The sequence below is a fragment of the Mauremys reevesii genome, linkage group 9, assembly GCF_016161935.1.
Source record: "Mauremys reevesii isolate NIE-2019 linkage group 9, ASM1616193v1, whole genome shotgun sequence".
In the NCBI taxonomy this organism is placed as follows: domain Eukaryota; kingdom Metazoa; phylum Chordata; order Testudines; family Geoemydidae; genus Mauremys; species Mauremys reevesii.
In genome coordinates this window covers 5,188,877-5,249,824 of record NC_052631.1, presented here as the reverse complement: position 1 = coordinate 5,249,824, position 60,948 = coordinate 5,188,877, and the positions used below count along the sequence as shown (strand labels likewise).

The 60,948-nt window shown below is 62.3% G+C and overlaps 2 protein-coding genes across 5 annotated transcripts; one reads left to right on the top strand and one right to left on the bottom strand.

Moving 5' to 3' along the window:
- Window positions 1-235: 235 nt before the first annotated feature.
- MUC4 (mucin 4, cell surface associated) lies at window positions 236-14,464 on the top strand. Its single transcript, XM_039488724.1, has 13 exons — window positions 236-632; window positions 2,151-2,960; window positions 5,135-5,239; window positions 5,504-5,643; window positions 7,140-7,304; window positions 7,697-7,852; window positions 9,098-9,228; window positions 9,990-10,078; window positions 10,627-10,806; window positions 11,690-11,842; window positions 12,476-12,595; window positions 13,296-13,340; window positions 14,384-14,464. The coding sequence occupies exons 1-13, from the start codon at window positions 236-238 to the stop codon at window positions 14,386-14,388; spliced, it is 2,496 nt and encodes an 831-aa protein (XP_039344658.1). The 3' UTR covers window positions 14,389-14,464.
- A 5,004-nt stretch (window positions 14,465-19,468) lies between these two features.
- TNK2 (tyrosine kinase non receptor 2) lies at window positions 19,469-52,076 on the bottom strand. 4 transcript variants are annotated; one of them, XM_039488182.1, is made up of 15 exons: window positions 51,899-52,076; window positions 51,501-51,571; window positions 48,897-49,106; window positions 48,040-48,192; window positions 47,375-47,652; window positions 46,825-46,951; window positions 44,694-44,840; window positions 38,901-38,995; window positions 31,208-31,402; window positions 27,577-27,668; window positions 26,825-26,869; window positions 22,853-24,177; window positions 20,698-20,793; window positions 20,062-20,180; window positions 19,469-19,610 (listed from the first exon to the last, which is right to left on the bottom strand). In XM_039488182.1, exons 1-15 carry the CDS (start codon window positions 52,059-52,061, stop codon window positions 19,604-19,606), a joined length of 3,123 nt encoding a protein of 1,040 aa, XP_039344116.1. In that variant the 5' UTR covers window positions 52,062-52,076; the 3' UTR covers window positions 19,469-19,603. The 4 variants fall into 4 exon arrangements, with proteins under 4 accessions (XP_039344116.1, XP_039344117.1, XP_039344118.1 ...); XM_039488183.1 differs by lacking the exon at window positions 26,825-26,869; XM_039488184.1 differs by lacking the exon at window positions 31,208-31,402.
- Between the last annotated feature and the right edge of the window lie 8,872 nt (window positions 52,077-60,948).

The window sequence follows — 60,948 nt, the reverse complement described above, 5'->3', positions numbered from 1 at the left end:
GTTTGCAAACCAGGCTGGATATATAACCGAGCTGCTTATTAGAATTACTTACACCTTTGTTTCATTTTCTCCAGCCTGTGCAGCCCTGGGGCCCACCTCTGCGGTCCCAGAGGATGAGTTCACCCCTGGAGCCGGGTCTCCCACGGCGGAGGGCAGTTTGCTCCGTGCCGGAGTCCTGGCAGCCACAGAGACAGCAGTCACCTCGGCAGCACGATCTCCTCCGTCCCTGTCCGACATGGCCGCAAACCCTGCCGTGACCACGTTGCCTGGAGAAAGCCCCATTTCCAGCGGCCACGCCAGTGAAGCCAGCGCCTCTTTTCTGGCAGAAGTAGCAACAGCTAGTTTGGCGTCAGCAGTGAATGGGGACAATGTAAATTCTGTCCCTGAAACAGCGTCTTCCCCACTAGAGCCAGTAGCCAGTGGCGGTGAAGCAGCCGAGATCCCTACAGAAGAAGCAGAAACTTCAGCGAGCGTGACCAACTCTTCGCACGCCTCTCTGGAAAACAGGACAGTTGCCACAACTCCGGCAGGAGAAGCGGTCGCCACGTTGGCCTTGTTCTACTCCAGCCCAACAGACCCTCACCCGACCCGCTTCTCACATTCCGAGCTGGAGGTAACGGGATCCGCTCCTGGTGCGTTCTCCGGTGTCACCACCTCCTCGCCTCTCTCTGCAGCTCCTGAGGACGGGAGAGCCACACCCGGCACTGCAGGGGGGCCAGAGGACTTGGCATCCACTGGCACGGCTGTGTCTAATGGAACACCTCCCTCTCCATCGGTGGAGTCAACTCCTGCAGCGTTCCTGTCTCCCGCTGCCTCTCCCACTGAGGCCCCTGTTTCAGAGACCGAAAGTCCAGGGCATGATGGGTCTAGTGCTCCAAAATCCCCAGAACCACCTTCAGAGAGCGAGACATCTGCACTGGCAGGGGAAACATCCCCACCTGCCTTTGTAGCTGGGTGGGAAGCGGCTGGGTCACTGGGACCTGCAGAGACCGAGGGAGAGGGGCTCTCCCCAAGTGCATTTCCCAGCATTACTGGTTCCGATCATCTGGCTTCAGAGAGCAAGACAGTTACTGACCCTGCAGCTCTGGAAGGAAGAGGGGATACGGGTAAGTCCGTGTCAGACACAAATGAGGAAACCCCAATATCTGCGATTGATACCCAGAGCCAAACAAATCCCTCGCCTGCCGACGCAGAGCAGAGTCTGGCTAATACAGAGGAGCTACCGACAGGAGATCTGGGGGCTTTGTCCAATGCCGAAACTTCCCCTCGTTCATTTCTAGAGCCTGGGATGGTGACAGCCATACCTACGGCCCCGTCTGCCGTCCCGTCTCCCAGGGACATCCCTGCCAAGCCGTCCCTTTCAGAGAGTGAAAGTACAGGATCCTCCTCGGCTGGACTCTCTGGTGCTCCCAGTTCTCCCCAGCCCCCTCCAGATGCTGCCGTAGGGACAGCCCCTGTCGCTACTGGGGCGGGAGAGGAATTGGCAAACTCTGCCAATGCTAGTGTGAGGGGAACACCCCTCGCTCCATCAGTCCTAGAGTCTGCATCACCTGCTGCCGCAGCCAAAGGTCCTGCAGGAGCAAATGTTTCTGGAGGCTTTGCCACTGGGGTAGCTGCACCCTCCAATGCAGAGCTAGCAGCCACAACATCTCATGCGGGCATCTGGAGTGAAACAGATCCCCTGCCCCGGGGCGCAGAGCCGAGTCCAGCCCCCATGGACAATCTGCCAACAGGAGAACCCGGAGCGTTGGCTGTGGATTCTCCTCAGCCATCCTCGGCTCGCGAGACAGCGCTGGCCCCGGCACCTGCAGAAAACAGAGGGGATATGGCTAGTCTGGTGCCTGCGGCACATGGAGAAACCCCAATTTCCATCCCCAATCTCCAGAGTGCAACAAATCCCTCACCCTCCGTCCCAGAGCGGAGTCCCGGGGACGCAGCAGAGCTGCCTGCAGGAGAAACAGGAGCCTTGACCAGCACCGAAGCATCCCCCCATGCGCCCTTAGGAGACAGGACCATGACAGGCAGACTGGCTCCATCGGGAGGAACATCCCCACCTGCCTTTGCATCTCCCAGCAGAGCCCTGGCTGAGCCTGAAACAACGGGCGATGCAACAAACGGATTGTCCGGTGCTCTCGGGGCTCCCCATCCAGCCCCTGCGAGGGAGACGTCTGCAGGCAGCGAGGGAACGTCTGCGTCCATCTTTGTAGTGCCTGGGGACCCAGCCTCTGTCCCCGCCATCTCAGACTCACCGGGAGGCCCCAGCACCGTGGGTTCTGCTCCTCCATCTTCAACTGGCGAGAGAGTTACCGTCCCCCCTGTAGCTACGGAAGGAAGAGGGGACGCAGCTGGTTCCGCGTCCGCAGCCAACGAGGAAACCACCACCTCTAATCCCGATGCCCAGCACGCAGAGGCGAGTCCAGCAGGTGGGGCAGAGCTGCCCCCAGGAGAAAGAGACGCTTGGGCCAATGCTGAGACCTCCCCATATTCATCCTTAGGGGATGAGAGAGTCACAGGAATACACACGCTGTCTGGGGAAACAACCCCAGCTGCCTTTGCTTCTCCCGGCGAAACCGCTGCTGGGCCCTCAGCTTCAGAGACTGCACGGCCAGGACCTTCATTGCCTAGTGCCCCGGTGCCTTCCCCCTCCTCTCCTGAGAGGCCGACAGTAACTGGGCCCGCTGGGCTTGCGAAAGAAGCAGCCGTCTCTGCCGGTGACTCAGGAGTGCCCGCAGCATTCCCAGCACTGGAGGCAGTGACCGGGCAATCGCTAACGACGCTACGCCTGGCCACCTCTCGCACTCCCGCTGCCACGGGATCCCACTCCCCTTCCCTCCAGTCGGAGAAGGGGAAAACACCCCCAGCACCGGGGGCAAACCCGGGTTCGGCTGGCGTGTCCCACGTGCCAGCTGCCACCACTCCAGCACCCTCCAGAGGACGGTTCCCCCTCGTGGGAACAACAGGTATGGCCCACGCTGATAGCACGTGTCCCCGGATTTCAGGCAGGTGTTTTTCAGCTCAGTCCCATCGGCTCTCCAAGCTGGTTGTCCATGTGCAGTAGCACGTCTTGGGTCTCCCGAGCTCAGGCCTGGAGCACGCTAGGAGACCTGTTTTCCTGGGCAGAGCAGGCGACAGGGGCCATGGTGATGGCAGGTGTCAGGGTGGAAGCCAGGGCCGGCTTTAGGCCAATTCAACCAATTCCCCCGAATCGGGCCCCGCACCTAAGAGGGCCCCGCACCCAAGCCCTGCCAGTGCGCTGTACCAGGGTGGCCTAGCTTCCCCAGGGGGCAATTTAAAGGGCCTGGGGCTCCCTGCAGGGACTGGAGCCTCAGGCCCTTTAAATTGCCACCAGAGCCCCACTGCTGGAGCCCTGGGGCTATTTAAAATGTCTGGGGCTCCTGGCTTCTGCCCTGCCGGCCCTTTAAATAGCCCCTGAACCCCCGCTTCCCCAGGGCTCCTGTGGCTATTTAAAGGCCGGGGGTGGTAGAAGCAGAGCCCCAGGCCCTTTAAATAACCCCCAGAGTCCTGGGGTAGCAGGGGCTCCAGCTGCCTCTGCTGCCCCCGCCTAATAGCCCAGCCCCCTTCCCCAGGCCTCCCATGGCTATTTAAAGGGCTAAAGGGCTAAGCGAGGGGAGGAGCCCTGCCCCTTTAAAAAAAGCCCGAGCCCGGGCTGCTGCTGCTACCCTGGTGGGGGAGGGAGGAGGAGGCACTTACCGTACAGGGTGGGCTGTACCCCCTGCCTGCACCCACACCCCCTGCCTGCACCCACACCCCCTGCCTGCAGCCAGCCCCTGCCCGCACCAGCCCCCCCCCCCCAGCCCAGTGTCCACACCACCCCAGCCCCACCCCCCAGCCAGAAGCCAGCCAGTCCCGCACTCCTCTGTCTCCAGGCCTGCCAACCCTTGCCGCACCCCCCTGCGGCCCTGCCTGAAACCAGCCAGCCCACCCCACATCCCCCTGTCTCCAGCCAGCCCCACACCCCTTGCCCTGCTTGCAGCCAGACCCTACCTCCAGTCAGCCCCTGCCCTGCCTCCAGCCAGCCCCATGTCCACTGGTGCCCTGCAGTTCCCAGGGCAGTAACCCTGCACACCTGCTTCAATGAGAGGGGCAGGGAACAGCTGGGACCCACACATGTGCACACCCTAGGGTGACCAGACAGCAAGTGTGAAAAATTGGAACAGGGGTGGGGGGTAGTAGGATCCTACATAAGAAAAAGAACCCCAAATCGGGCCTGTCCCTATAAAATCTGGACATCTGGTCACCCACACCACCAGGGGAGTGGTGGGGACCCACACATGTGAAACAGAGCTCATTTCTAGTTCAGGCCCATCTTTTTAAAAAAGAACTTTAGGTAGGGTTAACGTACATCCGTATTTTCCCAGACATGTCCAGCTTTTTGGTTCTTAAATCGCCATCTGGGAGGAATTTTTAAAAATACGGACGGATGGTAACCCTATTGGTACAAAAAATACATACTGTGGCACATTCCTTAAAGCAGAACTTTTTACAGGGAACCGGTTGCTAACGTTGCTAAGAAATGAAAGGCTTTTTACATGTTTTTTTTTTTCACCTGCCCCCGCCCGCCGAAAATGTTCAAATTGGGCCCCGCACTTCCTAAAGCCGGCCCTGGTGGAAGCCATGTTGGTTTTGTGGAGCTCTGTTATGAAGGGTTACATCCCGTCTTCTGTGAAAGCCCCCGTTTCTAAATGAAAGGGATGAATTCAGGGCTTGCGATAGGAGCCTCATAATATCTACTCACGTCTTTGAGCTGAACTTTATTGTGCCTAAAGCCTAGGAAACAAGGGCAGTTCCCCCCCGCCCCGGCCTCTCCCTGTCAACAGGGTTTGAGCAAAGACTTCAACGCTGAATCTTTCACAGCGTGATTCCCAACCCAGCCTTTCCCTTTCCGGTGCTGGCCCAGATAACAGAGTACAGCTGAGGCCAGTTACGCACTTGGCCATCTGGCCACACAGCCGGTAGCTGAACATCTAATTTGTACCATTTGTGCCTGTAATAAGTTGCCGAGGTGTGAAAACGGGCTGTAAAAAGCCGACCGGCGACGTAAACATGGAGGGTTCTGAGTTGTGTGTGAGTTCCCCTCCCAGCTCCTGAGATATTGCTCTGGTTGTGTCAACAGCCCTTCGGTCCGATACCAGAGCAGGGTTTGTCCAGGAGAGACCAGCGTCTGTTTCAGCTGGGACCAGAGAGGCCACTACAAGTGGTACAAGACAGTCAGCAACAGGTAAGCCACCTCCCCTGCATTTCTGAGCAATGGGCAGATTTCTGCAACCGAACATGACCTCCGCCGTCCCCCTGACGATTTACCCCCCATGCGATAACACCTGCCACTCACGGCAGCATCGGGGTCCCCTCTGACCCGGATCCTATGGCCCAAGGACCCTGCCTTAATTCCACTCTGCTTCCCCTGCCATCCGCTCGGTCCCTTTGATATTTGAAAATCTTTAGCTAGTGACCTAAAGGAAGCTGCTTGTAATCGTTGTTTTAGTTGCAGCCGTGCCACTGTATCCATATGGAGCAAAGGAAAGCGACAAGCAATACGTGGAGAGAAGAGTGGATTTTAACTCCCGTGTCTTCAAACCCGAGATTGGGTTCCCGTTTGGGAAAACGCTGCGCGATTCTCTATACGTGAGTCTAGATGAGATGTGCCTTGGCCAGCCCTTTAGAAACGAACAAAGATCTATCGGAACATGCCAAGTGTATTAAGATTTTAGCTGGTTGGGTATAAATGTGGGGTTTTCAACAAATGTGGATTAATTTTTGTAGAAATGAAAATCATTTTTATTGGTGGCTGCAAAAAATGTTCCTTGGATTTTATGTCCAGTGTCTGAGCCAGAGGTGTTTTCATGGGAATTAGAGGGTTTATTAAGATCACCGTCACTTTCTAATTTTAAAAAATAGGTTTTGCAATGAAGCAGTAGGAAATGAACTACAGCAGGGGCTGCCTTTTCGCTCAGCGTCTGCACGGTGCCTGGCTCAGTGTGGGCCTGGCCGGTGACTGGATCTCCTGGGCACTACGGCAATACAAAAATCATTAATAACGATCAAATACACACTACAGTTAGGTCTGCTCTCCAAATCCCCTAAAGTCAAGGGGCGTCTTTCTATTGACTTCAGTGGACTCTGCAGCAAGCCTGTGACTATCTGTCTACACAGCAAAGAAAAACCCGCAGCTGTCCTGTGCCAGCCGACTCAGGCTTGTGGGGCTGTTCCACGGCTGTGTAGATCAGTGGGTCTCAAACTTTTTTTTCCACGGACCACTTGGAAATTGCTGAGGGTCTTGGGGGACCACTTAATGATCTTTCCAAATGTTGTTTGTTACCATTAGCTAACTATTGTAGAGCTTTGGATAAAAGCGCTATATAAAAAAACCCTTTATAATTAACGTTTTTTCGTTCTACAAATAAAAGCACACAACTCCTATTTTAATATCAGTAGCCTTAACTTTCTAATGCGATGATGGATGTGCCCTCTCTCCCCCGCTACAGCAGCCACTGAGCTGGGGCAGGGAAGAAGGGGTCTCTCTCTCTCTCGCTCTCTCTCCCCTGCCATGGCAGCCACAGAGCTGAGGCTGGGAAAGAGCTGCAACCCTGGAGCTGGGGAAAGTCACCTCTTTCTCTGGCTGCTGCAGCCCTGCACATCCCAAATTCTCCCCACCCCCTATTCTCACCCCCCTACCCCCTGGTCCTCCCAAGCCCACCACCTCACCTCACATGTGCGTCTTCTCCAGGATCCAGGCACCTAATTCATGTAGCCACGCCTGTGCAGCTCCACTAATTAGATGGGTGGCCCTTCACTCTCTTGTGTGTGGCCGCCCAGGCGCACCCCTTAGAGGGAACTATCCGCCGATCACCTGAATGGAGCTCGCGGAGCACAGTTTGAGAACCACTGGTGTAGATGGTTTGGCTTGGGTTGGAGCCTGAGCTCTGGGAGCCTCCCACCTCGCAGGGTCCAGCCGTCTACGCAGCAATGAAGCTGCCCTGCAGCCCACATCTCGCGAGCCCGAGTCAGTTGCACAGGCCAGCCGCGGGTACGTAGTTGCTGTGTAGACAGAGCCTGTGCCTTGTCATGCATTAGTTCGTCTCTCCTGCGAAGGAGCTAATGTACGCAATGCTGTCGTTTAGTTTACAGACAACGGACAAATCATTTTTCCAGCCTCGGACAGTGACATGTTCCCATCTCCAAACCCACCTCCCGGAGGATTTACCGGCCGTGAGAAAGTTCCAGTGGTTGCTGTGTTTTGGGCTAACGCGGATTTCTCCAAGGGCGTTGGCAGCACGTTTTACCAGGTCAGTTTTTACACGCGGTGAGGCCCAGCTAGAGCTGCTAAACGTCAGGCACAGTTATGCTGCACTTTTTCGCATTATGCGACTTATGATTTAGCAAGTCATTAGATATCCTGCCGACGTGGAGACGACCGAGCGGTGGGGCTTTATAGGCGTTGCCGGATTCTGCAGTTCCTGCTGGTTCCCTTACGTCCGAGTCCATCCTCGCTCGGCATGAAATGTGCCCCTTTGCAGAGGCCCTGCCCAAGGCCTAAGTATCATGTAAGTCCTTAGTCGAGGGGAGGAATGCGTGCGTGAGCGAGGGGTTGCGGTCTCCTTTGATACCTTTGCATGCCTAATGCTAGCGCTGCGCTTCCCTGCCCTGGAGGTGTAACATACCCGTGCACAACCCGCAGGAGTTCGTTACTCTGGATTCTGCCAAACACCCCTTTGTCCGAGAAGTGGAGACCAAGATTCGGCGATACCTGAAGACTTCGTACTCTGCAAAATGGACCCTTAAGATCACGTGGGAGAAGGCCCCGGCCTATCCAGCATGGCAGCCCGTCACTCGGGTAAGTGGCCACATGGGCTTCAGGAAGCTATTGTCAAAGTGGCTTCCTGCCTCAATGACCTGCAGCACCCAGTGTTGGTCAGGCTTGGCTGCTGCATTGTGTCTGTGTCCTGTGACAGGCGGGGCATATTTAGACGCCCCCGGCAGCCTCTCTCCAGAGAGCTGTTGCTTCTGGATTGGTCTGGATCGATTTCCAAACGTTCTGGGGAACTTCTACAGGAGGAAGGATGATCCAGGGATTAGGGTGCTAGTCTGGGACTTGGGGAAACTTGGGCTCAGTCTACTGCTCCACTACACAGGTCCAATGGGACCTTGGGCAACTCCCTGTCTCTCTGTGCCTCAGTTTCCCATCTGTAAAATGGGACAATATCTACATTAAACACTATGAAGTGCTCAGATGCTAGTGACGGGGACCAGATAACCTATGATGGCCTGAATTTGTGAACTTAGAGTGGGCATGAATTCAGAACCCATGTTAGCATTACTACTGTGCACTAGTTGGGAGAAACAAGTTAACGTTTGAGTGTTTCACTTCAACATTTGTTGAAGATAAATTCACCCCGTGCATGAGCCTATGCAAAAGAGGGCTTACGTGGTCTCTAGGTAAAGCCCCCTACTCTCACTTTTCATGGAGACACCCTAAGTAATATAATCTTCCTGTTTGTTACATGATCAATTACATACAGAGCTGATCAAAAACGATCACATGTTGAAACCAATTTTTAAGTAGTTTGTTTCAAACCCTTTGAAATAGGCCCATTTTTTGGTGAGTTTGAATTATTTTTCAAAATATATTTTTAATTTGGCATTTATACACATTTTTATTGGAAACCGTTTGGAAGTGGTTATGGGAAGCGTTGACGCTTTTCAGTAAATTAAAGTTTGACAATCGGTTTGATAACGTTTTTGATAAAACCTTAGAGGAAAATGTCACAATGCTTTCCACGAAAAATAAGAAAGGTTGCCAGGGTTTGGTGGCCAAGTTTGCTTACACATTCTTGGGTGGCCTGTGACATTTATTTTGAGAATTACACCTGTCGTTGCTTCCTGTGCCTGGTTTCATTACTGCCGAGCTCTCCAGGAGTTGCAGAGATTCACCCCTACGCCCCACTGTCACACAGAGAACTCCTCGTTAGCGTAAGCGCTGTGTTGTCTCTCGCTGAATAGTGATTTGTAGCCCCTCGTTTACACTTTATGGAACACGGCCTCATCCTGTTCCTTACCCGCGCACCTCGTGTTTCTCTAGACAAACACGTACCAGGCTGTCCTCACCACGGATGGAATCAAGTCCTATGTCCTCATCCTTTACCAAGATGGCGGCATGCAGTGGGATTACACCAAGCTGGGTTTGACCAGCGTGCTGATGGGCTACTCCAGGTGCTGTATGCTCACTCCTCTAGGGATCAGTTCATACGAATCCCAATTCTGTATTTACCCCTTTGCAGCTGGGTCACATTGCAACCGCTGAACTACCATAATGTGCCACTGACCCTGCCCTTATGGCTCCTGAGGGTGTCATGTAGTTAAAATGCAGGCGACCCCTTGAAAGGCCGAGGATTTACCAATATAAATGAGCATTGGGTGTCTTGCGAACTTTGGACTGATCTGAATGAAGGGATCTCGCCATTGCTTTGCTTGCAATTTAATGAATGAGAGTCACTCCCGGCTCTCTCTTTCCACACACACAGAGCAGCACCGACTTTCAGTCTTTTAGTCTAGATGAAGCCAAACAAGTACAACACGACCCAAACTAAAGTTCCCCTGGGAGAAAGCGGAGTGTGTGTGTCTCCTCAGTAACAGGCTACAGGAGGGCTGAAACCAAAATGGCGGCAGTTCTCTGCACACTCCGTGAATCCTTAAAAGGAGCGTTACCCTGCCAGCAAAGGCATTGCAGCTTCAGAGCTCTCAGCACCACAGCTGCTTCCTGGCGAGACGGCCATAGGCTCAGCCTTGTACCTTGTGAGTCGGGGGTGCTTATCCGTTGATCTGCTGCGGGCCCCCGTTCCCCCTGTGTCTGAGGTGGCAGGTCAGGAGTTGTTCCAGGGGCCCGGGGAGGGCAGAGAACTTGCTGGGGCTGGGGCGGAGTAGATCCCTGCTCCTGTCAGGAAGGGTGACGATGGGTTTGCTTTGTCGTTCAGCGGGGATGGATTTTACCGAAATGACGATCAGACCCGAAGGCCCCCAGCCGCCAAATATCGCCCCGACCAGTTCAGAGGCTACAACACAGGTACGGGCCCCGCAGCCAAACGGTTCCATTCTGCGGCTGAGATGGGCCAAGACTGTGGCGAGGTGAGAGAGTCCCTGGTTCCCCCAGACGCTGTGGGTGAACTCCTGGCCCTATTGAAACCAGGGGCAAAACTCCCAGGGCCGTCAGTGGGACCAGCACTGACCCGCTGAATGGCCACCTTGACGTGCAGCTAACCCCCCAGGAATGCCCCTTGCGCGGCACTGGGCCCACTCAGACATGCCCGTCAGGACTGGCTGCACCCACGGCCTATTGCTTTACAACCCAGGGACGGTGCCTAGCCGAGAGACCATCCCCAGAGCTACCGCGATGCTGCTTTCGACTCGGCGCGTGAGTTTCTGGGCGACAGTCGGAGGCTCTGGAACAAGGCCCGGGTTAGCCTTCCATTTCAGAAAATAGCACCAGTTAGTCTCCTGTTTGGTCCAAGTTGTCCGAGAACTCCGCTTCGTCCAGTCTCTCTCTGCCTGAGCTAGTGCAGTCTTGCCGTTGACTCCACAGAAGGCAAAACCTGTTGATTGTTTTGGCCCTAGATCTGCGCGGGCTGTGGATATACAGTCTAGCCAGTCACGTGCGTGTGAACTACAGACTGAGGTGTCTGGCCTGGCTTAGCACGCAGCAAGATCCCACCGGCTGGAACAAGGATCTGCCGTCCTGCCCTTGCTCTCTGCGACACGGAGCGTTGGATCGGCACTACCGACGGAGCAGAGGAGGTGGGGTATGCTGACCATGCCGGGGCCAGATGGGCCTGTTAGATCTAGTCCTCACCATGTGGTCCCTTTCCCTGCTCTGAGCGAGCTCAGCTCTAACACGGCACCGCCCTGCACTGCGAGTGAGATGGACTAATGGCTCCTCCTTACGAGGTGTTAGGGGTTAGTATGGAGAAAGCACCTGCCCCACAGAGAGGGCCGAACCTGCTGACCTAGGAGGGTCGTCTCCATGGAGACCCAGCAGCTGAGAAGGGGCGCAATCCCCCCAGTACCTCTTCCCCTGCAATGACAGGGAATTAGTCACATGGGCCCATCCCACCCTAAGCGATGATCCCAGCTCAGCACCTGTGAGGAGAGAGGCCTGGGTATTCCTGTGACTCTCCCATCCCCAAGCCCATTCAGGCCCCAAACCCTGTCCCCTGTGGTTTGGGGCTGTCTTCTCAACAATGGTGCTTAGCCAATGGCTCATCTTTTATCTCGTTCATCCTCAAAACACCCCTGGGGGCAGGCAAGCTTTGGTGATTGACTCTGTACCCATGGATCCTGTCTCCTGCTGTGATCTGAGACCGGTCAAAGGTCCTGGACGCCCAGTTAGAAACCAGGTATTGCTGGATGTCACCGTTGCTTGGTGAGCTGGAAAATCAATCCTGACACAAGAGCACGTGAGTTCAGAGGCTCAGAGGAGCTTTGTGAGAACGGGGCTCTCTAAGATCCTGAGCCAGAGCCTGCTGAAATCCAGGGGAACCTTTCCATGGCTTCACTGGGCTTTGGATTGGGCTGGAAGCCCCGGGGCTGCGCCGCCAGGGAGGCCTCTTGCGCTGCACGGCTCCGGGGCACGTCCACGCCAGAGTCTGAAAGCTGCTGCGCGCACGGTGGGTTGTTGCAGGTTTGGCGGACGCCCGTGTGACGATGCTGTATCCAGCCTCCCCAAACCAATACGGCGCCGGGGTCCGGTGTCTCTACAACAGCCAGAACGAGCTCGTCGACGGGCGGCAGGAGAGATCCTGGAAGGACTCGCGCCAAGCGTCCCCTGACCGCGGTAAGTGCGGCTGAGGCGTTTCGGCAACTGCCCCCCCCCCCCATCGTGCAATGGGAGCCACATGGGCTGGGCCCACCTCAGCTTTTCGGTGATTTTTCCAGGGAAATTTAAGATTTTTTTCTTTGACTATCTGGGCAGCTGTGAGGCCAGTGGGTGCCTCCCAGTGCTAGTGTGAACCTGTTAATAACTGCTGCACACCAAGCGCTGGAGACGCAAGACAGGGCAGACCAGGTTTTGTTACTAACGTCAGCTCCCGCTAATTAGAATAATGTCACTAAATGGCTCTGAAATACGAGTTCCCAGCATTCGACATTTTCTCACTCAGAAAGGGCTCGGGCCGGAGTTCTTTGGCTCTAATGGAAGCGTTACGTGAGCAAACACTGATTCGGCATTCGCCGTTGCCCGTAAACAAGGCTTATGAACCGTTTTAACTTCTTCACACGTCAGTTGTTGTCAATGTGTCTGCTAAGGGAGCAGCGACTTGTGGGACCCAAGCCAAGAGCCACCCACAGAAATGGGGTGTTTTTTTCACTGACTCCAAGGGGCATCGGCATAGGCCGGTTCTGCCCAGTTTCCTGGCAAATGTTTGTAACTTTTCCCTTCGTGACACTGCGCTGCAATTTCCATCTCCAGATGCAGAGTTAAAGTTACACGACTGGTGCTGCCGGCAGGCGGGGAGCCCCCAGCTCTGTGCTAAGTACAGTCAGAAGAGACCAAAGATCAGCTGTGCTGGACACAGGCTGCCAAACCAAAGTGAGTTCCCAGAGCTGGGACGCAGGGACTGAGGAGTGCACCTGTCATCTGCCAGCTTAGGCATTATTTTCCTAGGGGTTGGGGGCTGAAAGGGAACGTCCCCTTGGCCAATTTAACAACAGCCAGCAGCAAAAGCTAGAAGCACTCCAGAGAATCCGTGCAGGGGTCGCTTTCTGTCTCCACGTATACGCTGTTTTCACCCCCTCGCACTGCGTCCTCTGCACACTTGGTGTCAAGAGATTTCCATGCCGAGCCCACGGGGCCGGGTGAGGGTTTGTATAGAATCTGGAGCTGGTTGGCCTTGTGGGTCTTTGGGGTCATATGGGCCCAGCTTGTAGGGTTGTGCTTCGGCCATCCATAGGACCGGGGAAAAGGCTGTGGTGAAATGGATCTCTGCGTAGCGGGCCAGCACCTGCTGAAGTGCCACAGGGAGAAACGTACATCGTGTTTAACCATTCACGCTCAGTGTTCATGCCGCCTTCTTGAGCTGGCTACTGTTGGAGCCGGGAGCCTAGACTCGATGGGTCACTGCTCAGAGCCAGGATAGCAAGTCCTACGGTAAAAGCTCTGATCTCTAGTGAGACCAGGATGCCAGCTTGTTAATAAGCTGTCACAAGCCGAGGATGCTGGACTCAAGGTGGGAGTAAAGAGTAACGTGATGGCAGCTCACACCGTTTTCGCTCTTTCTTGTCACCAACAGCAACGTCCTCAGAAGAGGCAGCGAGCGACTCCGAGGAGGGAAGAGGTGAGCACGCTGGGCAGGGCTGGGCTTTGCTTTCCTTCCTAGCCCGAGAACTTTCTCACTAGATGAAAGCAGGCAGAGCAGCTCGGAGATCTGGGGAACCAACACCGGCAGCCAGACATGGAGGAGCTGATTTGTCCGGGGTGCTGAGCACCTGCAGTGCCGGTGAAAGCCAACGGGAGGGACTGGATTCCTGCAGTGCCCCACCAGGGCCTTTGTCGTTTTATGGGGCGTCCGTCCCCGAGGGTGCAGGGAGCAAGGGACCCTCGGCAAAGGGAGCTGCATTTCCTCAGAGCACAGGATCTGCCAGTGTAAATGTGCCTGACTGGTTTTGGGAGTTGGGGTAAGAGAGCAATTTGCGCGGATCCTAACTGTGCTGCTCCATCGGTGGTAGCTCACTAGCCTTGTTATCTGGCAGCTGCGCACGTCTCTTTCAAGTCCTGGGCTCTGGCTCTTGCGATCTGCTCTCCAGGTGCTGGTCGTGGGGCTAGCGCCCGTTGAAGTCAATAGGAGTGATGCGCCTCAAGAAGCTGGATCTTTGAAGATCCGGGCCCAGTTCATTCTGTCCAATGTGTTCACCACGGCCAGGGAGACAAAGGGCCGACAGCTGTCCTGTGTTATTGCACGATCCTCTCATTTGAATCAGACCCCCCCCCCTTGGAGAGAGGAAACGTGGGTCGTGCTGATTTCACTGGCACTGGGACGGGCATCGCTAGTAATGTACGATTTCTAGCGGGGTTTGTTCACTGACTGATCTGCAGCTCGGAAGCCTGCCAGGATTTTCCTGCCGTGAGCAGGACAAATTTTCTCACATGGGTGTTGTTCCACAAGCCGAGTAGCGAATGTCACACGTGGACAATTATGTTCCCATTTCAGCCACCTCGTGCTGCTGCAGGTGGGACTCTGGGCTCAGCTCCATGATGGCAGTTACGCCATGGGCCAATCTCCGAAACGTCAAGCTAGGTCCCGTCATCTTCATTTCAGGCCTTACAGTAAATGAGGGGTAGGTACGAACTGCTGGTGGTGTTTCTTTTGATTCGTTACAGATTGAGAATCCATCTGCTCCAGGCCTTTGCTATTCTCCACGGCCAGCCTCACTCCTCTAACGCTTTGCTAAGTGGGACCAGTAAAGAATCTGTAAGGCGATTTGAGATCCCCTCCGTGGATCGTAGGGCTGAAGTGTTCCTCATTCGCAGAGCTGGTGGGACGCTTGGGGGGGGGGGGGGAAAACCTGCGGGTTTTTGTAAGAGGGCGTCCGTGTTACCCAAGAGCAATTCCTGTTTGCAAATAAAGACTGGGAAGAGTATTCGCATCAGTGACTGTTTGCCAGCAGCATTCTTGGAACGGTCGAATCTGGAGGTTGCCGGAACACCTACCATTGTGGTATTTAAGCCCCAGCACAGGGGATCACCCAGGCCCGTGCCCATGGATGGGGAACATGCTACCGGGGGAGGCCACTCGTGCACTGTAGAATGCTTTTCTCTGCGGCGGATCGTCACTGGGCGGTGTTTCAAAGGGAGTGACATGAAGGGTGAGACGGGGGCTGCTGGCTGCAAAAGGAGGGAGCTGTGAGCGGAAGGGAAGGAACCAGGAGGGGACAAAACCCTTCTAGCCACTTGGACAAAAGGGCTGGCTCCTGTGGCTACTGCCAGTGACGACAGGCGGCGGGAGAGCGGGTTGTCGTGAGCGTTTGACAGTCAATAACTCTGGCACGTGGCACGTTTCTGCTCCCGGCCGGGCTGAGCAGAAGCAGGGAGTTGGGTTCCAGGGCGGACACGCACAATAAGCTGGTTCCCTCTACTAACCCACAACCCGGGCACAGGCCTGGCAAATGGCACCCGGTAAGTCTGACCTCAGCCCTGTTCCGAGGCCGTCAGTGGTGCAGGGTTGTGCAGGGGACATCTGGGCCTGGGGGAATTTCATCCACAATATGAACAAGTGCCCCAGAAAACTCAGCTGAATCTTAACACACCAGCCAGAGGCAGAACAAAGGCCAGTTGGTGGCCAGGGAAGGCAGGTAAATCCAGAGTGGGCGGGTCTAAGGCACAGAATTCTAACAACGGGGCTAACGAACCTTTGCCACAGCTCCCTTAGGGACGTGGTGGAGCTGCCAGCACTGGACGGCTCTTTCTAAGAGATGTGCTCTCGCTCCACCAGAAATGAGGGGGCTGCAGGCAGGAATCGCAGAGTGGAAGCCTCTGGCCTGGATTATGCAGCTCTGACGAGGGGATCATACTGGTCCCTTCTGGCCTGTGAATCGAGGAGACCTGACGCCCACCCCTATGCTAATGGCCGGACCAGGGCGCCAGCCTTTTTGACTGGCTGTGTTGACTCACATGTAGGTGAGGGGACTCTGTGTTCCCTTTGTACCGCTGGCCTTGCAAAGCGAATACACCCTCGCTGCAGCAGCACTTCATACCACCCCCAGTTCTGCTTTCACGGCTGGGGCAGTTTCCTGGCTGGAAGCCTCATTCTGAAGTTTCATTTTATGTTCTTGAAAGAAGAAAACGAACGAAGCCCTCGATTCCATAGACAGACGTGCCACAAACGCGACGAGCCGTCGAATACGCTTGTAATTCTAACAGCCCCGAGCGACTACGGCAAAGACGCCTCTTTGGACGCACCCCTTGGGCAGGGGCGGTGCTAGCCCCCTCCTCATACCGCACGGACCCTACGCCGACGGGGGGACATTGTCCACTCTGTGCAGGGCCCACAGACGAGTACGGCCTCCAAAACAGCCTTGCACGGAGCTGGTTTCCCTCCCTGGGCCACAGCTCGCTCTCTCGCTGCTCGTGGTGTGGCTCCAAGCAGCTAGGGCTGGGTTTTGCCTATCACCAGGCCATGGCGGTGGCTTACAAGGCCTGCACTGGGCCATTCAAGAGCTCAGTGACAGAGGCTGGGCAGGACGTTCCGCTGTCGGGCCTCCAATCCAGGGAAGCCAGCGCCCCCCCCGGGCCCTTAGGAGCTGCCAGACTAGAACCCAGCAGGGCCCCACGGCGTCCAGCCTCCTGTCTCTGGCCAGCTCCAGGGGAAGGGGCACGAAGTTATGGGGCAAGCGGCCCCCTGGAGGCAGGTTCTGCGAGTGGGCTTGTGCCCTGAAATGGAAGGGCTGGGACCCATCTTGAAAGGAAACCGGAGTGTCTCTAACACAGCTGTGCCCGTTTCCATTAGTCACAGAAATACCCTCTCCCTACGCACTTGGCCTCCATGCTGGCTCGCGGCAGAACGCCCAGGGGTGACTGGGCCCGGCTCACACTGCCCGGCAGCGAACGGGACCCTAGGGCTCTGGCACCCGAAACCACGGGCAGGTGGGAAAAGGCAGCTGCCCATTAGCAGGTGTCTGCAGGAGCCTCACAAAGAGCAGGAAACACCCACACGTGGAATTAGTTGATTTAAAAAAAAAAAAAGTCGCATTGACAGCAGCCCTTTATCAGAACACGGCCCGGTCTGCTCAGCTGGCTGAATCTCCAGCCCCCCGTAACAGCCCCAGCGCTGCCACCACCGCCCCCCGGCACTAACTGCCCCACCAGAGCTGGGGGCGTGGGTGGGCCAGGATGTGAGGGTGATTCGGTTCTACTTCACTCATGTAAATGCGCACACACCCCGCCCCAAGCACGGCCGACAGTCGCCAGCCCCATGGCCACCCTCCCCAAGCCCTGACACTCTCGTGTTCCTGCAGCTCCTGGAGCAAGGGGGCCGTGAGCTCAGTTGGCGCCGCTGGACACGTGTGTAACGTAACTACCGACCGAGTGTGTTCAGTGCCTCACCGGCTCCCAGCCCAGCCGGCAGCGCCACGGGCACCTAGCGCTTAGCCGTGACGTGCGGCCCATGGGAACGAGCCGCTGGCGCAGCCCTCGGGAGCCGACCGGCTGGGCCTCACACCAGGCCCTCCAGGCCAAGAGACTCGCGCTCTTTGCGCCCAATGGGGTCAAGACTCAGGAAGGCCCCAAGTGAGGTGCCCCCAGGCCCATCCCAACCCTAGGGGCAGGCCCCTCAAGGACCAGCAATGTGCCCGGCAGCACCTCAGGGGGCTGGGCCCCACACCAGGGCGGTGTCGTGCAGAGACGACATTGGCCTGGCACGGGGGAGGGGGGGCGAGCAGGGAGGGGCCAATCCTCACAGCTGGGCAAGAAGCTGCCACATAGCGGCACATTAGCCACCAGGCCCCTGGCTACCCCGGGGGCTAGGCGGGAGGGCTGGGTGGGGGGAGCCCTGGCCCTGGCCGAAGCTGCAGGGTGGGAGAAGCCCCAGCGCCCAGGCCCTGGTCACACGCAGAAGCATGGGGGGGTGGCGGGGGAAGCCCCAGCACCTGGACCCCTCCCCCCGCGGCCCCAGGACTGGAGGTGCGCTGGTGCCCCACTGAAGCCTTGCAGGCCATAGCAGGGGGCCAGCGCTGCGCCGGTCTTGGGGGGGGGGCCAGGGGAGGGGCAGAAAGGGGGGGCCCTGCAGGCAGAAGGGGGGAGGGCCCCCCCCATTTGCTGTGGCCCAGGGCCCCAGGAAACCTTAACCTGCTGCCACAGCTTCTGTGGGCCTCCCCCCCCCCAACACCTTCCCCATCCCCCTGGAGGCCACCCTGGGGCGGGCACAGTCCCCTGGGCAGCCTGGGGCCCTGGTGCTAAGCCAGCCCTGTGGTGAGGACTCTGGTGTGACGTCCGTTCCCACCCCCGGCCCGGGCTCCAGCCAGAGGACGGACGGACGGACACACACACAGACACAGACACACACTGCTGAGCTGGGACACCACTGCATGCTATGCTGTGGGAGGGGAAACTGAGGCACATTGAGAGGCCGGGACCTGCCCAAGGTCACCCAGCAGGTCTGAGAGCAGCCCGTTGGGGCAGGGGTGTGTGTATAACCGATGAGACCCAGTCAAGGGCATTAAAGGGGCGGCAGCAGGCGCTGGTGAGCGACGCTCAGCTGGGGCCCTTCGCCGCGAGTCACAAACTCTGCTCCAGGCTGGGGGGCCCTGTGCCCCTCCCCCGCAGCTCCCCTGCCTTGCAGCCTTGGGCAGGGGCAGACACCCCCCCCTCAGTGCACTAGCTTCCTCCACAGGCAAAGGGCATCTCCCATCCCTGTGCCCATGGCCATCCCCCCATTCCTGTGTCCTTTGGCGCCGCTCCCAACAATGCCCCTGGGCATTGCCCCAGCCCTCTGGCCTTGCGTCCATGGGCACTGGCCCCACCCCTGGGCCTGCCCCAGCTCTTTGCCTCCGAGACAGGGCCCACAGGCACTGCGCCCATCCCTGTGCCCACAGGTGCAGCCCCCGCCCCAATCTCTGCCTCCCAACAGGGCCCATGGGCACTGCCACCAATCCCTCTCCCCCCCCCCAAATCCTTGCACCTGCAGGAACTGTCCCCACCTCTCTGCCCCTCTCCGTGCCAGTGGGCGCTGCTCCCACCCCTGTGCCCCTTATGGGGCCCCGCCCCAGCGGTGTGACAGATCAGGCCGCTAATAGCGGGCGGAAGCAAAGCAGCCTGGGGGAGGACTCACCCTGGGGCTGATGGGGGGTGGCATTGGCCCCACTGTGAGCTCGGTGCCCTCGGGCTCTCCCCCCACCCCAATCCCCTGGGTTGCCAAACCCATGGAGGGCAGAGGTGGGGCTGATGCTTCCTGAGCCAGTGTCTGCCCTCGCCCAGCCCTGCCACTGGAGTGAGCCCGGGTTCCTTGCCCGCTCTGCCAGCCCCTCCAGGGCCGGGCAGGACCAGGCTGGACGCTGCCCCCTGCCCTGGAAGTGCTCTTCTCCTCCGGGCCCTTGGGCCTGCTGCAGGGCTGGTCAGCGGGACGCAGGCCCTTGCCCGCCGCAGGGTGCCCGCCAGGCCTGGCTCCTGGCGCTGCAGGCCCCGGGAGGCAGGTGGGGCTGAAAGGGGCCCATGGGGGCTGGCTCCATCCCTTTCATGGAGCTCGGGAGAGAAGAGTCCGGTCCAAGAGGGGCAGGAGCCGCGCTGAGTGCTGCTCTCTTCCTCGGGCCCCCTGGCACTGGAGCGGCCGCTCCTGAGTCCCCTTTGCTAGCCCCGGCCCAGGGGCAGGCAGGGGGCAGCACACAGCCAGGGGGCACCGGGTTCCTCTCCAATAGAACATTTATATATATATTAAAATTACATTTCTCTTTACAAAACAATTCTCCAGCGGGCTCTGGGGTCCTGGGGGCTGCCCCTCACCGGGCCCGAGCCCCTGCTCCGGCCGGCTCAATCCAACGAGGGGGGCAGGCACCGCGCAGGTGGGAGGTGCCTGCTCCAGGTCTGACTCTGCTTCCCGGCCTGCTGCCGTCACCGCCTGTGGGACAAGGGCGGCAGGTGAGCTGGGGGCCCTCTGTGCTCATAGGGGTGCCCCACAGCATCAGGCGCTCTGGGGCTGAGCCCCGCCGGCTGCCCGGCCAGTCATGCCCTTCCTCCCCTAGCCTGCTGGGCCCCACCCCCTGGGGAAACACCCCCTCTCTCCAGCCCAGCTCTGCCCGGGCCCTGCCAGGCTCCGTGGCCACGGCCGCCCGCCTGGGGCCGATTCCGAGTGGCGTCCGTCCTGCCGGGCGGCAGCTGCGACTCCTTTTGCAGAAGGGACGGGCTGGAGCCTGGCCCGCCCGGGCAGGCCGCAGCTCTCGTGGTGCCCCCAGAGGGGCCCAGCGGCCAGGTTACGGAAGGGGGATCCCCGCGAGCTCGTGCTGAGGCGGCGAACCCCTCGGGTGGCCAGGCCAGCGCAGGGGAGGGGCTGGGCTCAGGGGGCGGCGTACTTCTGCCTGGCGGGGTCCAGCAGGTGGCAGCTGGCCTGCTCCAGGTCCCAGTCGAACGTCTCCAGGACCCTGTGGCACTCCCCCCTCGTCTTCAGGCCCAGGCAGAAGAGCTGCTCCACCTGCAGAGCACAGGGCACAGAGGGTGAGTCGGGGGCGCCCTGGGCAGTGGGAGGGGTCGGGACGATGTCCACGCAGAATCCCCCCAGCCCCCAGGAGCTGGGCCAGCCTGGCCCATGCGGAGAGTGGGGCGGGGTGGGCTCCCCCGTGGCTCTTCGTCCCCCCAAGGAGGGTCTGATAGGCAGACATGGTGCGGGGGGGGAGGGGGTGGCACAGGGCTGTGCTGACTGTACCCGGGTCAGATGGGAGGGCGCACGTGCCCAGCTCTGCTCCAGGGCCCTCTGGCGCCGAGCGCCCCGTCCCTTCCACGGGAGCAGGCCACCCCCAGCAGGTGGCGCTCCAGGCTCGGTGCTGTCACACCAGCCGGGACTCAGGTCCTCCCGTCCCCCCAAAACCCCCAGCCCGGCCCTGCAGGCTGGGCACTGGGCTGCTGTGGTGCCCGCTGTGGCCAGAGGACAGTGGTGCACTGCTCCAGCCGTGGCCTGTGGGGTGGAGGGAGAGGGGGTCCCTGCCCGGTACCTTCAGATACTGGATGGCCCGCAGGACGTTCCAGCCGTGGTTCTGCAGGGCGGCCTGGCACTCCTCGGTGGTCACACCATGCACCATCTCCTGCACCTGTGGAGACGCACCCCGTGAGTGCTGGGTCCGGACAGGCTGGCACTGCCAGGGGGCTGGAAGGTAGCCGAGGGCTCGCAGCCCATTGAGTCGTGGGGAGCTGGGAGCTCCGCTGGGCCCCACTGAACAGCCTGAGGGCAGCACGTCCAGGGCAGGGCAGGGGCAGGACTCCGGCTGCGGGCAGGTGGGCAGGCTGTCCTTGGGCAGCTCAGTCCCTGCACACCGGGCCAAGGTGGCACTGGCTGGAAGGGGCTGGTTTCACACGGCCAATGCAGGGACGCAGCTGGAGTAGCCGCCTCTGGGCTCCCCAGGCGTTTCAGCAGCACCCAAAGGCCACGTTACGGGCATCAGTAAGGGGGAAAGCAACCAGCGCAATCTGTGTCGGTGGGTACGGCTGAGGTGCCCGGGCCCCAGCAGCAGTGGCAACGCAGCTCGGCGTCACGGAGCTCCTTTCACTCACTCTCCAGCCATTTGGGACCATCAGCCACCCTCATGCCCCTGCTGGGAGGCAGCTTCACATCAGCCCCACTTACAGATGGGGAAACTGAGGCACGCCAGGGCAGGAGAGACAGTGACTTGTGTCCCGCCCACCTGCAATGGCTGCTGGATGCCCAGGCTGGGTCGGTGGGGAATGGCTGCCCCCTTTCTAGCAGCCCATCCCCCGCAGCCTGTGGCTCCTCCCCAGATCTCCTGGCCCCCCCGGGCCGGCTGCTCTGTGGGCCCAGCGGCGAGAGGCTGTAATCTCACGCTGGAACAGCAGGTGGCGCCCCAGGCCTTCAAGGTCAGAGGACTGGGCCCCGCTCCAGAGGGTCCCTGTGGCACTCGCCAGAGACAGGGCCTGGCTTTGGGGCTCCAGCAGGGGAAAGGGGGTCACTCCTCCCCCCACCCAGCCACAGGACTTGGGGAGGGAAGCGCCCGAGTCATCCCACCCCTGGCCCCGGCAGTTTGCTCCCCAACATGCCGTCCCGCACTGGTGCAGATCTCCTGCTCTCCGGCCCAAATGGCTGCTGAGCACGGACGGCTCCTCCCTCCACACCTCCGGGGCACAAATGGGGAAAGAAGGTGCAGAGAGGGGGAGACACGGCCCCTAGGGCCGCCAGCGGAACCCAGGAGTCCTGGCTGCCAGTCCCTCCAGCCCGGTCCCGGCCTGTTTCCCACGCTCCCCAGGCAGGGATCTCCAGATGCAGGGGCGTTTGGGTCAGCCTGGCTCCATCACTCCTCCCCACAGGGGTTCTGGGTGTCCTGCCTTAGGACGGGCTCAGGGGGTGGCTGGATCCTCGGGCGCAAGTTGTGCTCCAGAGGCCCGAGCCCAGCACAGGTCCTGGGGGCACGAGACAGGGCGGGGGCTGGGTAGTCCTGCCCTGAGCAGGCAGAGGGCAGCGGGGTAGCGCCCTCTCTCTCGGGGCAGCCCTGGGGCTGGTGCCGGGGGGTCAGGGGCCTGCAGTGCCAATGCCGCGCAGCCAGCCGGAGCTGAGCCCACGGGCGCCCTTGCCGTGACTGTTGGGCCTGGTGTGCTGGGGCAGGGCACACAGGGTGGAGCGCGGATGGCAAGTGAGTCACGCAGAGTCCGGTCTGGGCACGGGCTGGCGCTGACATTCCCGCTGGCGAAAGGGGCTGGAGCCTGGAGCCCACTGAATGGCTGGGCACAGGCATCTCACTCCACGCTGCCCCACAGCCGGGCACCCCCCGGTGCAACCTGCTGCGTGGAAGCTGCGCGGGGTTCCCCCCTCTGAGGGGCTCGGGCCGCTCGCACCCAATTCATTCGCCTGTCGCCTCGGGGAGAGGGGCCTGGGGCAAGTGGGGAAAGTGAGGCACTGCGAAGGTGAGGCACAGACCTGCTCTCCCAGGCTGAGCAGAGTCAGTTTCCCGCACTGGCCCCTGGGATCTCCCCCAGCTGCGAACTCTGTGGGGCAGGGCCGGTCTCGTCCCACACCAGAGCTGGTGCAGCGCTGCGGCAGTTCCCCATGCGGCCGGGGGCAAGGCCCTGCTCGAGCTGGCCCCACCCCGACACCGGCCGGCCCGGCCCCCTTCGCCAATCGCCCCGTGAGGAGCCACTCACCAGCCGCACTTTCTCGGCGGCCCGGCAGCCGTCGCTGCTGCTGTCGTAGATGATGTTCTGGGCGCTGCAGGAGGCCCTGAGCGCCCCCCGGGGGCCAGGGTTGCTGTTGTTGGCCGAGCAGTTGGGCTGCTGCACCATGGGCCGGACGGTGGCGGTGCTGACCACGTGGGGCGCCGGCTCCGCAGGGCTCCGGGCTTCCTTGAAGAACTTCTGGTACTTGTGCAGGTAGGCCGGGGGCTCGGGCAGCAGGTAGTAGTGGGTGTTGCTCACCTTCCGGCCGTTCTTGACGATGGGCAGGATGCAGGGGCCCCTGGCGCTGTCTTTGTCCTGCGCCAGGATAACCTTGGGCGTGGCGTACTTGGGGTCCGAGGCGAAGCTCTGCGTGGTGGGCATGGCCTTGCCCGGGGAGGTGGAGAGGGAGGCGGCCAGGGCCAAGGGGGAGCAGAGGCCGGCCCTTTGCTGCGGGGAGCCCACCTGCAGCGCCATGGGGCTGGGAGTCCTGGAGCTGGGCTGGGATAAGGGGTCGCGGGGCGGGATCTGGGGTGGCTGGTCCTCCTCGCCCCCCGAGGCCGGGGACAGCTCCCCCGACCAGCGCCCGGGCTCGTTCCTCCGCAGGGGCCGGGGCGGGATGGGCACGCGGGGCGGGATCTGCGGCTTGTCCTCGCTGGGGCCGGGCCCGGGGCTCCGGGGCACGTGCAGCCGCTTCATGCACTCCTGCTGCAGCTCCTGGAAGATCTCCGTGGTCTGCGCCAGGCTGGGCTGCTTGGCCCCGTGGGGTGGCAGGAAGAGATTGTCCTCCAGCGGCGCTGAGCCCGGCTCCTCTGCTGCCTTCTCGTCCTCGTCCCAGGTCGGTCGCCCCCCCAGCCCCTCCATGCTGTTTATGGAGCACACCTCGAAGTCGGCCTCGTCCTGCGCCACGTCGTCGTAGGCTGGTGGCGGGGGCAGGGGCCGCGCGTCCCAGTCCACCACTGGGGTGGGGTGGAGGGGCCGGGGCAGTGCCCGCGTGGGGCTCTGGGGGGGTGTCTTGTCCAGCAGGGAGAAAGCCTCCATGGCCAGCCTGGCGAGGGAGGGGGCACCCAGCTCCCCGACTGGCGAGGGGGTGGCGGGGGGCGGCTCGTCCCCAAAGTCAATCAGCGGCGCCTCGCCGCAGGAGGGGCCCTCACCCTTGGCCCGGCTCGGCTGCCGCTCGCCCACCTTGGTGCCCGACACCCAGGCCGACGGCTTCGCCAGCTTCAGCCCCTTCGGGGGGCCCGGCTTCCTCAGGCACAGCCGCTTGAGGCCTGTGGAGAGGGAGTCCTCCTCGCTGACGGGGTCGTACGAGGGCTCTGGAACACAGGGAGGGGGGAGATCTCAGCACTGCAGGGAGACCATGGGCCAGGCACCGACGGGGTGACCCCCGCACCTGCCCGGCCTGGGAACAGGCCCTGCTGAGGGCTCCTTCCCCAGCCTGGAGCCCTGGTGGGACGAGTGGCGCAGAACTCCGGGCCCCTCCCCAGTGGGATCCATACTGCGGGAGGAGGAGACGGTGCTGCCCCTGCTGTGGGGCATATACAGAGCAGTTCAGCATGTGCCTGCGAGGGGCTGACAGTCCCAGCCGTGGGCTCCCCAAACCCAGCTCTGCCAGCAGCCCTCAGTCCCGACCCGCAGCCCCTGCTAGCCCAGCCCTGGGCTCCCCACCCCCAGCTCTGCCGGCGCCCCTCAGTCCCGACCCGCAGCCCCTGCTAGCCCAGCCCTGGGCTCCCCACCCCCAGCTCTGCTGATGCCCCTCGCTCCCAACCCGCAGCCCCTGCTAGCCCAGCCCTGGGTCCCTCCTGAGCACAGGCTTAGAATCACAGAATCATAGAAGATCAGGGTTGGAAGGAACCTCAGGAGGTATCTAGTCCCACCCCCTGCTCAAAGCAGGACCAATTCCCAACTAAATCATCCCAGCCAGGGCCTTATCAAGCCAGGCCTTAAAAACCTCTAAGGAAGGAGATTTCACCACCTCCCTAGGGAACCCATTCCAGTGCTTCACCACCCTCCTAGGGAAATAGTGTTTCCTAATATCCAACCTAGACCTCCCCCACTGCAACTTGAGACCATCGCTCCTTGTTCTGTCATCTGCCACCGCTGAGAACAGCCGAGCTCCATCCTCTCTGGAACCCGCTTCAAGCAGTTGAAAGCAGCTATCAAATCCCCCCTCACTCTTCTCTTCTGCAGACTAAATAACCCCAGTTCCCTCAGCCTCTCCTCCTAAATCATGTGCTCCAGACCCCTAATCATTTTTGTTGCCCTCTGCTGGACTCTCTCCAATTTGTCCACATCCCTTCTGTAGTGGGGGAACCAAAACTAATACTCCAGGTGTGGCCTCACCAGTGCCGAACAAAGGGGAACAATCACTTCCCTGGATCTGCTGGCAATGCTCCTACTAACACAGCCCAATATGCTGTTAGCCTTCTTGGCAGCAAGGGCACACTGCTGGGTCCACTGTAACCCCTCGGTCCTTTTCTGCAGAACTGCTGCCTAGCCAGTCAGTCCCTAGTCTGTAGCACTGCATGGGACTCTTCCGTCCTAAGTGCAGGACTCTGCACCTGGCCTTGTTGAACCTCATCAGATTTCTTTTGGCCCAATCCTTCAATTTGTCTAGGTCACTCTGGACCCTATCCCTACCCTCCAGTGTATCTACCTCTCCCCCCAGCTTACTGTCATCTGTGAACTTGCTGAGGGTGCAATTCATCCCATCATCCAGATCATTAATGAAGATGTTGAACAAAACCGGCCCCAGGACCAACCCCTGGGGCACTCTGCTTGATACCAGGCAGTCAACTAGACACTGAGCACTACCGGCTGAGCCCGACAATCTAGCCAGCTTTCTATCCACCTCATAGTCCATTCATCCAGCCCAGACTTCTTTAACTTGCTGGCAAGAATACTGTGGGAGACCGTATCAAGAAGTCAAGATAGATCATGTCGCCCGCTGTCCCCATATCCCAGAGCCAGTTCTCTCGTCAGAGAAGGCAATCAGCTTGGTCAGGCTTGCCTTGCCCTTGGTGAATCCACCTCCCCGCACAGGCTTCCCGGACGATGGGCATGTGAAACTGACAAGCAGCCACGGGGGCTTAGGAAGGGAGGCCACTGAAATTCAATGTTCACTCCTGACCCACGCAGGATCTGAACCCAGGACCACCATGTACGTGCCCTCTACCTTGTTCCCCCACCCCCGGCTCTCTGTTTAAGCTTTGCCTGACCAGGTATCCCGAGCTTTGCCCTAGAGGTCTAGGTCTGGGGTCGGAGCTCGCTGCATGCACCCAACGCCTCCCGCCCCATGCACTGGGCTCTGCTTCCTGGGGGCACACTCCTGGAGGTGCCAGCTCTCACCGCAGACTCTGCCCGCCCAGCGGCCTCCTGCCTGCTCTACCTGCCTCCAGCCCAGCCCAGAGGTTAGTATGTGCAGAAGAGTCCAGGCCAGTGGGCCACGGGGCAGGGGGCATTTGGAGTCACTGGCGGGTGGGAAGCAGAGAGGGGCCTGAGTCACTGAGCCGAGAGCTGGTCCCATGGAGAGCCCAGGTGCATGTGCCAGTCGGGTGTGTCTGGTGGTGGGAGAAGCCAGGGGAATCTACCAGCCTCTGCTGTGGCCGGCCAGCTCAACCAAGAGACGAAGGACCGAATGGGGCAGGGAGCATGGACTCACCTCTGCCCCCTATTGGGGAGCAGGACTGGGGCACCCTGAGCAGGGCCATGCAGGGAAGCTGGCACTGCCCGTGCTCTGAATGCCCTCGCTGCTGCTCACACAGGGCGTGTGCATGTCTGTCTATGCGCGGGGCTGGCTTGTGCCCCATGTGCCCGTGCTGGCTGGCACCCCGTTAGCCCTAGCGTCTCGGTGCAGGGAGCCAGCAGCTCCCTGGCCAGGAAGCCCCCCCCATGCCCCCGTACCTGGCAGAGAGGAGTGAGGAGAGAAGAGAGAGGAGAGGAGCAGAGAACGGCCCGACTTACTCGTAAGGAGGATGGTCGGCTGCGGTGGCCGAGGTGGTGGCTCCCCTGCAGGAGAAGAGAGAGGCCCCAGAGGAGAGAGGAGGGGTTAGCTGGCAGAGCGCAGAGGCAGAGAAGCCAGAGGAAGCAGGGAGGCCGCTGGTTCAGTAATGGAGCAGGGAGCAGCAGGACTGCCGGGGCCCAGGGATCCGGCTGGAACAGCTAACCCTGGATTTCTCCGACGTGGCCTGCGTTTGGATGCCGCACTGCCCTCAGCTCCACCTGGGTCACTGGGAGCGGCGGGGCGGGCATGGGGCACTGCAGAGAGTCAGGGCCAAGCAGTGTCCAGCTGGGCACCCACAGATTTTCAAGGGTGCACAAGCATTTGAAACCCGTCACAGAACTGTCTTGACATGGCCAGTCTGCGCCTAGGACCTCCCTTCTGGGCTTCAGCGCCACCTGAACACAGCATGGCTCCAGGGGGGCAGCTGGGCCATGGAGATGGGCGAGCGCTGGGGAAAGGCTCCCTTGACAGAAGGGCGGAAGGTCTAAGGCCGGCCCCTGCTCTCCTCCCCATGGCACCACGTGGCCTGGGAGCCCAGCCGGGGGCTGCCTGGCATCTTACTGTAGCTGCCCTCCCCTAAGGGGAACGAGCGGCCTGTGGAGAGTGCTGGGGATGGCAGGCCAGGGTGCCAAGGAGCACTGCATGCGGGGCTGGTAGTTTGAGGGCATGCCTGCCTGGGCAGCGCCCGCAGCAGCATGGCAGCGTGCCTTACTTTTCGCCCGGCTCGGGAGCTGGGTGGGTCTAGCTGCATTCAGGTCCACACCTAGCACGTCGGGAGGGTCCATGGGGTTTCCCAGGTACAGCCTGCAGGGAGAGAACACGCAGGACGGTCAGCAGCGCGTCCCCCGCCAGGGGCTCACCCCCCGGCCCTTGGGCACTCCTGGCACCCGGCCACATGACGCTTCCCCTCTCAGGCAGGAGCCCAGTCCCATCCTCTCGGCTCAGGGACCTGGTGGCTGAAAGGCGCCGCGCAGCCCCATCTGCAGGGCCCCCCAGGGTGGGAGAGCCACGGGGCAGGGCCGGGGGGGCTGCTCCAAGCCCCAGCCCAGCAAGCAGGTGCTTGGGGCGGCCACGGGGAAGGGGCGGCATGTTCGGCTCTTTGGCAGCGGGTCCGGCTCTTTGGACCTGCCGCCGAATTGCCGCTGAAGACTGAAGCGGCGGCGGTAGAGCTCCCGCAAATCGGGATTGTGGCTTTTCTTGTTTTTTTCTGCTGCTTGGGGCGGCAAAACCCCTGGAGCCGGCCCTGCTGCTCAGGTCTCCCCTGGGCCAGCACAGCTCACTAACCCCTCCCGGCCAAGGAGCCCGTTTGCCACCTCTTCCACTCCCAGGCACTGACCGGGGCTAGCCCTCAGCACTGCCAATCCCCAGCGGCTGGCAGCCCCCATCCATGGGGCAGGGCCTGATTCTCACCCCGGGAACAGGTCGGTGGCCATGGTCAGACAGGGTGGCGGTGGCAGAGCAGGGGATCGACATGGGGTCCCCAGAATCTCAGCCTCGTGCTGTAACCACAGGCCACCCGGCCTCTCCCTTGCCTTGGTGCGTGTGTGCCTGGGGGCCGTACACTCAGCCCCCACGGCAGCCGAGGTCTCTGCGCCCCGTGGCGGCTCTGAGGGGGCTGAGTTCCGGGGGGATTTCACACTCCCCTGGCCCCACTCAGACCATCTCCAGAGTCCCTCCCCCAGCTCCATCCCCACGTGCTGGCTGGACTGGCCGGGCCCCCAGGCGTAGCCAAGGGCCAGGGCACAGGGCAAGGCCAGGCCCAGTGCCCAGAGATGGCAGGGCCAGGGCTGGGCTCTCCCTGGGTGAGCTGTGCCAAGCAGGGTGTGGTGGGAAAGTGCCAGGCAAGTGAGAGGGAGGGATCCGGAGGCCTGGGCGTAGGTTCCCTCTCCTGGGTACGCGTTGGCCTGGATGCCACATCCCCTGCTCCACACCTGGGCAGGGCAGTGCAGGGCTCCTGCTGGGCAGGTCGTGGGAAAGACTTGAGGGAGATGCAGAGGGTGATAAAGATAAGCAGCAGGGCAGGGAGCTTAGTGCCAGTGCGCAGACAGGCAGGGGTTGGGTATGGGGCCCTGGCAGAACTGTGTATAGGGGCCCAGGGCTGGGATAGCAGGGGGCTGCGGGTTGGTACTGGGGGGCACTGGCAGAGCTGGGGCGGGGAGCCCAGGGCTGGCCTGCCAGGGGGCTGCAGGTCGGGACTGGGGGCATTGGTAGAGCTGGGGGGGGAGACCAGGACTGGGGCAGCAGGGAGGTGCGGGTCAGGAGTGAGTGGCAGCGACAGAGCTGGGGGGAGCCTGGGGCTGGGGCGGCAGGCGGCTGTGGGTCAGGAGTGAGCGGCAGTGGCAGAGCTGGGGGAGGCTGGGACTGGGGCGGCAGGGGGCTGCGGGTCAGGAGTGAGGGGCAGCAGAAGAGCTGGGGGGAGCCTGGGGCTGGGGCGGCAGGCGGCTGTGGGTCAGGAGTGAGCGGCACCGGCAGAGCTGGGGGGGAGGCTGGGACTGGGGCGGCAGGGGACTGTGGGTCAGGAGTGAGGGGCAGCAGCAGAGCTGGGGGGGGGGGGCCCGGGGCGGGGGCGGCAGGGGGCTGTGGGTCAGGAGTGAGCGGCAGTGGCAGAGCTGGGGGGGGAGCCCGGGGCTGGGGCGGCAGGCGGTTGTGGGTCAGGAGTGAGCTGCCGGTACCGGCAGAGCTGCATTTGCGGACACGTGCAGAGCTCCAGCCGTCACCGGTTACTCCATGGCGGCTGTGTGCGGTCAGGCGGCACGACCCAGCTCCCCAGAGACCACGTTCCCGCCCCCGCCTGGTGGCCTGGCTGAACCCGACAGCCGATACGGGCTGGCCTGAATCCAGCTCGTGTGTAGCACCAGCAGTGCAGGCTGTGCAGCGCCAGCCTGGCCTGGACCCTGGGCACATCCTCGCTCCGCGAGACCAGGCTGCCCTGTGCCAGCAGGACTCAAGCTGGCTCGGGTAGGCCCAGCTTCTGCTGCACAGACGTACCCCGAGGGAGGGCTCCTGTCCACACTACGATGTCCCATGTCACGGACCCCATCTGGGCTCAGACGGGATCCACCCACTGCAGAGGCCTCCCAAGGATTTCAAGCCAATATTAAGAATCCCAGCCGGGGCCGGGGCAGAGGCTGCTTTGTGGGGACATGGACATAATTCTACCGCCGCCTCCTGCTGCTCCAGGCCTTCTCAGCCTCCGCGGGCGCCGGCTCGCCGAGCTGAGCTTTGTCGCCAGCTTCTGCACCGCCCCGTCCCACTGAAGTTACTGGCATAGTGCCTGGGTGGGAACGGGAACCAAGAGGCTAAAACTCGCCTGGCACGACCCCTGACATGTCTCAGACACCCAGAGAGCTGGACAAGCATGGGGGGGAAACAGCACGTGCCTCCACTGTAAACCCACTGCCCAGATTCCCCCAAAGGAGCTCATTTCCTAGAGCTCGACGGGATCTCCAAAACACGCCCAGTTTGACCCCTGGTAGTTGCGTCGTTTCTGTGTCGCACACAGGGATGTAGGGTTTTTCATGGACACACACAATTCAAACTGAGCAAACCTCTCCCGGGAGCCGAGAGCAAGTGTGGGCAACGTCACGGATTTGGTTTGGAAATCTGTGAGCAACCACGAAAGGGAGGTTTTAACAGAAGCTGGAACTAACATGTACGCTATAAACATGCACAACCAACAGGGGGGAACTTCCCACCTCACTGAAATGCAGCCACCTCTGGGGTGGAGCGAGGCAGCAGTTTAACAGCTCAGAGCAACATGTGGCAGTTTAGGGCCCACCCCATTAGAAGGGAAAGGGGTTCCTCAAGGACAGGCCTCCCACAGTGCTCACATGGCACCGTGACCCCAATCTCTCAGGCAAAGGGCCCAAGGACCCTGGGCTGAACACCCACCCAGGGATCAGCACCTCCTGCTGCCCCCTGCCCGAGGGCTGGCGTGCCCGAGCCCCTCCCACAGCCCCAGCAGCGCTGAGGGCAGATCAGCCATGCACATGAGCACCCTGTTAGTACGAAGAGAGGGGGCGGAAGTTAGACTCCACAGACTACGCGGTCCCCACGCGGCACAATTCCTGGCATCTCCCCCCGGCGCCTACGCTCCCTGCGGGCTCCCCAGCAGCCTGCGCCTCTTCCAGGGGGCAGGGAGGGAAGGCTCACAGACAGGGTGGACCAGCCTGAAGCCAGAGCAAACCAAATAGCCACATGGGCCCCCTACGTCCCCTCAGGCTCCATGCCCACAGAGGGCAGGCGACCCACAGCCCCCACCCCACCTGGCCGTCCCTGCACCTGGGGCCGCGGGGAGTGGAGAAGAGTCAGAGGAAAGCAGAGCAGACGGACGTGGTTCTTACTCATCGATCTTATCGGGGAAGCCCCAGCAGTGCTGGGGGTTGGTGTCTCCATGGCCAGTGTGGATGAAGCTGTTTTTTAGCGGCTGGCTGATGTCGTGGGCCGACAGCCCTGCCACGGAGGTCACTGTGTTTCGGGGGAACTGCCCCACTTTAAGGGTCCTCTTATTCTGACCCCGCCACCAATAATTCTCAGCCCTAAGGAACAAAAAGGTCCTCGTTACTGACACGAGAAAGCGTCCAGCCATGGCCAGACACCGCAGGGCCCTGCCGGGACGCACAGCCCCCCAGCGCTGGCCAGGATTGTCCCTGGTTTGCATACGGGCCCAAGCTCACCTGGCCAGTCAGTAGCAGAATCTGGAACAGAGCGCAGAAGTCCTGCGTCCCAGCTGGGACCAACGTGCCCCGCTCCCCTCTCGAGAGCCAGGAGCAGAACCCAGGAGTCCTGGTGCCCAGTCCCACATGCCCTCTCTGGCCCTGGACTCCATGGGATCACATGGAGGGCAAGGAGAGCTGTGCACAGGCCAGCCAGAGGTGCCCAGATGTGGGGCGTGTAACACCGATGGGCGGGATCCCCGCGGTGCAGCACCCCCACTGACCCCCCCCACTCCCTGCTGATCCCCATGCTTCCTGCAGCACAGCACCCCCCGTTGAGTCCTCACCGCTCCCTGCAACGTAGCGCCTCCACCGACCCTCCACCGCTCCCAGCCAATCCCCCTGCTCCCTGCAACGCAGCGCCCCCCGTTGAGTCTCCACTGCTCCCCGCAACGTAGCGCCTCCACCGACCCTCCACCGCTCCCAGCCAATCCCCCTGCTCCCTGCAACGCAGCGCCCCCCGCTGAGTCCCCACCGCTCCCCCAACGTAGCGCCTCCACCGACCCTCCACCGCTCCCAGCCAATCCCCCTGCTCCCCGCAACGTAGCGCCTCCGCCGACCCTCCACCACTCCCAGCCAATCCCCCTGCTCCCTGCAACGCAGCGCCCCCCGCTGAGTCCCCACCGCTCCCTGCAACGTAGCGCCTCCGCCGACCCTCCACCGCTCCCAGCCAATCCCCTGCTCCTGCAACGCAGCGCCCCGCTGAGTCTCCACTGCTCCCCGCAACGTAGCGCCTCCGCCGACCCTCCACCGCTCCCAGCCAATCCCCCTGCTCCCTGCAACGCAGCGCCTCCCGCTGAGTCTCCACCGCTCCCTGCAACGTAGCGCCTCCACCGACCCTCCACCGCTCCCAGCCAATCCCCCTGCTCCCTGCAACGCAGCGCCCCCCGTTGAGTCTCCACTGCTCCCCGCAACGTAGCGCCTCCACCGACCCTCCACCACTCCCAGCCCATCCCCTGCTCCCGCGCCGCCCGCCGAGTCCCCCCCACCGCCCCTGCAACGCGCCCGCACCCTCCCTCCGCTCAGCCCCAATCCCCTGCTCCCCTGCAACGCGCGCCCCGCTGAGACCCTCCTCCGTTCCCAGCCAATCCCCCTGCTCCCTGCAACGTAGCGCCCCCCGCTGAGTCCCCACCGCTCCCCCAACGTAGCGCCTCCACCGACCCTCCACCGCTCCCAGCCAATCCCCCTGCTCCCTGCAACGCAGCGCCCCCCGCTGAGTCCCCACCGCTCCCTGCAACGTAGCGCCTCCGCCGACCCTCCACCGCTCCCAGCCAATCCCCCTGCTCCCTGCAACGCAGCGCCCCCTGTTGAGTCTCCACTGCTCCCCGCAACGTAGCGCCTCCGCCCACCCCCCCACAACGCAGCGCTCTCGCCGACCCTTCACCACTCTGTCAATCCCCCCACTCTCCAAAATGCAGCACCCCCCGCTGTGTCCCCACCGCTCCCCGCAACGTAGCACCCCCACCGACCCTTCACTGCTCCCCACTCCCCACAGTGCAGCATCCCGCCGCTGCACCCCCCCGCTCCCGCGCCAACCCTCCACCGCACCCCGCCGACCCCCCCACCACTCCCCACACCGCAGTGCCCCCGCCGACCCTCCACTGCTCCCCTGCTGCCCCCCACTGCAGCACCCACCACCGATCCCCCCCACTTGTCCACCCCCACTCCCGCCAATCCTCCCTCCCTGCAATGCAGCGCCCCCTGCCGCCCCCCCACCGTTCCCTGCAGCGCAGCACCCCACCGACCCCACTCCCCATCGACCTCCCCACCATTCCCCCCTCCCTGCAATGCAGCACCCCCCCGCCGACCCCCCCATCCCCCACTGCAGCACAACCCACACACACTGCTCCCTACGGAGCCCCCCCCAACTCCCTGCAGCACAGCGCCCCGAGCACCACAGTGAGGACTGGAACCAGCGCTACCTTCGGGGCAGAGCGCCCCTGAGCATTGCACTGGGGACAGCGCCCCCTACTGACCCACCTGCCAGCTCCCCACCACACAGTGCCCCCTAGTGCCAGGCAGGGTTGCCGGGCTCAGCACCGACCAGTGAAGTGCGCCCCCTACTGGGCCATCAACATCACACCGTTCTCAGCAGCAGCCCCACAAGCTCCTGGAGGGCAAGTCATGGGGGGAGAACACAGACCCCCTGTAAAGCTTTCCGGGGGGGGGGGGTGTATTATCAATGACAGCGATTGAAGCAGGTCCCTGCCCTGGCTGCTGAGGGAGGGGGCGTCGGGATCCCCGCCCAGGCTGAACCTTGGCGTTTCCTGGAACTACCTGTGACTCACGGCAGGCCCGGCTCAGCCCTTTTCCTGTTTACCTCAGAGCCGGGCAGGAGCCAGCGGCTGGCAGCCCTGCCTCCCGGCCCAGCCCCGGCTCCGCTCTGGGGCCCAGGATATTACTCAGCTGCCGGCACCAGCGCCTCCTCCCCCGCCTAGGAGAGCTGCTCCCCACCAGGGCCCCCGTCACTCTCCCCTTCCATCACCCCAGCTCCCCGCGGCGCCAGTGCTCCGGGGCCAGGAGCCCACCCCTCTGCTCTGGCACCCCCCGCTGGGCCCACCTAGCGACCCCCATCCGGGACGCTGGGCCCAGCCTCGAGGGCGCCAAGTTCCCAGCCCTTCGTGTTTCATGCTGGGGGGGACGGTGGGCCTACACCCTGGCCCAAGCAAAGGAGAGAACCTAACGGGCTTGAAGGTGGGTCCTGCTGTATTAACTGGGTTCTACCTCCCCAGGTGGGCTCTGGCCAGGAGCAAACGGGTTTAAAGTAGGTCCCACTGGACATACAACCTTCCAGGGCTTGTGGGAACCATTTCCCTGAGGGATGGAGCAGGTCTGACAACAGACACAACTCATGTCATGCAGCTGGCTGCTGTTCTCCCCCTGGGGGCTCCCTTAGGCCTTGCAGCTTCTGATTTTCATATGGCTGAGAATCTCCAAGGGGAGGCAAACGGGTGGGGGGGTCAGTTATCCCACCAGCCACAGACAAGGAAACTGAGGCACAACGCACGCAAGTGGCTTGGCCAAAGTCACTTGGCAACCCAGCGGCAGAGGCAGGACTAGAACCCTGGTCTCCTGGCTCCCAATCCCGGGTGCATCCCACTGGACCCCCCAGCTTTGGGCAGGGAGGGCCGGCTCCACGCACACGGCCACAGGGAATCGCGTTGCCAAGGCCAGTTGGGAGACACCTCCCAGCAGCGGCCCTCGCAGCACAACCCCGTAGGCAGCCGCCTTTCCCGCCCCGCCAGCCTCTGCCTGCCAGTGCTGTGCCATGTCCTGGCTCTCAGCCAGCCGGGTCCCATCCCAGCCCCTCAGAGCGCGGCAGCAGATGGTGCACAAGCGACCCCCCTACCGAGCCCGTCGGGCCTGGCCCAAAGCTCCCATAGCTGCAGTGGCAAAGCACGAACTCCGCCTGTTTGGGCTGGTGCTTTGCGAACAGGAGGATGCCATGGGGCAGTACCACCTGCTGCCATCCGGATTCCCAAATTCTCCACGGTCCCTGTTCCAAACCACCGATGCCAACGGTCCCATGGCAACAGCAGCACTCAGTGACTGGCATTGTAAAGATGCTTCCCTTCCTCCGTGTCACTACTTCATCCTTCCCACTGCCCAGCACGGCCCTCCCCTTTCACGGGGGAAACTGAGGCACAGGTGGGGTGAGCAGTGTGCCTGCCCCCTGCCCCCTGCTGGGTCACTGCACCGAGAACACAGACACTCCTGGTCCTGGTCCCTGTCCTCTAGCCCCGGCGGCCTCTTTCACAGCACACGCCAGTCCCCCAGCCAGCACTCGCCTTAGCCCCCCTCAGACCCAGCCCAGCAGAACCCCCGCCCCAAGCCAGCAGGCAGTGGCCCCGGAGAGCCTGCCTTTCACCTCAGACGGGTCCGTCGGGTCTCCTGGGGAATGAGGCGCACGCCGAACCGGCTCCTCGCTGCGGGCGGGCAGCCCAGCCCCGCGCCGGGGCCAGCGTGCTCCCGGCGTGTGGCCCAGAGAGCGTCTGCCTGGAAGTGGCTGAACCTGCCAGCTCCGGCAGCTGGAGCGGCTCAGCCCCGGCCCCAGACCATGATGCAATCGGGGCGGCGTGCACACACTGGTTCTGCATTAACTACACCCTCCGCTCTGGCTCCGCTGACGAATCCCTCCCTGCAATTAAACTGCCAGCCCTCGTGCAAGAGTCATCGCCGGTCCCTAAAGACACACAGTCCTGCCTGATTCATCCCCTCTGCCGTGACGAACTGCACGGCCCCCGCAGCAGAGGCTGCTGCCCTCGGGAGAGCCCGGGCGGGGTGGGATCCCCCTCCTCGGGCTGTGAGAGCAGGACGGGGGGCTGCAGGCTTGGATTCAGGGGTGCAGGCAGAGCTGGAGGGGAAAGCTGGCAGGATTCTGTGTCTACATCCCATGGGGTGTGTTCTAGACACACACACATGTTCCTGCACAAACACCCGCTGGGTGGGATACCACCAAACGCACCATGGGGCTCTGTAATTAGCCGTGTTCTTTGGGCTGCACTCTTCCTGCCCTGGAGCAGGGCCGCCCGGACCAGCTGTCCCCCCCTAGAATCTCAGGGCTGGAAGGGACCTCAGGAGGTCTCTAGTCCAACCCCCTGCTCAAAGCAGGACCAATCCCCAGACAGATTTTTGCCCCAGATCCCTAAGTGGCCCCCTCAAGGATTGGACTCACAACCCTGGGTTTAGCAGGCCAATACTCAAACCACTGAGCCATCCCTCCCCCCATGCTGAGACCCTCTGCACCTGGTTCCTCTACCACTGCAGAGCCATCAGCCCCTCCACCAGCCACCTTTCTCAGCCCCCAGCCTGCCTCCCAAACCCTTCACTCGGTCCTGAGACCTCTGGAGAGTCTCCAAATGCCCTGTCCTCTTCTCCAGCCCTCCGCTGGGGGCCACTTGGGAATGAAGGCCCGAGATGGGCGGCACCAGATTGCCTGGCATGCCCAGAACGCCCAGGGATGGGGACTCTCGACCCCTGCCCCTTGTGCCAGCACAGGCACAGGGCAGCGTGGGGGCAGGACAGCAGCAAAGCAGATGGGAAGCAGGAGGCTCCTGAGAATTAAGAGATCCCAGCTCAATTCTGGTCACGATCGCCACTCTGTGCCTCAGTTTACCCACCCATAAGCCACCGATCCAGCGCACAGGAGGCTTGGGGCATCCGGGACCCTCCACGCTGGGGTTCAGGAAGGAGCAGCTGTTCTCTCCCCTTCCCGTCCCCGCTGCTCAGTTCTGGGAAGCCGTCGCAGATTAGCCCCGGCGTCGCTTCCCGCTCCCGTCGGCTCAGATAACCGTGGGCAGCAGGAGTGGCCGCGGGGGCGGGGGCGGGCGTGCTGAGGGCCGTGCTCCGGCGGCACACAAGGGAGGGCAAAGGCAAAGTAACAAGTGCAGCAGCACCCAGGGAAGTGACTCACCCAGGGCTGCGGGGGACGGGCAAAGGCAGAGCAGTGGCTCGCAGCATGTAACGGGTGGGAACGGCACCTGGGCACCGAGGCTCCCTCTCCGGGCCCATCCTTCGGTTCCACAGCCGAGGGACAAGCCCCGGAGACGGGCGGGGCCAGTGCCGACAGGACGATGTCTGACCTGACACTGCGGGCACTCAGAGTCCCTGGCGCTCGAATCTTTGGCGCCCAGGGAGTGGGGTTGAGTGGTTGGAGCAGGGGCGTTGGGAGGCAGGACTACTGGGTTTCAGTCCCAGCTCCACCACTGACTTGCTGGGGGACCATGTGCGTAGCCCTTCCCCTCGCTGGGCCTCAGTTTCCCCATCTGTGGCAGAGGGAGGATACTCGCACTGGACAGCTCTGCCCCCGCTGGAAGGGTGTTGGGAGGACTCAGCCCCCGGGGACAGCCTGGCTGGCTCTGAGCAGCGCCTTGCCCCGAGCTAGCCAGGGGGAGCCCAGAGGGAGAGGCCCAGGGCAGCGCAGCCTCACCCCAGGGATCAGGGCAGCCAAACCCTGTGTGTAGACAGCACCCCCCGTAGTGCCAGCCAGAGCTTAGCATGGGCCCCGCCTGCAGCTCTGCCATCGCCCCTGAGCCCCGACCTGCAGCCCCTGGGCTCCCACCTGGCTCTGCCATCGCCCCTGAGCCCCGACCTGCAGCCCCTGGACTCCCCCTGGGCTCTGCCATCACCCCTCAGCCCCGACCTGCAGCCGCCTGCCCCCCCGGCTCTGCCATCGCCCCTCAGCCCCGACCTGCAGCCCCCTGCCCCCCGCAGCTCTGCCATCGCCCCTGAGCCCCGACCTGCAGCCCCCTGCCCCCCGCGGCTCTGCCATCGCCCCTGAGCCCCGACCTGCAGCCCCCTGCCCCCCCGGCTCTGCCATCACCCCTGAGCCCCGACCTGCAGCCCCCAGCCCCCCCGGCTCTGCCATCGCCCCTGAGCCCCGACCTGCAGCCCCTGCCCCCGCGGCTCTGCCATTGCCCCTGAGCCCCGACCTGCAGCCCCTGCCCCCAGCTCTGCCATCGCCCCTGAGCCCCGACCTGCAGCCCCTGCCCCCAGCTCTGCCATTGCCCCTGAGCCCCGACCTGCAGCCCCTGCCCCCCACGGCTCTGCCATCGCCCCTGAGCCCCGACCTGCAGCCCCCTGCCCCCCGCGGCTCTGCCATCGCCCCTCAGCCCCGACCTGCAGCCGCTTGCCCCCCCCCCGGCTCTGCCATCGCCCCTCAGCCCTTGAGCAGACACGGCCTGTCATGGCACCCGGCGCGATAGTCTGGGGACACACAGCCGGGGGACTAGGCCGGGCTGCGTTCCCTGGGGGCACAGCCGGGGCCAGAAGCCGAGTCTGGCCAGTGACAGGCCAGGAACCGACCCCCCACCCCACTCCAACTACGGGCACTCAGAGCATGGAGGGAAGGGGGCTAAGAGGAGAGGGGTGGGGCCAGCTGAGGAGCTGCCCCAGGGAAAGGGGCTGAGGGGAGTGGAGTGGGGGGAGGCCATGGAGCCGCCCAAGGGAAGGGGAGGGCTGAAGGGAGCTGGGGTGGAGCCACCCCAGGGAAGGGGGGGCTGAGGAGAGTGGGGGGAGGGGTTGGCTGAGGAGCCGCCCAGGAAGGGGGCTGAGGGGAGGGCTGAGGAGCTGCCCCAGGAAGGGGGCTGAGGAGTGGGGGAGGGGTTGGCTGAGGAGCTGTCCCAGGAAGGGGGCTGAGGGGAGGGGGAGGGGTGGGCTGAGGAGCCGCCCAGGAAGGGAGGAAGGGGGCTGAGGGGAGTGGGGGGAGGGGTTGGCTGAGGAGCCGCCCCAGGGAAGGGGGACGGAGGGAGCGGGGGGGGGAGGGGGAAGGAGCCGGTGTGGAGCCGCCCCAGGACTCTCCACCCCAGGCCTCTCCAGATACCTGCCCTCGATGACTGTGATGACGTCGTTCATCTGGATGTGCAGCTTCTCCGGCTCCTCCACGTCCTGCAGGGCCCTCATGTCCGTGGGCTGGGCCTGGGAAGGCAGAGAGCCGGGGGTGAGGGCTGGCAGCGCCAGGGCCCCCCAGAGCCGTCCACGCTACGGCTGGGCCCGACCCACCCTCGGGTGAGAGCTCACAGCAGGAGCCTGTGCCCAGAAGGGCCCTGGGCCGGGCCCGCTGCGATAGGCCAGACACCCAGATCTGGAGTCGTGGGCCCCAAGTGGCCAGGCTGATGACAGGCCAGGAAGCAGCCAACTCGCAGGAATGGAGCCAGCTGCCCCAGCCAGACCGGAGCCACACTGCACCCTCCCTGCTCCAGCTGCACGGGGCGGGTTGCCCGCAGAGCACAGGCCACTCCTACGGCCAGAACTCCCCCCTAACAGTGACTCTGCAGTGGGGCCTGCCCCCTGCTCTCACCACCAGGCCGCATTCCCCTCCCAGCGCCATGCTGAGCAGAAGGAAAGTCTCCAGACCACAGGTGCTCCCAGCTGGGCTGTGACGATGCAGTTCTGGCGGGACCCAACTGAGAGAGCCAATTCAGGACCAATTGCTCAAACAGGGCAGTCACAGCCCAAGGCTGGGGTTCTTCCACCCCTAAGGCAAACCAAACCAGCCAGACAAAAGGGACTTCGGTTTCACCCCACTGGCTAACCACAAGTCACACAAGCAATTTCCTTAGACACACCAGTCTCCCAGTATCACCACCAGTCCCACTCGTCCTGGGGATGAATGGTTATGAAAACCAACACCCCAATAAAAGAAAAAGGTTCTCTCGATCCCAAAGAATCAAGCCCCAGACTCAGGTCAATATACAAATCAGATCTTACCCACAAATCACGCTGTTGCCAAACCTTTAGAATCTAACATCTAAAGGTTTATTTATAAAAGGAAAAAGATATAGATGAGAGCTAGAATTGGTTAAATGGACTCAATTACATGCAGTAATGGCAAAGTTCTTGGTTCAGGCTTGCAGCAGTGATGGAATAAACTGCAGGTTCAAATCAAGTCTCTGGAGTACATCCCCCGCTGGGATGGGTCATCAGCCCCTTGTGTAGAGCTTCAGCTTGTAGCAAAGTCTCTCCAGAGGTAGAAGCAGCATTGAAGACAAGATGGAGATGAGGCATCAGCCTTATATAGCCTTTTCCAGGTGTAAGAACCTTTGTTCTTACTGTGGAAAATTACAGCAAAATGGAGTCTGGCGTCACATGGGCAAGTCCCTGCATACTTTGCTGAGTTACAAGGCATATCTGCCTTCTCTCCATGGGTCAATTGTGTAGCTGATGGTCCTTAATGGGCCATCAAGCAGGCTAGGCAGAGCTGACACCAACTTGTCTGGGGTCTCACCCAGAAGCAGAGCACAAATACAAAATACAGACAGTATAGAGCCAATACTTATAACTTCAACTACAAAATGATACATACATATAGACAGCATAATCATAACCAGCAACCCATAACCTGGTCTTAGACACCTTATATGACTCCCTTTACCTAAGATTTGGTGCCACTACAGGACCTTGGTTGCAAACCATGTTCTATACGGTCCCACTTTATATCAATAACGTCACACCCCCAAAGCAAAATTGATGCAGGAAGGGATGACACGAACATCACTGACTGCATCCCAAGAGCTCCCCCTCCTTGGGTCTGTCTCACTACAGCTAGTGTTGGGCTATAGGCCGTATTAGTGTATAACAGAAATGGTTTATCAAAGTCATGTTCAATAACATGATTGAATCTCTTTACAAACTCAAGGTAAAACTTGGTTTGAACAACAGTGGATTGGATCTATTTTGCCTAACAGAAGTCACTGGCTGATGGGGTGGGCTCTTTGCGCTAACAGCTATTAGCAAGTCTTTCTTCTCCCAGACAGGCAGGTAATTTGCATTATCCGAAGAAGTGGGTATTCACCCACGAAAGCTCATGCTGCAAAACATCTGTTAGTCTATAAGGCGCCACAGGATTCTTTGCTGCTTCTACAGAACCAGACTAACACGGCTACCCCTCTGATACTAGTTTTTAACTCCTTAGCTGCTATGGATTCCAAGACTGGACTTTGTCTTACAGAGATACCACACAAATCCAAAGGGTCTGAGGGTGAGAGCTGGCTTGCTCTCCCCTGCATCCTCAAGCATTCAGCCATAAAACTGTTCTGCTCTGAAACACCAGTAACTGAATCTGTCCTCAGACCCTGAAGCACAGACTGCTCACTTACAGATTCAGCATGGAGACATTCCTGTTCCAACACCATGGTCTTCCCAACCAGCTGGCCACACACAGCCACCTGGTTATATGGCTGCTTAACTTTTTTAACAGCTCTTACTCCATCTGAGACCTTTTCAAAGCTGCCCACACTGGATCTCTCAAAAGGAAAGTCAGTGGATCCATTCACAACAGAAAATTTCTGGCTGTTAGGAACTGAAACTTCCTTGATTAAATCACTTTCACACCCTTCAGTTGCAGTAAACTGCTTGCGCAGATTACCACGAGGATTCCTTTCCTTATGAGCTTTTCTAAGCAGCAATTCACCCCTCTCAGAAATTCTGCCCTTCCCCGCTTCACCTAAGCCTTGTTCTAAAGGAACCCTTTCCTGAGCAATCACAGACTCTTTCTGGGTCTCACTTACATTCAGAATCACCTCTGGACCATCAGGCAGATCTCTACACAATCCCCTTTTAGGCAAACTTATAGACTTTCTAGATAACCGGTTAGAAGCAATCTCCTTTCTCTGGCCTGGAACAAGTTTAGGAATCTTTTCCTTCTTGCTACAAGTTGTCAAACTGTCAGTAGGTAACACAATTAAATTACCTTTTTGCCCCCCTTGTGCCCTGGCTAGGGTATCACCCTGATCAGACAGAGTTGCTACACCCTTTTCCAACCACACATTAGCAACTGGCAAACTACAAGCACCAGAATTGTCTGGTCTCTGGGATTTTGCTAAGACACTAACTGGATGCAACCGAGTTACAGGGCCATTCTCCCCAGCAGACACAAACTTAGGACCATTCCCTTCCTGGGCTTTAGCTGTATTTACAACCAACTTTGAGACAACTGAATCACCCTCAACCATCACAGGCTGAAAGGCACCTTCTGTCTGCTCCACAGACACAGAAGAGCCGGAGACACATTCTCCTTTACCAGACATACAGCTTGGGATTTCATTTCCCTTGTCCCAGCACACAGGGCTGTTCATGGACAACTGCTTGGAGACTGAGGTAGCATAGGCAAGTCAATACCCCTGACAGACACAGGCACGTTTCCTTCACTGTCACATTTCTCCACACAGGACACAGGTAAGGGATAGGGACACTCATCTTCCACTATCCTTGTCTTCCCACACTGCTGATTAGACAAAGCCACCAGCTCACAAGGCTGCCTAGGCTCCTTCAAACTTTCCCTACCAGGCCCATTGCCACTCCCAACAGACAAGCTGCTGCTTTTTTCCACTACACTGAGCTACTTCCAGCAAATCACAGTTACCCATTTCAGGTTCCCTTTTACAAGCTGCACTAGCCACCAATCCATCACCCATCACAAATCTACCCTTTCCTTCCTCAGTTATGGCTTTCACCTGACCATCTACTTTAATTTGCTCCTGAGAAACATTTTCCTCACCAATGAGATCTTTCTGCTCTTGATCTAACTCCAGATTTCCTTCTGAGACATTAGACAGACATTCAGAAACTCCATTCATAGACACACAGCTATTACCCACCAGGTTAGAATCCCCCTCTCCATGGCCACAGTAAAATTGATTAAACACAGAAAACTGCCCAGAGTAATACAGATCAACGTAACTATAAACTGGATTTTTAAGAGGATACAGTTTCTGCTGTTCTTCCCTTGCTTTTTTGACTTGGAGCCAGAGTCTAGCCGTTTCCTTCTCAGCAGCCAGAAGCTCCAGATGCCCTTCACGAGCTCTTTCTTCTCGCTCAGTAGCCTCTTTCTCCAGCTGGGCCAAGGCTTGCTTCTCTTCCATTCGAATTTCTGCCAGTTTTTGCTCATGTTCAAACTGCAGGCTGTCTCTCAAGGCTTGCAGTTTCATTGCTTTTCCTGATGCTTTCTGTCTCATGGTCACTGATCTGTAACCCACCAAACTCTCAATCCCAAATTTCGAATTTGGATAGCGTGGGGTTCTGACCCAAAGCTTAATTGACCTGGTTCTGTGGATCCAAGCACGACTATGCCACTGTGACGATGCGGTTCTGGCGGGACCCAACTGAGAGTGCCAATTCAGGACCAATTGCTCAAACAGGGCAGTCACAGCCCTAGGCTGGGGTTTTTCCACCCCTAAGGCAAACCAAACCAGCCAGACAAAAAAGACTTCGGTTTCACCCCACTGGCTAACCACAAGTCACACAAGCAATTTCCTTAGGCACTCCAGTCTCCCAGTATCACCACCAGTGCACTCGTCCTGGGGATGAATGGTTATGAAAACCAACCCCCCAATAAAAGAAAATGGTTCTCTCGATCCCAAAGAATCAAGCCCCAGACTCAGGTCAATATACAAATCAGATCTTACCCACAAATCACGCTGTTGCCAATCCTTTAGAATCTAACATCTAAAGGTTTATTCATAAAAGGAAAAAGATAGAGATAAGAGCTAGAATTGGTTAAATGGACTCAATTACATACAGTAATGGCAAAGTTCTTGGTTCAGGCTTGTAGCAGTGATGGAATAAACTGCAGGTTCAAATCAAATCTCTGGAACATCCCCAGCTGGGATGGGTCCTCAGTCCCTTGTGTAGAGCTTCAGTTTGTAGCAAAGTCCCTCCAGAGGTCAGAACCAGGATTGAAGACAAGATGGAGATGAGGCATCAGCCTTATATAGGCTTTTCCAGGTGTAAGAACCTTTGTTCTTACTGTGGAAAATTACAGCAAAATGGAGTCTGGCGTCACATGGGCAAGTCCCTGCACACTTTGCTGAGTTACAAGGCGTATCTGCCTTCTCTCCATGGGTCAATTGTGTAGCTGATGGTCCTTAATGGGCCATCAAGCAGGCTAGGCAGAGCTGACACCAACTTGTCTGGGGTCTCACCCAGAAGCAGAGCACAAATACAAAATACAGACAGTACAGAGCCAATACTTATAACGTCAACTACAAAATGATACATGCACACAGACAGCATAATCATAACCAGCAACCCATAACCTGGTCTTAGACACCTTATATGACCCCCTTTACCTAAGATTTGGTGCCACTACAGGACCTTGGTTGCAAACCATGTTCTATATGGTCCCAGTTTATATCAATAACGTCACATGGGCACAGTGTGCTCCTTGCCAAAGGCCCATGGGGTGCTGGCCAGCGGCCAGGTCGAGTCTGTCCCCCACCAGAGCTGAGGCACGTCACTCCCCCCCCCAGCTCTGCAGAGAGTAGGGGCCCGGCAGGGAGGGGCAGAGATGGGGGAGCTCCTGGGGCTCCTTCCGGCCGGCTCGGCCAGCACCTGCGGGCCCATGGGCCACACTCTGCACCTAGGCCCAGAGCCTCCCGGGAAACCAAGGGGGCTGGGCCCCAGGGTTCTGAGCAGCTTGGCCCGTATGTGGGCTCCCGCAGGAAGGGGCGCAGCTGGCAGCAGCGGCAGCCCCGGCGGCTCCTCCGGCAGGGGTGGGATTTGCAGGGGCTCAGTGCCTGGCGTACAGCTCCGGGGGTGACGCCTGGGCCGCCTGGCACAGAGGGGCATGGACCCACGCACCCCAGGGCCAGCCGTCCTCCCACCCCCTGCCGCCTACCTCCAGCAGGAAGTCGCGCAGGGCCAAGAAGGTGGGCCGGTCCTCGGGCTTGTGCGCCCAGCACTGCAGCATGACATTGTAGATGTCCTGCGGGCAGTCCTCGGGCCGCGGCAGCCGCTCGCCCTCCTTGTCGATCTTGTGGAGGATCTGTGGGCATGGAGGGCCGACGCCGCAGTCAGGCTCAGGCACGGGGCAGCAGAGCAGAGGGGGCTTGGGCGGCCGTGGCAGGGAAGGTGCTGGGGCAGGACAGGGTCACACCGAGGCACCCCGGGAGCAGCAGCAGAGGTGGGAGCGGAGACTGGCCAGGCGCAGGAGGAAGATTGCCTGACGGGGGTTTGGTTGAGGCGCTGGCACAGCGGGGCGGGGCCTCAATCCTGCCCAGGAGAGGCCTGAGGGCGGGCAGGGCCGGCGGGTTATTGCATGGGGCCAGGCCCTCCCCGTCAGTAAGGAATCCTGCTGGACGAGCCGCACGGATTAGCTGCAGGGCGGGACACAGGCTGGCTGGGTCAGGTGAGGGGCACAGAGTCCCCTTCCAGTGCAACCGACGGGCATCAACCTGCCAGCAAGAGCAGGAATCAAACTGCCTGGCTGAAGGGTGCCCCTGGGACAGGACAGGGCGCAGGCACCTGGGAGACGTACAGCCAGGGGCAGGCGCCAGCCATCAGAATTGAGGGGCCCTGGCTCCCTAGCTCCACCACTCCTCCCCGCACAGGGGGCATCGGGGCCAACCTGCTTTACCCCCAGCCTGGAGACCCCGTTCAAACCCGGCCCTAGTTCCCAAGCCAAAATCCATCAGGCAGGTCTCAGTCCATTCCCATTTCAGGGATCTCTGATGAAGAAGGGCCAGGGCTGGGCTAGCAGGGAGCTGCGGGTCGGGAGTGGGGCACCGCAGAGCTGCGTGTGGGGTGCCCAGGGCTGGGATAGTGGGGGGCTGCGGGTCGGGAGTGAGGGGCACCGGCAGAGCTGCGTGTGGGGTGCCCAGGGCTGGGATAGTGGGGGGCTGTGGGTCGGGAGTGAGCGGCACTGGCAGAGCTGCGTGTGGGGTGCCCAGGGCTGGGATAGTGGGGGGCTGCGGGTCGGGAGTGAGGGGCACCGGCAGAGCTGCGTGTGGGGAGCCCAGGGCTGGGCTAGCAGGGAGCTGCGGGTCGGGAGTGAGGGGCACCGGCAGAGCTGCGTGCGGGGTGCCCAGGGCTGGGATAGCGGGGGGCTGCGGGTCGGGAGTGAGGGGCACCGGCAGAGCTGCGTGCGGGGTGCCCAGGGCTGGGGTAACTGGGGGCTGCGGGTCAGGAGTGAGCGGCACTGGCAGAGCTGCGTGTGGGGTGCCCGGGGCTGGGATGGGGGGGGCTGTGGGTCGGGAGTGAGGGGCACCAGCAGAGCTGCGTGTGGGGAGCCCAGGGCTGGGGTAACAGGGGGCTGCGGGTCGGGAGTGAGGGGCACCGGCAGAGCTGCGTGTGGGGAGCCCAGGGCTGGGATAGTGGGGGGCTGCGGGTCGGGAGTGAGGGGCACCGGCAGAGCTGCGTGCGGGGTGCCCAGGGCTGGGATAGTGGGGGGCTGCGGGTCGGGAGTGAGGGGCACCGGCAGAGCTGCGTGTGGGGAGCCCGGGGCTGGGATAGTGGGGGGCTGCGGGTCAGGAGTGAGGGGCACCGGCAGAGCTGCGTGCGGGGTGCCCAGGGCTGGGATAGTGGGGGGCTGCGGGTCGGGAGTGAGGGGCACCGGCAGAGCTGTGTGGGGGGTGCCCAGGGCTGGGATAGTGGGGGGCTGTGGGTTGGGAGTGGGGCACCGCAGAGCTGCGTGTGGAAGAAGCTCACAGCACTTGCCCTGTCAGGTGCCCAGAGGCACAAGCTGGCTGTTCCCCTGCAGGCTCCCTCAGGGGTGCAGTGCGAGCGTCACCAGGGGGGAGGAGCCCCTGAAAACACGCCCTGGGATCCCCGGGCCCCAACGCCCCCCTGCTCTGAGACAGCCCCTCCCTCCTGCTGTGCCGGGAACGGCCCTGGGGCCAGAGCGCAGTGATGCCAGCTAGGCCCGAGGGACGCTGGCTGGCCCGGGGCAGCAATCCCCATATGCGGGGGGCAGAGGGCCAGGCCCGAGAGCGCAGGCCCCAGGGCATTCGGCGTGGGGCCGTGTTAGGTACCTGGCTGCCGCTGAGGCCGACCCATGGCTCCTGCCCGTAGGTGAACATCTCCCAGAGGGTGACTCCGAACATCCAGGTGTCGCTGGCGTGCGAGAAGGTGCGCGTCTTCAGGCTCTCCGGGGCACACCTGCAGAGACGGGCTCGCAGAGTTACCGATGCGCCCGCAGGCCCCCCCATCCAGCCTGGGCTCCCCGCTCAGCTCCAGCCCTCCGGGTCCCCCCCCACACGGGCCCCAGGGCCAGCCAAGCCAGCCGCCTCCCAGGACACCCCTTCCCTCTCCCTGGAATGGCGCTGGCAGGACAGGGACGCCCCAGGGAGACTCCACCCCAGAGAAAGCAGATACCTGCTGCCCCTTCCCCTCCTCCTCCGGGTGCAGACTCTGCCATGTACAGACTGGAGGGACAAGGAGGCGTGCGGGGGCACAGAGCCCCCCACAGCTACCGGGCCCCAGGCACTGAGCTGCCCCCTGCGGGCAGGCGAGCTGGCAGCGGGGGCTGCGAGAGAAATGCGCACAGCTGGTGGGCGTCTCCTGGTGCCAGGCGGGGCTCACCAGGCAAAGGGCACCTTGCGGTGCTCCTGCATGACGTAGTGGTCGTCGTTCTTGGGCAGCGCCCGCATGAGCCCGAAGTCGCCGATCTTGACCAGGTCGCTGGAGGCCAGCAGGATGTTGCGGGCAGCCAGGTCGCGGTGGATGAAGCGCTTGGACTCCAGGTAGGCCATGCCCATGGCAATCTGCACAGCGTACTGGCACAGCGTGGAGATGAGGAAATGGCCCTGGTTCTTTCGCAGCCGGTCCAGCAGGGAGCCCAGTGGGGCCAGCTCTGTCACCTGGGCAAATGGGGGCAGAGGGATCGAGTCAGGCCCCAGCCATGGAGAGTGGGATGGGGGGGCAATCCATGGGGATGGGCTCCGTTCCTGTGGTGCCACAGGGCTCTGCACCCACACAGCCACGGCCTGGGAGGGGTGTGTGTCTCTCCCTGCCCCACAGTGCCATGGGGCTCTGTGCCCACACAGCCATGGCGGGGGGGGGTGTCTGTCCCTGCCCCACAGTGCCGGGGGGCTCTGCACCCACACAGCTACGTCCCAGGCCTGGGGGTCCGTCCCGCCTGGAGGACCCAGCTCTCAGCACCAGAGAGGCAGTTGCCCCCCCAGCCATTCCCTTGGGGCTGAGCCGCCCGGGGGGTGAATGCCCCCCCCCCATGCTCCCGCACTCACCATCTTCATGGGGGGCGAGAGCACCACGCCGTAGAGCCGGATCAGGTTGCGGTGGTCCAGAGAGTGCATGGCATTCACCTCCCGGATGAAGTCGTCCAGCGCCTCCGGCTGGCTCAGCACGTCCGTCTTGAGACACTTCACAGCCACGCTGAGCTGCTGGGAAACACGGGCAGTGAGGACCCTGCGGCAGCTCCCATCCCAGGGTCCAATGTGCTCACCTCTGGGGTAGGCCGCAGCGGCGGGCACGCAGGGGACGGGCGGGACGTCAAACCTGCGTCCTGGGATTATTCGTGTATTCACACAGCCCAGAGAGATCGCTGGACCGTGCGGCTCCGCGGGGGCCACTCAGCCCCCCCGCCGCACCCCAGGCCTGGCAGTGATGGGGAAAGGGGTGGCATTGGCTGCACTGAGTATCGGCCCCAGCACAGCCTCAGGCTGGGGGACCCAAAGGCAGGCCCTGCATGAAGGGAATTTGTGGTCCCGGTCCAGTCTCTAGGTCCACCCGGCAGATCCGGAGTGGAGGGCAGGGGCCATGTGGGCCAGGAGACTGAGCGTGCTGGGCCAGGCGTGAGGACCGGTGTCAGGGCAGTGCCTGGCACACACGGGGTGGGCGCCCTGGCGGGGGCAGAGCCATCTGCAGATTGGGGGGCCGGTGCGGGTGGACGGCAGCGCTGGGATCCCCGACCCAGCTGCAGCTAGTGGAACCAACGGGACGCCGACGGGGAAACTGACCAGCCCAGATTTGCTGCCCCAGCCCAGCGAAGGGCCTCAGCCAGGCTAGCCCCATCTCCTGCTGGGATCACGGAGCCCCTCGGGCTGTGTGCTGGCCTCGCCCTGGTGCGCCCCGGGTCCCTTACCGTCTTGCCGGTGGGCGTGCCCCACTCGCCGCGCCGCACCACGCCGAAGGAGCCGTCCCCCAGCTTCTCGAAGAGCGTCAGGTCCCTCTCGCTTATCAGGCAGGTCAGGGCCTGCTGCCCCTCCTCGGCGGGCGGCGGGCTGGAGAGCTTGGGGCAGGTGGGCTGGGGCTGGGGCGGGAACTCCGCCTCGGGGCGCTTCCCGCTGAACACCTGGATGGACAAACAGGGGCGTGGGTCACAGGCACGTGGGCTTGGGGCTGGAGAGACACCACCAGTCAATGCCCCGTGATTCCGCCAGCATCAGGCGACCCTTCTACACACACCTGCCTCTGGCCCTGACATCAGGGACCGCAGAGCCCACCGTGGGAGGAAGGGTTAGGGCAGCACGGCCTCGTGGTCAGAGCAGAGGATTGGGAGGATCCGGACTCCTGGGTTCTACCCCCAGCTCTGTGCCTCAGTTTCCCCATCTGTAACGGGGCACTGACCTGTCTTTGTAACGGGCGCCAAGGGCCAGCACGCTGAGGGAGGGAAAGGCAGCCCAGGCTGGTGCGTGGGCAGAGCCAGCCCAGAGGTGCCAGGGCCACAACCTGCTGAGGGACAGGCCGGCCCAGAGGAATGGGAGACCCTGCACCCTGCTCCAGCCCCGTAGCGCACACCGAGGCCTGCTGCCGTTGGGTCCCGCCAAGCTACGAACATCGCACCAAAGCCCTTGTGGTAGGCAAAGGGCGGGGTGGCTCCAAGCACTTCTCTAGCTCTGTCCTTGGCAGCTGTTCTCTAGTGCCCCTCACCCATGAATCCACAGCACTTCACCTGCTGTTGCCCCTCCGAGCCCACCAATGCAGCTGCCTCTGGGGTGGAGCACAGCAGCTGTGGAACAGCACACAGCAAAGCTACCCAGCAGTTTGGGACGGAAAGAGGAAGACAGTGGGGTGCAAGGAGATGCCCTCTTTCAGATGAGCCCTGGCCAGGTGCCCCGGCCATGACAGCCCCCCTTGCGCTGATTTCTCCGGGAGTTTCAGCAGGATGGAGATGTCCCAAGGGCTGCTGGGTGCTGATACACAGCTGCCACGCTCTGCCCCAGAGGTGGCTGCATTTCCCTGCAGACAGCCTGTGCATCGCTGGGCTGATGCCATGCTCCGGACGGCCCCAGAACGCTTCCTACCTCGGTCCCACTCTGCTGACCCGGCTGCACCCTCCTCTGGTCTGTGCCCATCGTCTTGGCTTGAGACCCAGCTCTCCACGACAGGGACCACAGCCCTTGGTGTGTTTGGCACAACCCTGGCACTGCGCCAGTGCCACGGACGTGTGAGTGAGAACGAAAGCTGGGTCCAGACCACGGGCAGTATGAATGGCGGCTGGGCAGAGCGCTGGCTGAGACGCCCATTTGAGTCGGGGGCAGCACCCTCGGGCCCCCCAATCTCACCGGGCTGGCACCAGAACGCACCCCCTGGGAGCCGACAGACTCGCTGCACCCTGAGCGGACTCTCCTGGGCACTGTGTGCGGCAGCGCTGGGCAGGGATGCGTATTCGGCTACTTAACACTTAACTGGCTTCCAGGGGCACAGACCGATCACCAGGGGAAGGAATTTCCTGCCTGCCCCTCGGGCAGAGGGACACTCACCAATGCTCAGTGACACAAGCAACCCCAGTCTGAACACCGTCACTCAGACAGCAGCAGGGCACGCCAGAGCCGGCCCCAGCCACCCAGCGAACTGACCCTCCGCCCCGCGCCCCGCAGGGGGCCCCGTGCACCTCGGGGGCAGCCAGTCGCTGCCCTCATGCCTGATCACTGCAATCCACGACCTCGCCATCAAAGGACCCTGCAGCCGCTGTCAATTTCTGCCAGCCACCCACTTCTTCCAGAACGGGTGCAAAGGCTGGGAAATGAGCTCCCAGCGGAGCCCGGGTACTTGGAGGGCTTGGGGCACGTCCCAGAGCCCCATTTTCCGAGAACTGGCCCCTGCCTCCCACGCAGGATTCCCCCATGGAGACGCAGGCCCAGCTTCCGGCCAGCTGGGCAGCACCACAGATAACGGCAGGACTACATTTCCCAGCAGGCTCTCTGCCGCCCACGTCTTTCCCCTGCTCCCCAGCAATTGGCAGAGCGCCTCCCGGCCCCAGCCCAGGCAAAGGTTGCCAAGCCTCCAGGATTGGCCTGGAGTCTCCAGGAATTAAAGATTAATCTTTATTATGTCATGTGATGAAATCCCCAGGAATGCATCCAACCAAAATTGGCAACCCTAGCCCAGGATGTTCCCCTCTGGGGATCCTGCAGAGAGCCTGGCTTGAGGGCGTGTGGAGCTTCCCTACCCCTCAAAGCAGGGGGACAGACAGTGGTGAGGGCTGTGGGAGGCAGCAGATGGCGACGCTGCTGGGCATCTAAAGCCACCGGGCCAAATTCCAGCCTCCACTGCCCTGCGCCCGGCAGGGCTGCGCTGGTGTGTCTGGGGCACTCTCTGCAGCCTCGGGCCAGTCCCGGGGCGGCTCTGCCTTTCCCCTGCTGGTGCCAGGGCTCTCGCCCGTGAACGGCCCAATGCCCGCATGGACCAGGCTGCTGCGCCAGCCCCCCCTCTACATCCCAGGGTGCCCCTTCCCAGGCGTTACCTTGCTCATCCACGACTTGCGCTTGCACATGGCTTTCCTGCGCTTCACGGCTTCCCACAGCCGCCGCTGGCCTGCAGAGACAAAAGATGGTCACAGCGCTCGCCCCGCTCCCTCCTGCGGCACCCCTCCGCCAGCTCCAGAGGGGAATCCGCCTCCACCCAGCCCAGAGCAGTCAGACCCCGCGAGAGGGAGCCCAGCAGGACTTTCTGGAGGATCACGGGCCCTGCTGGAGAGGTGTTAACCCTACAACAAACCTGGAGCTCCCACAAAGCCATGTGATCCGGGAGCCGGGAGAGTGACGGTGGGGGCCTAGCAGAGACAGATGCAGCACTGATTGCGGGTGAGGGAGGAGCAGCTTGGGGCTGGGGGCATGGGAGGAGGTCAGAGGTCATACGCACCAGGCCGCCCCATGCCGATCTTCTCCAGATCCTCATTTTTGACGTACTCGAAGTGCGAGAGGCGGGTGACGTTGAGGTCGTCGCGGATGCGCAGGAAGTACTGCTGCAGCTGCACCTCGGTCAGGAGCTCCAGGAGCCAGTCTGTGCCCTCCTCCGACTCCATGCTACAGGGCAGCGTCTGCAGAGACCAGAGACAGTGGGGTTAGGGGGCAGCCTGCAGCTCAGGGCACTGCCTGCCACGTCTCAGCACATGCCAACCAGGGACCTGGCTCCCCTGAATGTCAACCTGGGCCCCGGATGGAGGCATCGCTAGCCTGGGACGTACAGCTCAGAGGGTGTCCCAGGCTCTGTACGGCTAATAGTGACTGGAGTCTCCCCTTTAGCTGCGCCGGCTGAAGCAGTGGCTGCGGGCTGGTCACAGTGGCGGCAGCCACGTCGCTGAGCAGCCGGGGATGGGCACACTTGGCTATACTACGCATCCTGCCACAACCAGGACGGGCAGAGCCAGGGGGAGAGAAATTCTCGGGGGCCAGATTTTGCTCCTGGAGAAGCCAGTGAGACATTGGCCATTGCCTTGTCTAGGGACAGGATCCACCCCAGAGCCAGCAGGGCCATCCCAGTGCCACTGGGCCACCGAGGTCGAAGCAGTGGGGGACTGGGACAGACAGGGAGAGGGGATCTGCGGCTACATGAAGCCTTCAGAAGTACCAGGGCACCCCAGTGCCTGCAGGGGGCCGGACAAGGTGCCAGCAGCTGCCAGGCGGGCTACGGGGAGCACTGCCAGCTGGCCCCCCTCACCAGGGAATAACAAAGGGCCCTGTGACAGCCCCTTTCCCAGCAGTCACCCTTCCACCCCAGCCAGTCGCTCGGCTCCTCCGCCGCTGGCATCTGACCCGGTAGGCCCAAGCCCTCTCCTCCTGCCAGCCCCATGTGCCCGGGCAGTAACTGGCATCTGGGGGAGATTTCACTCCAGACCTAAACCCCACGGTGCATGACTGCCCAGGGAGCTTTGCCGCCCGTGGGGATCCCAGTCCACGGCCCTGCAGTGCCCAGCACATCAGCCCCCACCCTGGCTAGGACCCCTGGGCACAACGGGCGCCACCCACAAGGGTATGAGAGGCTGCTCTGTGGTTCCCAGGCAGGGGCCCATGGGGGCAAACCCGAGACCCAGCGCTAGAGAATAATGAGCCGCTCGCCTCCCGGGCGCAGAGAGGACAGGCCCCATCCACCCCAGCAGGAACCAGTGGGAGCCCCGTCCCCCAACATACACCAGCCAGGCCCCAGGGATCGGGTCACTGCTCCCTGCCCTGCCCCAGCTCAGAGGCAGCAGTGCATGCTGGGAGCAGCAGCCCCTCCCCCTGCCATGTGCTCACACCCAAGCCTATTGCATGCTGGGAGCTGCTGCATTCCCCTCCCCCCATGGGCCGGGCTCCACTGCCCCTGCAGCGAAGGCCCCATGTCCAGGGACGATGCCCGGGAGAGGGGAACCCCGGCTGAGACGTGTGCTTATGGGGAGAGCTCAGCCTGGCGGAGCTGCTCTGGGCTGGCACGGGAGCACGGAGCTCGCCCAGGCCAGCTGCTGGCACAGGAGCAGCGCCTGTCTGTGCCCCCTGCAGCGCACGGAGCGCCCCCGAGCTGGGGGCAGTCCCAGGGAGCATGGGGGGCGGGGGGAACAGGACACACAGGCAGCTCCTGACCCCAGCCGCTGGGGAGAGAGTGGGCAGAGCAGCGGGAGAAGGGCCAGGAGGGTTTGCTGCCCTCCCCAGCAGCCAGATGGTGCCCGTCGGCATCCCCGAGCAAAGGGCCTGGTTATCAATAGCACAGAGAGGGATAAGAGCACAGCTGTGCTAGGCCGCTGCAGCTGGCCGGGGTGCCAGGCACTCACGCTGCCGCCCACCAGGGCTCAGCACCCCCTGGCACCGCCGACACACCGCGGCTCCAGCCAAGGCACGGGCAGATCTGCGTCCCATGCCCATGTCTGGGATGGAAACTGGAGATGGCAGGTCTGGGTTATAAAACAGAGCATGTGCCCCCCTCCCACCCTGATCCCGGCCCTGCGGCCAGCAGCGCCTGGCCACGGATGTCCCGCACTCCCTGCTCCATAGCCAGATTCTGGCGTCCCCTCAAAGCCAGCTTGTTCCTGGGCCTGTCTGTCCGTCCCTGGCAGCATCTGTCCACAGCCAGCTCCAGTTCTCCCGTCTGGCTGCCAGCTCCGCCTCACGAGTGGAGGTCTGCTCCCCGTTCTGTGTGGCAGGAAAGGCTGGCACTGCCCACACGGGGACATGGCTTGCAGGCGGTGCCACATCTTTGTGTTTATTGAGGGGGACAAAATCCCCCTGGCATCCTGCACCCAAGGTCGTTACAGGCCAGGCCCAGGGCAGCGCCCAGCTGGGCTCCCTTCCCCATCCACTAGGGACTCACCAACCACTTCGGCAGCGATGAGACCCTTCGGGGGCCGACTCCGAGAGGGGGGTGACCCCAGGCTGGCTCTGCAGAGGCCACAAGCTCCCAGAGGGGGCTGTTCCCTAATGTTTGGAGAGGAAACCTACTGCCCCTGGAGGTATGGGCTGTCTCCTCGATGCTCCTGTCTGTACCCCATGCACCCTGACATCCGCTCCAGAAACGACATGGCAAACCGGGAAAGCACCAGCCCTGCCCGAGCCAAGCCATTGGGGCTGCCCCTGGGTGGAGCGAGCAGGGAAGAGGCAGGGATCCCTTTGTGCCCCACACCCATGGGCCCCTCCAGCCACAGCACTCAGCTGCCCTGCAGTCACCGTGCTGGGCAGAGCTCTTCAATGACCGATGCCCCCCCGCTGCAAATCTGCCCTGTCTGGTCTCCTTCACCTGCCTGTTCCACTTCCAGACATGTACCTCCCACCTCTGCTGCCCTTCACGCCCCCCTCGGACACGCTGCTCTGCGGAGCTGGCTGCACCTACGGCCTGGCTGCGTCCCCTGGCTCCCCAGCTAAGCTGTGCCATCAACCTCCGGCAACCCGCGCTGCCAGGGGAACCCCTCCTCGGCACAGGCAGCGCCGTGGCCGCAGCCTCCCGCTGTAAGGTCCCACCTGGGTCTGTGCAGCGCCTGGCGCCATGGGGGGCTGGGTCATACAGTGTTCGAGAGGCGGAAGACAGGGTGCTCCCTCCCTCCCCTCCCGTGGGACCCAGCACCTCGCCCCCCACCCACTCCATCCCAGGACCCTCCCAACTCTGTTTGCAGCACCTCCAATCTAGGGGGTATCACTCCAGGCCAATCTGAGCCCCCCAACACAGACCCTCCCCCACCCCCGCCATCCACAGACACAGCCTGGGGCTGGGCTATGTCTCTGCAGCTCTTGGGTTACAGCCAACCATTAAAATTCCCCACAGTATAGTCTGGTCTAAAAATATGGAGGGTGGGTGCAGCCAGCCGGGGCACAGCCAGTGTCCCAGCTCCCGTGAGGTGGGGGGGCAGTTGCCCCGTTGCCAAGCTGGGGCACAGCCCAACATATGCAGCGAGGTGCAAGGGACACACGGAGCAGGCAGCCCCAAGGATAGTGCAGGGCTCCCTGTGGCCGGTAGTCAGGTGGGGGGCGTCCGAGCTCTGCCCCTGCGAAGGCCCAGGTGGGCCAGGCAGTGCTATGTGCCATGCCAGCCGCAGCCCCCCATCCCACAGAACCCTGCCACGCCACCCGCAGCCCCCAGGGCTCGGCTCACTCTCCGTGCCATGCAGCGGCCAGGACAGGGCCGCCAGGCTGAAGGGGCGGGACACAGATCCGGCGCGTCGGGCGACTCACCCATGGGAACCGAGCCAAAATCGACTTACGCGATAGACCCAGAAGCGGGCCAGGAACGGGAAGGAGCGGCGCAGCACCTCGAAGCGACGCATCTCTCCTCCGCCACGCTGGGCACCGGTGGGAACAGGGGGCCCCTACACTCTGTGCCCCAGTTGCCGGCACGAAGGGGACCAGGTCAGAGGAGAAGGGCCTTTCCAGGATTCCCACCAGGGCCACGGGCATTACACGGCTGTCACTGGTTCCACAGAGTGCCAGTCCTGGCAGCACGCTGGAGCTCCAGGCTGGGTGAGGGGCTGCTGTCCCCGCATGCCCTGCACAGCCACAGCCTCTAGACAGAGTCAAAGGATCCCGCCCGGCGAGAGGTGAATCTCCCAGGAGCCTGTGTGGGTGTCATCCCAGATCAGCCCCTCACGGGCTCTCTGTGGCACCCCGGCCAGCCCGCTGGCCCTGCACCACGCCAGGTGGGTGGCAGTCTCCCAGGGCCCCGCAGGCACGCATGCTCGGCTCCACTGCGTGGGGACAGCTCCTCCGTAAAACCCACACGGTGGATCAGTAACCGGGGGAGTTCGGGCAGGCGGCTGGAGCGCAGCGTCACGGCACGGCTGAGCCTGACATCCGCGCAGAGGGGCTGCGAGACATCGGCAAGTCTTTGAGCCGCGCTTTAAAGGCTTCTCTGTCCAAAAAACCAGAATCCTCCTGCGGGCACCGATCTCTGTGGTCCCCGCAGCCTGTCCGTAGCCGAGAGGCGGTTCCTGGTTTCGAGGGCCGGACACTGCAGGGCTTGTGTGTGTGTGTGTCTTGAGCCCACCCCCTCGCTCCGCTCCGGTCCACGGTGGCTGGCTCCCACCCTCTCTCCCCGGCCGCTGGCTTGGCTGGAACAGAGACTCGATGGTATTTGCAGGGAACACTTTTTGATCGGCAGCCAAGAGGTCAGATTTAACTGCGGGTTGGAGAGGCTGTTTCCGGTGGGCCTCTGGCTTGGGATTTCACACAGCTCCTCAGTCTCCTGCACTCTCGCTTAGCCCTCCAACAAGGCACCCTGTCTCCAGGCCTCCCCCAGGCATGTCCCCGCGACACCTCTCAGCCTGCTCCCCCACGCCCAGGCTGCACTGAGGAAAGGAAAATCTCGGCCCGCTCGCGGCGACCTGGATATCCGAGCCACAGCGTTCACATTCCCCAGAGGGTTTATTTTCGTTCGCTTTGGCCAGGCTCGGAACCACCGCTCAGCTCAGCTCCCGCACTCTGATCCCTGCTATTCAGAAGCCAAGATGACTGGGAGCCAGGATTCTATTTCTGGCTCTGCCATGGAAATGCTGCTTGGCCTTGGAAAAGGCTGCATGCCTCAGTTTCCCAATTGGGAGAAAGCTACTAACCCAACTGGCAGGCCACGTTATTAGTGTGCCTCCAAGGAAAGGCATTCATGGGCTCAGATACCATGGTGACGGGCACATGCGAAGCACTATTAGTCAGTAAACACCCCATGTCAATGTGGGAATCTCTCCCCTAGACGTCACTGAGATCTGCCCACTGTAGCCTCATGCACTAGGTCCCTGAGGGCTCCAGGAGCCCGGGCTTTCGACGTGAGCCCAGGTCTGCTCTCTGGGTGCACACAGCGCCGGATGGCGCTACCCTACCAAACAGTGCCCCCCACGAATCTCTGCCTGCGGCCAGGGCTCTGCCACGCACGGAGAGACGGAGGTTGAGACGGGAGACCCCAGACCAACCCCTGAACTAACCACTGCCCACCACGGAGTGCACAGAGGAGGACCTTCTCCGCCTTCTTCTGTCCCGGGGACGTCCGGCTAGGACCAGGGCCAGAGGCACCATTGCTCCACCGACCTGCGGTGAAATCAGGGGAGCTCCATGCACCTCCAGCTCCATGGCCCCTGTTCTTGGGGAGTCCCTCAGCTCCTGCGGCCCATTCCCAGCCCCTCTATTGGCTTGGGAGCAACTTCTCTTCCCTGCCCATACCCCAAGCAGCTCTCTAAGCCCAGGCTGAGCCCGAACCCCCGTCCGGTGCTGGGTCGAGGACCCTGCCAGGGGGGTGGGTCAGAGCCCGAGGCCCGCCAGATCGGGAGTCCAAGCCCTGCCGTTTTGCAGTGTGGACGGGACAGCACGGCTGGGAACCTCGGTTACAATGCTGGGAGGACGCACGGGCTGGGAACTCCGAGTGCCAGGAGCCGGCTGTGCAATGCCAGGTGGATGCCAGGGGGGAAGGAGGGAGGCCACAGCAGGGCGGGGCAGGAACTCTGCAGCTGGCCCTACGGAGCTGGGCCACAGGCATGTGGCTGCCCTGGGCCTGCTCAGAGGCTGGGAGCTCCCATGAGACAGCAGAGTGGGAAGGTGGGGGGAGGGAACATCCCTTCAGTCCTAAGGTGGTGGTGGGGGGGTGAAGGCTGGCTTCACGGCCGGGCGTTAGCAGGGCTGGCCCCAGCTGCTCTGGGCACAGGGACAGCGCGGCTGAGGAGAGCGGTGGCCAGCCCCTGCTGGAGAGACCCCAGTGCGCCATGCACCCGGGGCAGGATCTCCCCCCGTACGGCTGCAGAGCACAGGGCAGCAGCCAGCCCTGCCACCCTTGGGCCCGCCCAGCGCCCGGCTGAACGACGCCCCCGTGGCCGGGTGAGCCCAGCGAGGCCCAGTTCCGAGCACTGAGCACCACCAGCAAAGGGGATCTCGCAGCCCATCCGCAGCCCCCGCCAGCTGGGACGGGGCTGGTCCCTGCTTCCCTGAGATTCAGCCTGGGAACTTGGCCAGGTCACGCCAGGGAACGTCTCCCCCTCCCCAGCTGCGTTTCCTGTGCTCCCCCTGCCCCGCGCACCTGCCAGATGGCTCAGTGTGGGGGCTTGTCCCCGGTCCAAGCCGGGGGAGCAGCACTGGCCTGGCTCCCTAACACTGCGCCCTTGTCTTGCCCGAGGTTCCAGCCGGTCCCGCGGGAGAACAGCTGGCTGAGGGCGCAGCCAACGGCTCCATGGAGATGGCTGGTGCCGTGAGAGAGACGAGCCCGCACCATGTCCAGCCCCTGGCCTGCCCTGCCCTCCTCTGCCTCGGCCAACGGCCCCCCAGGGCCTGTGCGCCCAGCTGCGGCCCCGGCTCCGGGGTGGGGGTGGGGGTGGGGGGCTGCTTTCCGACCTCTCCTGCTGAAGTGGGGTGGGGATGGGAGGAAGAGAGCTTGGCCCAGCCACATTTCCCCAGATCAAGCACCTGGTAGGTTTCATACCCCTCGGCCCCCATCTTCAGCACCCGTTGCCAGACGTGGGTCAAGATAAACTCGTCCGCAGCACAGTGCCCCCCGGCCCTGCACCGGGGCCAGCACCGACTGAGGGGAGAGCGCCCCCTGCTGAGCCCCCTCCCACCCCCACCAGCGCCCGGCCCCCCACGGGGGCGGCCACCGACTGAGGGGAGTGCCCCTGCTGAGCCCCCCACTCCCCGCAGCACAGTGCCCCCGGCCCTGCACCGGGGCCAGCACCGACTGAGGGGAGAGCGCCCCCTGCTGAGCCCCCCACTCCCCGCAGCACAGCGCCCCCCGGCCCTGCACCGGGGCCAGCACCGACTGAGGAGCGCCCCTGCTGAGCCCCACTCCCGCAGCACAGCGCCCCGGCCCTGCACCGGGCCGGCACCGACTGAGGAGCGCCCCTGCTGAGCCCCCACTCCCGCAGCACAGCGCCCCCCGGCCCTGCACCGGGGCCAGCACCGACTGAGGTGCTGAGCCCCCCACTCCCCCCATCACAGCGCCCCCCGGCCCTGCACCGGGGCCAGCACCGACTGAGGGGAGAGGGCCCCCTGCTGAGCCCCCACTCCCGCAGCACAGCGCCCGGCCCTGCACCGGGCCGGCACCGACTGAGGAGAGCGCCCCCTGCTGAGCCCCCCACTCCCCGCAGCACAGCGCCCCCCGGCCCTGCACCGGGGCCGGCACCGACTGAGGGGAGAGCGCCCCCTGCTGAGCCCCCCACTCCCCGCAGCACAGCGCCCCCCGGCCCTGCACCGGGGCCGGCACCGACTGAGGGGAGAGCGCCCCCTGCTGAGCCCCCCACTCCCCGCAGCACAGCGCCCCCGGCCCTGCACCGGGGCCGGCACCGACTGAGGGGCGAGCGCCCCCTGCTGAGCCCCCCACACACCGCAGCACAGCGCCCCGGCCCTGCACCGGGCCGGCACCGACCGAGGGGAGAGCGCCCCTGCTGAGCCCCCACTCCCGCAGCACAGCGCCCCGGCCCTGCACCGGGGCACCGACTGAGGGCGCCCCTGCTGAGCCCCACTCCCGCAGCACAGCGCCTGGCCCTGCACTGGGCCGGCACCGACTGAGGAGAGCGCCCCTGCTGAGCCCCCACTCCCGCAGCACAGCGCCCGGCCCTGCACCGGGCCGGCACCGACTGAGGAGAGCGCCCCTGCTGAGCCCCCCACTCCCCGCAGCACAGCGCCCCCGGCCCTGCACCGGGGCCGGCACCGACTGAGGGGAGAGCGCCCCCTGCTGAGCCCCCCACTCCCCGCAGCACAGTGCCCCCTGGCCCTGCACTGGGGCCAGCACCGACTGAGGGGCCTCTGCCCGCACTGAGCCCCTCCTCATCCCGCTCCCCCCAACACAGTGCCCGTAGCACTATACTGGGGTATAGGAGCCAGTGCCCAACGCTGAGCCCCCCACCCTGCAGCACAGCGCCCCCTGGCATTACACTGGGGGTTTGGGGCCAGCACACCCTGCTGAGCCCCCCTCCCTGCTCCCCACATCACAGCACCCTCTAGCATAGCACTGGGCATTGGGGTCAGCATGGACTGAGAGAAGAGTGCCCTCTACTGAACCCCACACCCTGCAGCACAGCACCCCTGGCACTGCTCTGGGGTACCAGGGCCGGCCCCGACTGAGGGGCCAGCGACCCCTAGCGCCACGCTGGGGTACCGGGGCCGGCACTGACTGAGGGGCCAGCGCCCCCTAGTGCCACGCTGGGGTACCGGGGCCGGCACTGACTGAGGGGCCAGCGCCCCCTAGTGCCACGCTGGGGTACCGGGGCCGGCACTGACTGAGGGGCTAGCACCCCCTAGCGCCACACTGGGGTACCGGGGCCGGCACTGACTGAGGGGCCAGCGCCCCCTAGCGCCACGCTGCAGTACCGGGGCCGGCACTGACTGAGGGGCCAGCGCCCCCTAGGGTACCGGGCCGGCACCGACTGAGGCGCCAGCGCCCCCTAGCGCCACGCTGCAGTACCGGGGCCAGCACCGACTGTGAGCAAGCTCCCTGCTGTGTCGTTGTTGTTGGCAGCCGAGAGCACCTAGCCCCTTGCAGGATCA

Bases quoted from the DNA above. Each gene is read 5' to 3' on its own strand.
- MUC4 (XM_039488724.1), top strand. From the start codon at position 236: ATGGCCGCAAACCCTGCCGTGACCACGTTGCCTGGAGAAAGCCCCATT. The intron at 10,079-10,626 runs GTACGGGCCCCG...TTTTGGCCCTAG, and splicing joins GTTCAGAGGCTACAACACAG to ATCTGCGCGGGCTGTGGATA. The intron at 11,843-12,475 runs GTAAGTGCGGCT...TTCCATCTCCAG, and splicing joins CCAAGCGTCCCCTGACCGCG to ATGCAGAGTTAAAGTTACAC.
- TNK2 (XM_039488182.1), bottom strand. From the start codon at position 52,061: ATGGAGTCGGAGGAGGGCACAGACTGGCTCCTGGAGCTCCTGACCGAG. The intron at 38,996-44,693 runs GTAGGCGGCAGG...CTGCCTTCCCAG, and splicing joins TGCGCGACTTCCTGCTGGAG to GCCCAGCCCACGGACATGAG. The intron at 31,403-38,900 runs GTATCTGGAGAG...TTTGTTCCTTAG, and splicing joins ATCACAGTCATCGAGGGCAG to GGCTGAGAATTATTGGTGGC.